The sequence below is a fragment of the Micromys minutus genome (genome assembly GCF_963924665.1).
Source record: "Micromys minutus genome assembly, chromosome: 15".
Lineage (NCBI taxonomy): Eukaryota > Metazoa > Chordata > Mammalia > Rodentia > Muridae > Micromys > Micromys minutus.
In genome coordinates this window covers 54510819-54582907 of record NC_137984.1, presented here as the reverse complement: position 1 = coordinate 54582907, position 72089 = coordinate 54510819, and the positions used below count along the sequence as shown (strand labels likewise).

Genomic DNA, 72089 nt, shown 5'->3' with positions numbered 1-72089 from the left:
TTAGTTGATACTCTTCTCCCTCTTTTATTCCTATTATCCTTAGGTTCTGTCTTCTCATTGTGTTTTGGATTTCCTGGACATTTTGGGTTAGGAGCTTTTTGTTTTTTGCATCTTCTTTGGCTGTTTTGTTTATGTTTGCAATGTTGTGTCACGCTCCCGAGATTTTCTCTTCGATCTTTTGTAGTCTATTGGAAATGCTTGCTTCTGTGACTCCTGATTTCTTTTTTTGGTTTTCTGCCTCTAGGGTTATCTCTTTTAGCCTTTTCTTTATTGTGTCAATTTGTGTTTTAATTTCCCTCTTCCATTCCTTTATTTCTTTGTTTCTGTTTTCCTCTAGTTTTTTGAGTTCTTTGAGTGTTTTTCCTAATTCCTCTTTAAAAGCTTCTGAATCTTTTTGCTTTTCTTCCCTTTCTTGTTTAAGTATCTCTATCAGCATCTTTAGGTATGATTTCAGGTCTGTGTCTTCTTTTTCTGGAGTGTTTGGAATTCTGATGTTTGCTGTTATGGGAGAGCTGGTTTCTGGTGTTGCCAGGTTGTCTTGGTTTCCTTGGGATATACTCTTTCGCTTTCCTCTTGCCATTTGTTGTCAGTGGTATGTTCTCGCCTTTTCTTTGTATCTGGTCTGTGTCCCTGGATCTCCACTGGTCCAGGTAGCAGATGGGCCCAGCCCTGTTATATGCCTCAGGGTTGCCGGGTGGTAACAGATGTTCCAAAGTTCTGTTCCTGGTCCCTGTATTTGGCAGGTTGGAGGGCGCGCTCCATGTGCACACTCCGCAGAGGTCTCTCTGCTCCCTGGCCACCCAGATCTCCCACTCACCAGTTTCTCCACCCCTAGGGGCTGGCGGTTTGCGTGGCTGATGGGCCAGGCTCTTTTCTGCTCTCTGAAGTCTCTGCCGGGTGGAAACAGAAGTTCAAAAGTTCTGTTTCTGTTCTCTGGATCAGGCAGGTCGAAGGGCGCACTCTGTGTGCGCACTCCGCAGAGACCTCTCTGCTCTCAGGCCGCCCAGATCTCCCACTCACCAGTCTCTCAACCTTAGGAGCTGGCAGTCCTCTCCTTCTTCTTCTATCTGTTGGCTTTTGTCCTACCATGAGAAAAAGACTAAAATCATAAACACATTGAGTTCTGAGTCTTCAGATGAAAGCAGGGACCCAAACATAAAACCACAAATTTTGGTGAGGAAGCCCATTACTAGCGCCTGCCTGTTCCTTCATGTCCTGGGGTTGGTATAAGATATTTATTTTCATTCATTGATACTTAGTATCCTGACCTAGAAAAGAAGGCAAATGAAATCCTTTGAGGGTCTTCTTTTGTTTTCTACAATCAAGAATCACAGACTAAGTACCTAAGCAATAGGAAATTACTGTCACAATATAGCCATGTTAGCAGCTTTTACACACTGAAGCCTGATATCAACACTGGCTTTCTTCAAGCCTCTATCTTCCACATGTATATGGCTCTCACCCCTGCCTTCCCATGAACATTTCTCTGTGAGAGTCTACACCCCAATTTCTTCTTCCTCTGAGGATACCCTATATATTAGATTAGGTCCTAAACATATGATTTCATTTTCTTCTTGAGAGCAGTAGCTTCAACCATAGATTCTGAGGAGTATGAGTTTGGAGTTTATATATTTTTATATGTGAGAATAGTATTTAATATGCTTGATGATATGTTTATTAAAATTTACTAAGTATAAACAGAATGGATTGATGACATTTTTGTCGGTTGTATTAGTTTAATTTGATTATATTGACTCCCCCATCATCCTCTGATGTCTTACAACTTCCCTTTCCATTCAGGTTAGGCTTTGCTCTTCTTTATTTTTTTTTAACTTTAATTTTTATTGAATTCTTAGCACTGTCATAAATAGCATTTGTCCAAACATTTTTCAATGTCATTTAGCCACTTTCATAATTCCTTGAAAATTCTTAAACATAAGCCTATTTTACCATGAGAAGCTCATATTTCTGCAGGAACGAGGACCACATTCAGCTCTGTACTTACTCCTTAGTATCCACACATTGTTAACCATAGTCTATGACTACAGATAGACTCTGTCTATCCTGGACCCCTGGGGGTTCCCAGAGACTAAGCCACCAACCAAAGAACATATACAGGCTGATCCATGGCCCACCCAGCACATTGTAGCCTAGGACTTCCTTGTCTGGCCTCAGTGGGTGAGGATGTCCCTAATCCTGTAGAGACTTAATACCCCAAGGAAGCAGGATGGGGGGGCACCCTCTCAAAGGCAAAGGGAAAGGGGGAGGGGAGAAGTCTGGGAGGGGTGATTGGGACCGGAAACACTTGGAATATAAACAAATATAACAATTAATCAAATATAAAATGAGAGGCTTACTGATTTCTTCATGATCATTCAGAGGTGAATCCTGGACTATGATGTGATCCCCATGTGACTGCACTAACTCCAATAAGTGTCATCCACATGCCTGTTTATCTGATGGGCCATTTGCAATGTAGACTCATATATAATTACTTGCTTGTAGTTTTTTATTAAACTAAATTTTTTATTTCTTCATACCAAATTAAAGTATTTCTCATATTTAAATTAATTATGTTAATTGTATACTTTCTTTTTTTAATGACTTTATCTTAAAAAACAAAGATAAATGTACAGATTTTAAACATTTTTTGCTTAAAATTATACATTTTTGTCAGTACTGTTTTTTCAGATATTAAAATAATTTTTACATAAAACTCTGTGAATATATTTTTTAGTCAGTACTTGATTTTTTCAAGGGCTTGACAGTATGCATTGTAAACCTAATAGTTACAATGAGCGTAAAGTACATGCAAAACAAAACACAACATGGAAATAGTCAAAGTCTTCTTGTTTTGTAAATATATATATATATATATATATATATATACATATATATATATATATATATATATATTTGTTTTCTTTATTTCTTGGACTATAGTCACCAGTTTTCTTTGCTGACTTGCCAGGCTGCAGAGATGAAGGATGTCTCCCAGAGACCCACCAGGGACATGGGTAACCTACACTTGGAGCCATGACAATGTGCTAGTATGTGGTGGCCAAGGAGGAGACAAAGAAAAGTGGAGCACCTTTGGCATTATGAAGAGAGATGGAACAGGAGACTTAAGAGTGGAGAGAAAGAGCCTGCTATGAGTGGCTAGCTGTGCCACCTGGGGCCATGGTGAAGTCTCAGTCCAAGAGACTAATGAAGGCCTTATCTGAGCCCATAGCTACACAGTACCAGGAGTCAGTGCCAATAGTGTCAATGTCCATAGCTTGTGTGTGGACATTGATATATATAATGTGCAGGAGAACTAAGAGGTCACAGGCAAGCAATCAAATGTGGAACAGCTTTCCTAGGGCAGAAGAGGCACTTTTTCAGGGTAGAGATCTCAGTTTCATTGAGACATCAGAAGCTGCGTTAACAACAAAAAGGAGTTTAGGGAGAAATTTGGTTATTCTCTCAATAGTGACACTTGCTGGTTTGTGGTGGCCATTATGTTCAGTATCCTGAAAATCATGTGGTGAGATCCTGGCAGCTGGTGTTGAGGATTCGAATGTTGTTTCAAGCAACATCCCTGCCTTTCAGAAGATTCTTGGGGGCAATCCCAGATGGCTCATTTAGCAGGAAAACTCATTTCCCTGTTGCTCCAATCACTTCCTAGAATCCCCAATGCTCATCAGACAAGAACCACAAGTATGTAGTTGCTCCCCTGTGTCTGGTTTGCAAGTATGTGAGCACTTTCAGTCGAGGAGTGCACCATTAGGATACAGGCTATTCATCCTGTTTATAATTAATGTTGTGGTTTGGCGGGCTTTAGTTGATAAAACTAATCCAGTGGAGAAGTAGAGTGTCTTCACAGGGTAAGAAGCTATGAGTTAAAAGCATCTTAGGCAAGTTCTGGAATCTAACACTCATCAGACTCATTCTTCTTGATATCCTGTATGAACAACAGGAAAATTCTAGATTAGGATGTAGAACTATGGTGGAGTTAATTTAAGAACTAGAATATTTGAGTGAAGTTGAGGTTGAAAGGAAGGACTAATATTTGATAGAGTGAGGAGTGTCTTAAATGGTAAAATGAGTCAGAAATATGTGATATAATAGAAAAATGTGATCCTGTGGCTGGGAAGGCATTGACCTTTATAACTTTAGTTTATCCTTTATGCAAATGTTAATATGCTCAGTTTCATTTGAACACAGAGTCCCTTAGTGTCATATTGAAGAAACAGTTAGCAGATAACAAGTCTCAAACTGCAGACAGAGCTCTTTCATATTATCTCAAGGAGTTGTCTTTCTTTTATTAGTAATTTTTTCAGCACTGGGAAATGAACAAGAATCTTTTAAAAGATGAATAAAATGATCAGGTTTGTGAAAGAAAATATTGGAGACAGAAGATGATATTTGATGTTTGTTGCCATGGAGACAGGAAGCCTATAGACCATCTCAGACCGGAGGGGAGATCATGAGAGAGATCACAGCAGAAGAAAAGAGATGGGAGGGGTACCTAATTTATTGATACAACAGATACTACCTGAATATCTTTGATAATCTAGGCACTTAGTCATATGTATAAAAAGCCAGTTACCTAGTCTCAAGAAATTTATATTCTAGTGAGGAACACAGCAAGAAGCATTTATATCATAATATGAATCTTTTATCTGAATCCTAGCAAGGGAAACAGCTCAAGTAAAAAAAAAATGTTAAGAATCAAAGCATGAAGGAAGTTAAAGCAGGTGATGGGGGTTGCTAATGAGGGTTTCTTTAGAGTAACACTGAACAGTTCTGATGCTAAGAATTGGCAGATTCCTTGGTCTTACATTTTAAAATGGTTATTCCTTTGTGTCTTTGGGAGAGTGTGGCACATGTGTGCAGGTGCCCTCAGATGTCAGAATACAGTATTTTCTAGACTCAATAGGTTGAGTATGATCTAATGACCTAGAAAACTAAACTTGGATATTCCAGAAAATAAACAAGCATTTACTATTAACCATGGAGGTTTGATAAAGCTCCTTTGTTTTTTATTTTTAATGACCAATAGTTGCTGTGTAGAAATAAGGTGTTAGTTATGATGTGATTTCAGGAACACAAGTGAATGATGTCTATGCCTTAATTTAGATAGCCATTGCAAAGACAAAACATTAGCAGTCAAGATACAGAAAATACATCAAACTTCAGCTTTTGAGAGAAAGGAGTTCAGAAAATTTCTTTACAAGTCCTTTTATCATTGGATTTTTTAAAATTTACATTTCAAATATTATCTCATTTCCCAGTTTCCCCTCCAGAAATCCCATATATAATCCCCCTCCCCCTGATTCTTTGAGGGTGCTCCCCCACCCACCCAATCACCCCTTTTCATTTCCCTACCCTGACATTCCCCTTACACTGGGGCATTGAGCCTTGACAGGACCAAAGGCTTTTCCTCCCACTGACGATACAAATTCTTAAATAAGAAAACCATTCTATGAGCCATGATCTATCTCCGTATCTATCATTTTGGTTCCTTGATGGTATCATTACCTGTGCTGTGACAAGAAAAGAACAGTGGAGCACCAGTGGAAGAGGGTACAGCTCATGGCAGATGTTACACAAACAGCCATGCACAAATGTATCAAACCATGACTGGCAGAGACAGTAACTCCTGGAGGAGGTTATAAGATACTAGCAGTACATCATCACCACTGAAAGTAAGTATTTTCATCTGTTGTTTTCCCAGAGGGCTTGGATAGTGCTGCAGGAGAGAGTTAGGGTGTGTGACTGACCCTATAACAGAGCACAGTTGAGTGGCAGACCCCCACCCCACTTGCCCCCACCCCCCCATTCCTGATTGCTCAATTTTCAGAAATACAAGTGTGAAAATACAGAAAAATCCTGTCCAGGACAGTTCTCCTCTAACTAATCTATGCTTTGTCATGAGGGGTTTGTAAATTACCTGACAGTGGACAGATAAACAGGAGAAAAAAATATTAATACACAAAAAGCTTTAGATGAAGGGCTCTCTGAACAATTAGAGACTGGGCTTAAACTTCAACTTAAGGGTAAGGGAGGGGGCTGCAGGGGATCGTATGGGTGACAGATGCGCTTTAGGGGATCCGAGTAAGAGCAGGGTGGCTTGTGGTAATTTTGCTGATGACCGCTGCGTGTGAGGGTGGGACAACAGCATCACCTAATTCGAAGCAGGCTCCGAGGGAGAACTGTGGCAGTTTTATTTCTGGAAGATTTTTTCTTCAAGCAAGAGAAACCTTAGTTTCAGGTCCCAAGGAAACTGGGGAGAAATAGCTAATTGTGGTACTTATTAGCATACAAAAATGTCTGCTTGGCCTCTAGGTTCACTCAGGACCTGGGGCTCCCTCAGCACTTCCCATCCTGCCTTAAACCTCTCCATCTTAGGCTTCACTTCCCCTACTCCAGCTGTGCTTTCTTATATAATCTTGCCATTTCAGCCTCTAACTTCTCTCAGCTCTCTCCCTCATGGTCCCCTACTCTAGTTCTCTTGGTCCATGGCTCCTTTCTTGGTTTGCTTGACCTCTCTCCTATTCTTTCTTTCCTTCTTCTCTTTCTTTCTCACTCTAACCTGCTCTTGCACCTCGCATGGCCCCCTTCATTCTGCACTCTTTCAAATGCTTCTGGCTGTACTCTCCCTCATATGTACAATAAAATTTTTCTTAATCATACCTTGAACAGTCATGTCCTTATTTCATTCACTTTGCAAGGTTTCTCAAGTGCATCTCAAATGGAATCATCTTCATTTAAATTAATGTTCTTCTTGACTCTAGGGTTCAAGGGTCCCTTCCACACTATTTAATGAGGTCTAGTGAGGAAACTCAGTGTCTCATTTGAGTACATTTGTAAGAGTCCAGGCAGCATGTACAGATGCAGAGGCTATGGTAGAGTCCACAGGGATGTGGCTCTTCTAATCTCAATGTAACTTTAGCTTCAACGGGAACTAGAATTGGATTGGCAAATCAGTCACTAAGTGGGCAGAGAAAAAAAAATAAAACTACCTGACTGTATTTTTCTGCTCCAAACTCATTTATCTCAGGTCTGTCTTACTTAAATAGTTCGGTGTGACAAGTTACTACAGAAACGAGAAAATCAGTGGAGGATGCGGTGAATTGCAAGCCTATGTCCAGAGTGTATGTCCTTTGTTTCATTATCTGCTCTGCAACTTACTTGACATCTTAAACAATTACTTCACCCCCATGAGCTTTAATTTCATCATGTATATAAAAATAAGCAACAAAATTAATCCCCACTTCCTGAGTGCTTAACTGTGTGTATTATTTTAGGCCCTTTAAGTGAGGTATCCTTGGTTACTAAACAAGTGGTAAGACATTCAAAAAGTTGTCAGGGATCGTGTGTTCAGGAAGTGACAATGCCGCAGTTATAGTTCAATCTTGTCTCTTAGTCCTGATGTTTTATGGCTCTGATGGGCTATACGGGTGTCGCAGAGACTGGATTGAATTAAATGAGAACAAGTGAAGAAACAGAAACGAATTAAGGGCTATCATAGTACCTAGCATGTACAGAACACTGAGCAGATAACACCTGCTCCACAAATATCTGACCATGAATGGTCAGTCCATTTCTTTAAGGTTTTGTTCCCATGCTCTTCGAGTGATTCTTGACCTTCAGTGGATTAAATGTCACAAAACAGAAATTGTGTACACATATCATCATGCAGAGTATTAAGTAAAGATACAAAGATTATGTGCTTATAAAAGATTGACTAGTCTCATCATTGTTCAAAGAAATTCAAAGAGCAAAAAATGAACTGAGGCAGGAGTCACTGAAAAAATATTAATAGAGGTAGAAATAAAGTCAGAGGAAATTTATATAGAGTTTCGCTGTTAACAACATATCTTCAAAGTCTTCATTTATAATGAAGCTTAATCCATATATCAAAAGAACGTGACCACTCTGTCCTGTGAATTGCTTTGAGGAGCATAACGGGCAATTTAAATGAGACATCCTTAAGTCCTATGTCCCTTTGTTAAGTGCTTCGACTGAATTTGAACAAAAGTCCATCCGATCTTCCTGTCACTTTACAACCTTTGCAGTTTTCAAGAAGTTTTTGGAATGAAGCTGAGCCAGATCAGAAAACTACAAGAGAAACTGAACTAGATGCCAGAGCACAGGGACAATTTTAGGGGGATTATTGTGACTGACAGCAGCTGAGTTGGAATCCTCAATCCCCGAGACTCCATATGCATGTGGCATGACCATGTGTTATATATTTGTAAAATATCAAACTGTACATGTAGAAAAGTAAATTATATCTAAATAAACTCGACTTTGAAATACTTTTTTAAAATGTCGAAGGTCTTTACTGTTTTCTGTTTTAAATACTGTGAGGTCTGTGGAACCACTCTGTCTCTTCCAATAATGCCCCACCCCATCTTACCACAGCTCATCTATCTCTCTTTGTACTTCATTAATTGGCAGGTTGTCTTCAGCATAAAGAACAATGTTTAGTTGTTTTTGTTGTTTTGTTTGTTTTAGTTTCTGTGTTTTATCTGAGCCTGACATCTTACCTTTGTAATCTTAGCTTTTGTCATTGCCTGGGTAGGACTTTCATTAGTCAGCAACTATTTGCTGCTATATCTCTTCTCCTTCCTCTCTCTCTCTCTCTCTCTCTCTCTCTCTCTCTCTCTCTCTCTCTCTCTCTCACACACACACACACACACACACACAGAGGTAGAGAGTGCACTGGGTTTTTACTCAATACCTTTGCTATGATACATACAATTTACAAAAATGCCTCTTTGCTTCACCTGTGTCCAGAGCCACAGGCACAGCAGGCACATTGCCATTAGTACTCTTGACCTGCCCGCAGAGAAGGAAGCCCTCAGAAGAGAGGCAGGAACACTCTCCTACTGAGACCAGGGGCCTCCATCTGCACCCAGAGCTAGAGTCAGAAATCACAGCCTGCTAATAGAGAGCTGCACACCCAAGACTGATCTCCCTGTGGAGCCCATGGGCTACAGACATACAAGAAGACAAGCTCTATTGAGAGACAACAAGAGGCAAGCACAAGAATCTAAGCAAGAGAAACTAAGACAACATGGCAACATCAGAACCCAGCACTCCCACCACAGCAAGTAGTAGATATCCCAACACACCAGAAAAACAAGACTTGGACTTAAAATCATGCCTCATGCTGACAAGGGCCCTGAGAAGCACATGAATAACTCCCTTAAAGAAATACAGGAGAACACAAAAAACAAGTACAAGCCCTTAGAGAAACACAGAAAAACAGATGAAGGAATTGAACAATTCAGAATCTAAAAACAAAAATGGAAACAAAAGAGAAAACACAAAGAAAGACAACAATAAGATAGAAAATCTAAGGAAGAGGTCAGGAGTCATAGACATAGGCATCAGGAACATAATAAAAGAGATGGAAGAGAGGATCTCAGGGGCAGAAAATAACATAAAAATAATATGACAGGCAGAGAAAATGTAAAAATTAAAAAGTCAGTAACCCAAAACATACAGGAAATTCAGGACAGAGTGAAAAGACCAAACCTAAGGATAATAGGTATAGAAGAGGGAAAAGACTCCCAACTGAATGGCCCAGTCAATATTTTCAACAAAATTGTAAAAGAATACCTCTTTAACCTAAAGAAAAAGATGAAGGTGAACATACAAGAACCCTACAGAACTTCAAATAGATTGGAACAATATATTTCAGGAAAAGAGCAAATTTACACAATATCTGTCCACAAATTTAGCCCTACAAAAGATAATAGATGGAAAACTCCAACACAAGGAGGGAAACTGCACTCTAGAAAAAGCAAGAAAATAATCCTCTTGCAAAAAAAACCAGAAGAAGAAAGACACACAAACATAGTTCTACATCTAACACCAAAAATAACAGGAAACTACAATCACTATTTCTTAATATGTCCTAACACAAATGAACCCAATTCTCCAATAAAAAGACATAGACTATCAGATTGGATAAGTAAACAGGACCCAACATTTTACTGCATACAGAAAATTCACTTTAGCAACAAAGACAGGCACTACCTCAGAGTAAAAGGTTAGGAAATATTTTTCCAAGAAAATGGTCCTAAGAAACAAGCTGGAGTAGCCATCCTAATATTGAATAAAATAGAATTTCAACCAAAAGCTGTCAAAAAAGGTAAAAAAGGACACTTTTTACACATCAAATGTAAAATCTATCAAAATGACTCTCAATCCTGAACATCTATGCTCCAAATACAAGCAAACCCACATTCAGAAAAGAAACTGTACTAAAGCTCACAGCATATATTGCACCACAAACAATAATAGTGGGAGACTTTGGCACTCCACTGTCCTCAATGGACAGATCATGGAAGCAGAAACTGAATAAGGACACATTGAAACTAACAGAAATTATGAACCAAATGGATTTAACAGACATCTATAGAATATTTAATCCTAAAACAAAAGAATACACCTTCTTCTCAGCATCTCACAGCACCTTCTTCAAAATTGACCATATAGTCAGTCACAAAAGTGGCCTCAACAGATACAAGAATGTTTAAACAGTCTCCTCCATTTTATCAGATTACCATGGACTAAGACTGCTCTTCAATAATAAAAACAACAACAACAAAAAGTCCACATACACATGGAAACTGAACAATGCTCTACTCAATGGTAGGTTGGTCAAGGAAGAAATAAAGAAAGAAATCAAAGACTTTGTAGAATTTAATGGAAAGGAAAAAAAAACATAGCCAACTTAGGGCCCACAATGAAGGCAGTGCTAAAATAAAAACCCATAGTTCTGAGAACCCCTGAAAAGAAATTAGAGAGAGCAAACACTAAAAGCTTGACAGCACTCCTGAAAGTTCTAGAACAAAAAGAATGAGATGGCAGGAAATAATCAAACTCATAACAGAAATCATCCAAATTTCTAATAGAAAGAACTATAGAAAGAATCAAGAAAACCAGGATCTGGTTCTTTGAGAAAATCAACAGGATTGATAAACCCTTAGTCAGACTAACTAAAGGGCACAGAGACAGTATCCAAATTCACAAAATCAGAAATAAAAGAAAAGACATAACAACAGAAACTGAAAAAAAAAATTCAAGAAGTCATCAGGTCCTACTACAAATGGATATACTCAACAAATCCTGAAAATCTAGAGAAAATTGACAATTTTCTAGACAGATACCAGGTACCAAAATTAAATTAGGATCAGACAAACCATCTAAACAGTCTCATAATCCCTAAAGAAATGGAAGCAGTCATCAAAAGCTGCCCAAACAAAAAAATACCCAGGACTAGACGGGATTAGTAATAATTCTATCAGACCTTCATAAAACTCCTAATACCAATACTCTCCAAACTATTCCACAAAATAGAAACAGAAGGAACACTACACAACTCATTCTTCAGTCAAAAACACTTATTCACAAACCACACAAAGACCCTACAAAGAAAGAGAAATTCAGACCAATTTCCCTCATTAACATTGATGCAAAAATACTCAATAAAATTCTAGCAAACCGAATCCAAGAACTCATCAAAATGATCATTCACCATGATCAAGTAGGCATCATTTTAGGGTTTCAAGGATGGTTCAATATATGGAAATGTATCTTGTAATCCACTACATAAACAAACTCAAAGGAGAACAAACCACATGAACATCTTTTTAGACGCCGAGAAAGCATTTGATAAAATTTATCCCCCCTTCATGTTAAAAGTCTTAGATCAGGAATTCAAGGCTCATACTTAACTATAGTAAAAGCAATATACAACAAACCAGACAGCAAAAAGAGGTCAAAGGGATACAAATTGGAAAGCTAGAAGTCAAATATCACTATTTGCATAATATATGATAGTAAACTTAAGTGATCCCAAGTATACTACCAGAGAACTTCTACAGCTGATAAACAACTTCAGCAATGTGGCTGAATATAAAATTTACTTGAATAAATTAGTAGCCTTCCTCTACTCAAAGAATAAACAGGCTGAGAAAGAATTTACAGAATCTATACCCTTCACAATAGTCACACACACACAAAAATACCTTGTTATAACCCTGTCAAAGCCAGGGAAGGATCTCTATGACAAGAACTTCAAGTCTCTGAATAAAGAAATTGAAGGAGATCTCAGAAGGTAGAAAGATCTTGGATTAGAAGGATCAACATAGTAAAAATGGCCATCTTGCCTCAAGCAATCTACACATTCAATGCAATCTCTATCAAAATTTCAACTCAGTTCTTCATAGAGTTGGAAAGAACAATTTGCAAATTCATTTGGAATAATAATAAACCCAGGATAGCAAAATATATTCACAACAATAAACAAACTTCTTGGGAGGATCACCATGCCTGACCTCAGTTGATTAATGATCAATTGTGATACAAACTGCATGACATTGGTAAAGAGACAGACAGGTAGTCAATGGAATAGAATTGAAGACCCAGAAATAAATACACACACCTCTGGTCACTTGATCTTTGACAAAGGAGCTGAAAACATTCAATGGAAACAAGACAGCTTCTTCAACAAATTGTGTTGGTTCAACTGGCACTCAACATGCAGAAGAATACAAATAGGTCCTTTCTTATGTCCTCATAAAAAGCTCAAGTCCAATTGGATCAAAGACTTCCACATAAAACCAGGTACACTGAAAGTATAGAACAGAAAGTGGGGAAGAGTTTAGAACACATAGGCACAGGGAAACGTTCCTGAACAGAACATCAATGGCTTATGCTTTAATATCAAGAATTAACAAATGGGACCTAATGAAACTGCAAAGCTTCTATAAGGACAAAGTGGCAACCCAGAGATTGGGAAAAGAGCTTTTCCAGTCCCACATCTGATAGCAGGCTAGTATGCAATATATACGAAGAACTCAAGAAGTTAGACACTAGAAAATCGAATAATCCTATTCAAATATGGGGTACAGAGCTAAACAAAGAAATCTCAACTGAGAAATATTGAATATTAGATAAGCACCTAAAGAAATGCTAAGCATCCATAGTCATCAGAGAGATGCAAATCAAAACAACCCTGAGATTCCACTCACACCAGTCTGAATGGATAAGAGCAAAAAGTCAGGTGATGAGGTGGATATCTGTGAATTCGAGGCCAGCCTGGTCTACAGATTAAGAAGACGAAGGGGATGAACGTTGCTGACCCTGCCTTCCCTGTTTTGTTTTGTCTTTTTTCTAATTGTTTAGACTGGATGTGATGCCGCAGTTTTCCAGTTCTTGTTTATTTTCATACAACCAATTCATCAGTTTTGTAATTGAACTCTGGACTTCACAAACAACGGGTAAGCACTCCAGCATGAACCTTCCTTCCCCTGCCCTAACTGGTAAAAAAAGCAAACCAAAATCAAGATATAAAAGTCTTGGCTCCTCCAGCATCATATTTGGCTCCACCGAGCTGTGCTTTCTGCTATGATGATAATGGACTGAACCTCTAACCTGTAAGCCAGCACCAGTTAAGTGTTTTCCTTTGTAAAAAGCAACAACAAACCAAAATCAGGTGACAGCATATGCTGGTGATTATGTGGAGAAAGAGAAACACTCTTCCACTATGTGTGGAGTTATAAGCTGATACAACTACTCTGGAAATCAGTCTCACAGTTCCTCAGATAATTGGACATAATACTACTTAAGGACCCAGCTATACCACTCCTGGACACATACCCAAAAGAAACTCCAACATCTAACAAGGACACATGCTGCACCATGTTCATAGCAGCCTTTTTATAATCGCTAGAAGCTTGAAAGAGTCCAGTTGGCCTTCAACAGAGGAATGGATACAGAAATTTTGGTACATTTACAGAATGGAGTACTACTCAGCTATTAAAAGCAATGACTTCATGAAATTCCAGGCAAATTGATGGTTTTTGAAGCTATTATACTGAGTGAGATAACTCAGTCACAAATGAGTACTCATGGTATGTACTCACTGATAAGCAGATGCTAGCCCAAAAATGTCTTAACACTTAAAAAATATCTCACAGAAATTATGAAGCTCAAAGAGAAGGAAGACCAGAAGGAGGATGCCTTAGTACTTCTTAGAAGGGAAATGTTTGCATTGAAAAACTGGATGGACATGATGATGTATCTGTAATCCCAGTACTGGAGAGAGAAAGACCTGAGGATTCTGAGGAATAAAAAAAGAAATAGGAAGCAAGAAAAATTAGAAGTTAAACTAATACAAGGATAACTATATTAAATACACTTCAATGGTCTATGTGTCATTGAAAATTTATGAGAAAAAATTAAAAATTTCATTGAATCGAGAACGCAAACACAACTCAGAATCTTAGTTATTACCAGAAAATTTCAAGAAGGAAGTTTATATCTGTTAGTATTTACACTGAAAACTCAGATAGATAAGACAAACCTATCATATCACATTTGTGTAAAGCAAGAAAACAGAAAACTAAAAATGTCCCAAGAGCAGGCAGTAGAATAAGAGGTCCCTGTTTTACCAGGGGCCTCATAAAGGTGCTGAACTGAAGCTATAGCAGGTCCTGTGCAGGCTGCTTCAGTCTCTCTGAGTTTGTATGAGCTTTGTTTAGTTGTTTTAGAGAGCCTTGTTCTCCTGTGGTTATCCATTCCTTTTGTCTTTCTGACTCCCTCTGCTTCCTGTTCTCCAGGGCTCTCTGAGCTCTAAGGGGAAAAAGATTTGATGGAGACACCTTTCTCTCTCTCTCTCTCTCTCTCTCTCTCTCTCTCTCTCTCTCTCTCTCTCTCTCTCTCTCTCTCTCTCTCTGTCTCTCTCTGTCTCTGTCTCTGTCTCTGTCTCTCTCTCTCTCTCTCTCTCTCTCTCTCTCTCTCTCCCTCTCTCTCTCTTTCAGAGGTTTTTCAATAGGCCTCTGTATTTGTTCTCATCTACATCAGGAGGAAGTAAGCCTCTGATGAGAGCTGAATAGGGCACTGATTATGAGTACATCAGAACATAGTTTTAATTTTATTTTGTTATGTTTTGTTGCTATCTCTTAGAAGCCTATTCTTTTCTAATGAAAGACAGAAATGGAGTAGCTCCAGGTGGGAGAAGAGGTAGGGATGAACTGGGTGCAGAGGGGAGGGAGAAGCAACTGTAATTAGATTACATTCTATGGGAAAAGAATCTGTGTTTAATTAAAGTAGGAGAAAAGGAGGGGGAGGAGGAAGAGGAAAAGAAAGAGGACGAGAGAAGAACTAAACTCTACTTCAGCTAAATTTCCTTTATTCTCTTAGTGAAACCATATCAATCTAACTTCTCTTGACTAATCTTTGGCTGACAAGACATATTTATGTTGTCTCTATGAATGTTCATGATACAGCTTCGGTATGTATCAAATAGTGAGGCCTTTTCCTTCACTTCCTACAATGTAGATAAAAGACTTTAGGCTTGGAATCAATCTACTCTTCAAGTCTCTTAAAACAACTTAGAAAAAGTTATTACACCCTGTCAAACCCAGGATCACTCCAACATCTCCCAGGAGTTTTATTAAAATAGCCAGTTTTAATTTTGCTTCCAGCTAAAAGAACACAGTGCAAGTGTTTGCATCACAAACGTGAGGCTTTAGGTTTCTGCATAGAATCTAAGGCATGAAGGGCTTTTCCTAAATAGATTGGCAGGAGCATATGACTCAAGCTTGCTGGAAAAGTTTGTTTCCAACCTAGGTATGTTCTATGCTGTATCACATATCTCCCATAGGCTTTTCTCTGGCTCCTTGTGCAGGGGCTAATATTGTCTGAGTAGTTTTTATGATTGCTAAATATTTCCAGTATCCAGAAATGGGCAAAGATTAAAAGCAAGTGCTAGCATATCTCAGGAATGGAATCAGAGCTACACTTTGATATTCAGCCAAAGTCTCTGTAAGACCCTTCCTAAAGACATGTTTCTGTATTCGGTTTCCTGATTTAATGCTCCAAGGCATTAATTCAATGAAGACAACAAGCAGATGGCTAGTACCATCTAGTGGCAGCAAAACAGCAAACAGACAAAATGATGATAAAAAACAAAAATCATGCTTAATGACCTTTCCAAAATGAAGAGAGGAGGTGGAGCGATTATGCTTCCTTCAAGGCTGGGGTGTACCATGAAAATATAGAGAAGTCAGCACTAGGGTACCTGCCACAAAGAGAAGAGTCAAGAGGTTAAGTTATTTCAACGTCTTAAATTGGGATGGTTGGTTTTAGGGACTTTGTTATATAGGGCACTCTTCTGCTTCTTTGGTGGATGGAATCTCATAACAGCAATAGTTTGCATTACATTTTTCAAATGCTTTTAGCAGCTGCAGCTGTATGCTGCTGAGCAAAGACTCATAATGAACATGTGTTAGTTAAGACATTTATTTAATTTTCAAAATTACCCCTTGAGCTAATAACATTGGTCTGTCTCATTTACATATGAAATCTAGGCCCAGAGAACTTGAAGACTTTACCAAAGGTACGTCGTTTGTAGGGGTGGTAATGGTGGTAGGAATCACAAAGGAGTGGACTGAAGCCATCACACATTTATGGCTTCAGCATCCTACAAGCCTTTAGAAGGCTTATGATTCTTTAAAGAAAGCTGGATAAACAAACGTAGAAATATGTTCTTGGGACTCTGAAAAATGATTAGTTTTAGAAATGATTTACTAGCTGCAGAGATGGTTCAGTGGATAAAGCACTGGCTACTCTTCTAGTGAAATCAGGTTTGATATCCGGAGCACACACAGCAGCTCACAACTATCTGTAACTCCACTTCCAGAGGATCCACCTCCCTTTTCTGTCCCTCTCAGGTATCAGGCATGAATGTGGTGCTCAGACATACATACAAACAAAATATGTTTTCTAAGGGGTTGGAAATGGTCTCTGAAGAGCACAGGGAGTACATGGAGCTGAGAAGCAGGCTGAATGTCTAAATGTAAACATAGACACCACGGAGGAATGTTTTACTTGAATTGAAAGAATTCAGATATATTTCAGAGCAATCTCACCCTTGGGATCAGCAGATAATATGATTACGATGCCAAACCTTAAAGAATGTACTTTTTAAAATTCTTAACTGATACAATCTAGGGACTCTCTACTTGTTGATATGTTATTTGTTTAGTGGTCAAATAAAAGTGTGTTCTCTTTCATTATCTAGTTCCTGCTTGATAGAAAAGATGTGTTGATACAGCCCTACAGTATCAACTGTTAATTGATTCAGGGACTGCAGTAAGCCTAGGAACTAAAGGTGGAGAACAGCCAAGGAAGGAGAGAAAAAACAGAGGTGAGGGATGAGAGATGTATGCACTGTGGTTCCTGTCACAATACTGCGTGAAGATAATAAATTGTGATTGTTAACAGTTACACAGACTAAGAACTCAGGCTTCTAGTAATGAGATCCTGGGTCCAAGAAATAATTTCCCATATCCCTGTTTATCAGATGACACCCCTATACACATAATTATTACTCTAAGAAGGAGTTTGATATTGTATGGTAGGATAGCAGTTACATCATTTTACATAATAAATACATTGTTCTAGAAGAAAAGATTTGCCTGAGAACACCTTAAGCGATTTTTTAAAAAAGTAATCTGGTAAATTTGACTAAAATTGCATAACCTAACACAAAAACTCTGGGTACAGTGCCATACACTTTTAATTTCAGTATTTGAAGGCAGATGCAGACAGATCTCTGTGAGTTCAAAGCCAGTCTAGTATTCACAGTCAAAGCAAACAAAAAATGACTAAATAAAATAAAGTAAAATAAGCTTTTGACAAAACTTGGATTATTAGACTTCTGTTGGTCTCCATATGTGAGGCATATGATTTCAGGTAAAGACCTAAACATCACTTTTAATACCAACAATTATTATGCTGTAAAGAATAAAAATTATACATAGGTGTAAAGGTGTGAAAAACCTAAAAGACATGCTAAATATAGATGTATTTTGTTACTTTTCTGGTACATTCTTATTTTTTAAGTTATAAGATGAATACTTGTCCTTTTCATTTTTACCATTTCTAATTTAGAATTGGTACTTTCTATTCTACCCATTTGCAGTAACTAGTATTGATAGTTGGTAATAAATTCCTCTAAACATTGGTTCTCCATGTTCCCAATGCTGCAACCATTTGATAACAGTTCCTCATGTTGTGGAGAGCCTCAACCATAAAATGACTTTTGTTGTTACTTTATAACAGTGATTTTGCTACTGTTATGAATGATAATGTAAACTATCTGTGCTTGACTCACAGGTTGAGGACAATTGTATCTAAACAGTACTCACATGTAAGAGTCTTTGTCTTTTCTATTTAATCAACTGAAAGATGGTTCATTCTTCCTCTCATTTGACATTCTTACTTATGAGTGAGAATAAACATTTTTTTCCTTGGTCCTGGTGAATTGTATTTTTCTTCTACAAGTTGCTGCTAGATTTCTTTTCACTGATTATTAACCATCGTGAAATGAATCAAATATTTATCTCTTCTGATAACCCAATGTTAGTAGTTCCCCAACTTTTACATCTTCCTTTACTAAGCTATCCCTTTATGCACATTATTTCACAGCACAAGTAACTTGAATTAAATGAACCAAACTTTTAAAGTGTGTCAGAAAGGCAGATGAATTCCTGTGAATTTCAGTCCAGCCTGGTCTTCATAGAGATTTTCAAGCCAGCCAGGGCAGTGAGTAAAGGGGTTGTAGGGCAGATGGAGAGAAAAAGGACAAAAAGGGATGGAAGGAGAGGGGAAAAGGGAGGAATAAAGAAAGAGGGAGGGAGAGACAAAGGGAGAAGAGAAGAAAGTAGAGAGAAATATATTAGACAAATTCACAAAATGTCTTCAAAAGGTAATAGAATTGTATTTTCTTGTGTTATTTCCTGTCTTTAAGTATACATTTAACATACATATAGAATTAAGCTTGAAGGAGTTCATATGTGCCCTAAACTTTCCTGGATGGAAACCAAAGAGGAAACATTATACTCAGAGAGCTGACATATTAGCTTGGGGACAATGTAGAAAGGTGGGCTACATTTCCAGGGCTGGCTTTCTGCTTTGCTTCTTTCATGTGTAAAGCCCCAAAAACACATCTGTGATGATGGCAGTTTACAGCAAAGATGAAAGGCAGTGGGCTGAGCTCAGTAGTCAGCTTTCAAAGCACTTCTTGTGTTTTTCCTTTTGCTGGGAATGGGTTATAGAATTCAATTTACTGTCTTAAAGATCTGGGCCGAAGACAAGGCAGTGGGCTCCTACTGATCACACCCTGTCTTCCTGCTGGGCAGGTCTGCGCCAGAATCCCTCTTCTTTGTTCACTGGAGTTTGTATTAAATACTGGATTTCAGATTTCCTCGGATTATTCTTTTTATATTTTCCAGCTTAAAAGTGTCACAATTATTATTTATTGGTAAGAGAAATTCATTTAAAATGTGAAAATATATGCATCTCAGTGATCAGGCTATATCCAGTTTTAGCACATATGGGAATAGTATCCTGGACTTCAGCAATGAAAACGGTTAAAATGGAAGCCGGGGAAGAGAAATGTGTTCAGCCTTGCAAATTAAGAGAGCTGAGCACAACAAATGAGAAGAATGCCAAAACCCAGAGATCGAAGGAAACTAGTAACATTTCAAATGGACCTGTTAAATCTAGTATGATCTGCAGGTTTGCTAGTACATCCTAGTCATCCCAATATTTGGTAACTGAGACCGGGATCATGAATTTGACAATACCCTAGACTATGTGATAAGATTCTGTCTCAAAAGCACAGCAAAAAAAGCGACATTCCAACGCACACACGCACACACATAATATGTGTGTGTGTGTGTGTGTGTGTGTGTTTAAAAATACTATAAAATTATATTTAGGATTTTGAATGTTTATGACACATTTTAAGGAAAATAGACAAGTTTTAAAGCAAGTAGAAGAAAACATTGATGATGCTGTTCCCCCTTCAAGTATGCCAATCAGCATCTCCTCAGTAGTCATGCCCATACCGAGGCTGTCAATTTTCCTGATTCAGCAAATCTAAGCTTCCCTTAACTGCAGCTTTTCCTCTTCCTTGTAATTCCCTGTAGAATACTCTTGACATAACTACAGCTGAGGTAATTAATTGAAACTTGTTTGAAACCTGACAGAAACTGGGCCAACCCTTAAAAAGAATACCCCAAGTAACAGAGGTCATAAAGTAAGCACAGTTTTAAAAGGCAGATTAAAAACCAGAGCTTCCTGTAGCACACCTGCCATCCTCAGTGGTGTTTTCTGAGCAGTGTTCACTGTGCCCTGTAGTGCTACATTCAGGAGGGTGTAGTATATACATTCAGAATGTCTTCTTTTCTCATGGGCATCTCTCAGCCCACCCAAAGGTTGTGCTTAATCACGTTCCTTCCTATTAGATACAGAAGCTTCGGGTCTTCAGCTTTCACTGTTGGGTCTATTTTCTTTTTTTCAAATGTTTTTTCTTAGATGTTTCTTCTCTTTGTGGAATGACCTGCTAACCATCCATTAGCTCCATGTCTGCCCCATTGCTCCCTAGAATTTCCAGTGCCTTTAAATGTTTCCTTCCTCAACTATGTTTTTTTATCACTTATTTTAAAATAACATTTGAAAGATTAAAACTGTTAAATGTTAGTAAATGTAAGAGACAGATCACTTAAAAATAAAAAAGAAAGAAAGAAAATGTGTTGAACAGTTGGGGCCCATGACCATCCACCCACAACTCTGACAGTTTAAGGCTTCTGGAGAAGGAGTCATTTACTTTAAACATTGATTCTCTGGTCGATCCACCACACTCCAGAAGATGGCCCCATCCCAGGAGGGTGTGGATGGCATAAAGAAAACTCAATGGGTTATACATTTTTTTAAGTGCATGAAGTTTGGAGGAGTTGGTGAATCAAGTAGGAGTTAGGTGGGCAGGGGGGAGTTAGAGATGAATATTATTAAAATACATTGTATGTATACAATTCTCAAAAACTTATGAAACTAGTGTATTTTTAAGCTGTGTTGAACATAAATGGATGGGCCTGTTTCTGGACTCAATTCCATTCAATTGGGATTGTTTCCTGCTTTCAGCTTTTATGATCTAGAGAAGTCTCCTAGGTCACATAGATCATTTTCCTTTGGAATATAAACTCTCTGATCCTAACCCCCCCCCCCAATTTCCCTCCCCTTCTACTCTCCTATTCAGGTCTCCCCCTGCCTCCCAATATTATTTTGTTCCTCCTTCTAAGTTTATGTTTCATATAAATATAATCAAATTAAGGAACATCACCCTAAGGTGACCATAATGTCTGAGCTATTTGGAAACCCAAAGATACTTCTGGAACTCTTTAAAACATTCATTTTATTTGTTTACATCCCAAATACTACCCCTCCTCCCAGAGCTTTTCACCCCATTCTTTCCTCTTTATCTCTGAGAGTGTGCTCCCTCACCCACCAGCATTACCTTTCTCTGGGGCATCAAGCCTCTATAGGATTAGGTGCATCCTTTCACACTAGGGCCAGGCAATGCAGTTAGTCTTCTGCTACATATGTGCCAGTGGTGTCAGACCTGTCCATGTACGATTATGTGGTTGATGGCTCAGTCCTGCAAGCTGCCCAGGAGCCAGATTAGTTGATACTGTTGGTTTTCCTATGGGGTTGCCATTCCCTTTCAGTTCCTTTAGGTCCTTCCCTCCAACTCATCCATAGGGGTCCTCAACCACAGTTCCATGGTTGGTTTTATCTGCATCTGTCTCAGTCAGATAGAGTCTAAGAGGACAGCCATGCTAGGCTTCTGTCTACAAGCACAATATAGCATCATTAAATATTAGGGTTTGGTGCTTACCCATGGGATGGATCCCAAGGTGGCCCAGTCATATAGCTCAGCCATTCCTTCAGTCTCTGCTCCACTTTTGTTCCTATATTTCATAAAATTCTCAGCCAAGACATTTTAACGTGGACTGGTGTTCCCATCTAGGAGCCCTGTCTAACTACTCCAGATAGTCTCTTCAGGTTCCATCTCCCCACCGTTGGGCATTTCAACTAAGATTACCCACATTTAGTCTTGGATGCCTTTCATATCCCAGATCTAGAGGTTCTCCCACCTCTACCCTTTGGTAATTTCACATTTTCGTTCATTCTTCTGGCCCCCTGGACTTCTCTTCTGTGACATCCAATCTCTAATACTGCCTCCCCAATTCTCCTTCTCCATTCAGGTCTCTCCCTTCCTCTGCCTTCCACGATTATTTTGTCCTCCTTCTAAGTGGGACTGAACCATCCTCACTTAAGCCCTCTTTCTTGTTTAACTTCTTATGGTCTGTGGGGTATATCATGGGTATCATTGTTTTTTGGCTAATAACAACTTATTAATGTGTACATACTATGTATGTCCTTTTGGGTCTAGGTTAAGTCCCTCAGGATGATATTTTCTGGTTCTATCTATTTGCCTGAAAACTCATAATGTCCTTGTTTTTAATACTTGAGTAGTATTCCATTGTGTAAATGAACTACATTTTCTGTAGCCATTCCTAGGTTAAAGAACATGAGTTGTTTTTTCTGGCTATTGCTAATAAGGCTGCTTTGAACATAATGAAGCATGTGTCCTTGTGATATGGTGGAGCAACTTTTAGGTATATGTCCAGAAATGGGATTAGTGCTACCTGAAGACCCAGCTATACCTCCTGGAACTTGTTACTAAGGGAGTCTAAAAACGGCAGTCACTCAGACTGCCCAGGTGTGTACCATCTTTGCTCTGCTTCTGCTTTTGCCCTATAACAGCTTTCCTAGTGAATTTCTTCCACAGAGCAAACAAACCACAACTGCTTGGGAGATGATGGGCACATGAACAGTTGCCTACTTAACAGAGAGATTTTTAATTATATTTTCAATGCACAGAAGTTTGTCTTTTAACTGTGGATCAGAGTTACAGAAACCTCACTGGAATGCTCCTGCTACATAGAGCTTTAAATTAACTTTTCAATTTCATTCTTAGCTCAAGTTCCCATTTTTTAAAGCTTGGATTCTGTACCAACACAAAAATATTTTCCTTACAACCTCTAATTTGGAAGTTTTGGAACAGATACACGTTTTTAGAAATGCTAAGTATTCTGGAAAATAGCTTGGATGATTTAAATTTTTTATTAAAAGTTAAATATACAGTTATTAGATGATTTAACAATTTTATTCCTGAGTATTCAGCAAACAGGATAAATACATATATATACACAGACATAAGCACCAATATCTCCCCAGTCTTAATTATATTACCAAGAAAGGAAAGAGAGAAAGAAAGAAAGAAAGAAAGAAAGAAAGAAAGAAAGAAAGGAAAAGAAAGGAAGCAGGAACGAAGGAAGGAAGGAAGGATGGAAGGAAGGAAGGAAGGAAGGAAGGAAGGAAGGAAGGAAGACACTAGCAACTACTCAAACATTTAGCCTAGGAGAGGATATGAATACACTCACTGTGTACACACAATGAAATACTCTTTAGAAACAAAACCAGGTGTCAACCAACACTATCAATACACACTCTCCAAAGCATTTGGTTGTGAGGAGGAAGTCAGATACAAATGTGTTTGTGGTCTGACCCTACTAATAGGAAACTCTAGAAAATGTGGTCTTCCACTTTGGTAACTGCATACAGAAACTGAGTGGGGCAGGTTGAGTTGTGAAAGGGCTGGATGAACTTGGGGCTTTTGGATGTATCCTACATGATAATTGTTGGCTGCTAATTACAATTGTCAAAACTCAAGTAATTCTACATTTAAGATGCATGCCCTTTATTGTTTGGACATTCATTTTCAAAAAAACTTAACAATTAGTGATTTCTTTTTGCAAGAGTTGTTTGTATAATTTGCATTTTTAAGTAAGAAACACCCACATAGTTATAAATATTACAAAGGTATGGGGGAGAGGGAGAGGAAGAGGGACTTACTCATCCTACAAATTACACACAAAATTTTAGAAGTTTCTTTGACATATGCTTTGGTTTCCAGCTCCAGCTAGTGCCCTAAAAGAAGAATTAACCTCCTCGACATTGAGAGCACTTTACCAGCCTAAGGAAAGTATTATCTGGCTCCTCGTTAGCGTCTTCTGCTTTAGACAGTGTGCAATTGAAGCTGAGAGAGTCAGTTGCCCATACTCTGGCCAAATTCCAGGTTTCTGCTGCCAGATCTTACAAGCCATCTCTTCTCCTGTGTGCTTTACTTTTGTTTTCACTATTAATGTGATTTTAAAAGTAATGGAGACAGATTGTGTGTTCAATATTCTTGCTTAACTAGATGTTTGCACGTGTAGAAATGAAATTGTATTTCTTGAGAAACATGAATATTCAGGTATTTCTTTTGATTGGCAATGTTTCTCCAACTTGGATGATTTTATTCCCTTGAAGATTACAGCAATGCCATAGAAAATGAATTATCATTAGAAAGTAAGTCCCACCTAAAATGACAACCATGAAAAAGTATCAAAAATTTAAAGCCATAGTCACAGTAAAGAAAAATGTCAAACCCAAAAGGTTTGTGTGTGTGTGTGTGTGTGTGTGTGTGTGTGTGTGTGTGTGTATGTACTGTCACATATTTTTTCATCTTACTCTTCATTTACCTTGATGCTCTGAGTTGTTCTCCTGTTTTATGAGCTCAGCCAAAAACACGTTTGATACGGCACTCAGTTACATGTTGGATAAGCCACAGAACAAATCTATAGAATAAAGCTTGACACTTGTTATGATTTAGAAATGCCTAAAAGGCACTTCTGTGAAGATCCTGAGGGGCATTCAACCAAAATTCTGTAGGAATATGCAGGATGACAATAAAGGAGGCTGCTACATTCATGTTGGGTTTTGTTGCTCTCTTCCTTCTAATTGGCTAAAGGACATTTTTCAAAGGCAGAGTCAGTACAAGATTGTGGTGCTATCCTGTTTCCACCCCTGGTCAATCATCATAAACTGACTCCTGTTGTTTCATTATATCCTCTGTGTTGGAGTATCCTCTCTTAGAAGCAGAAAAAAAAGCTCATTAATATTCAGAAATCTTAGAGGTGGAAAGCTCATAAAGTTACATAATTCTCAAGGTTGGTCCACGAGGTTATAAAAGCAGTAAGCATCTCAGGAGAGAGGAGAGTCTTCAGTAGAGTCTGTCTTCAAGGAGGGAAGAGAGTTTTGGGAATGCAGCTGTTCATCCCTTCTGTTGATGAAGCTGTCTTTGAGTAACATGTGCTCCTGTTTGACACTGCTCATCCACGTTCCTATAAATATCACCAGCAACCGCATTGCTTCACTTAGAGAAACTTGGATAAAATAATTTCTTTGGTCTGTTGTTGTTGCCAATGTGAGATGGGTTTTTCACTGCCCAAGGAAACTCAGCAAACTATTGCTGTGTACTAATTTAACTATTCCATTGCCCCCTGGCATTATTGCTTCCTGAACTCAAAACAAAAACTTAAATGTTTCTCTTGAGGAGCAACTATTTCCAAAATATTAAATATGATATTTGTTTTTATAAGCAAAGCTGGTCATTATGAAAACAAAATAACCCGTATTAGCTTTCTCACACTGTGACAAAATGCATGAGACACACTACTTAAAAGGAACAAAGATTTGTTTTGACTAAAATTTTGATCCATGGTCATTCAGCTATATTGTTTTAGGACCTATGATAGGAAACACATGATGAGTGGACAAGTTGCTCACCTTACACTGAATAAAAGAATCCAGATTTCCAGTTCTCCTCAGTGTCTACCCCAATAGTCTAACTTCTTCCATTAAGCCCAATCTCATCAAAGCTTCATCATTTCATAATGCCACCATCAGGTAGGGACATGTCTTCATTTCAGTATTTGAGAGACATTTAAGATAAACCAAAATATAAGAAAAAAACTATTAAGGATTGCAGGGAATCTGAAAACTAAGAGTTGTTATGATGTGAAACATTCCAGGTGCCTCATACCTTGTTTTTCATAAGGCTCTTGAGATGCTACAAGTGGAGTGGGCTTCCTGTCCACCTCAAGAGTAGTGGAAACAGAAGATCTTCAGAATCATAACCTGCATCTTGGATGAAGACATAAATTTCACACATGGTATAAGATTGATAGACCTCCAGAATTTGTCCAAAGCAGAAAGTGTATCTCAAGGAAAAAATCATGTTTTAGCATCATCCCAATACCCAAGAAAAGATAAATGATTTTATTCTAATGTTGGTTGGACAAATATGAGTCCATGTAAATATTTAATCTAATGAAACCGACAGGACACCAAGAGAAATTCTCTACCGTGACTCTCTCAACAAAGTAAAAAGGACAAGAGACCAATGAAGTGCTGCAATGCTAGTTATTCAAGCACACTGTCAAAGTCCATGGAGACCACTGAGTTCTATTTATACTCTACCCAAATGTCATGTGTCCTCCCATGGCTTCAGCGAAACACCAGGTGAATCTGCATAACATGACACATCCAGAAATTTCCACTTCATGTTTTGATGTTTCAGGTTGATTATAGTAGTACAATTTATGACTTCCCTCTAAGGCTCTTCAGGCAAGGAACTTCAGACGTTTTGTCACCTAAACATTTCCAGTCCCTTACTTAAAGCCTCCTCAGCCCACAATAACACTCATAGCTTTGGAGACACTTGGTGGATCTTCTCTCTTCTCCATTTCTTTCATTTTTGATAACTCATATCTGTAAAGTACTTTCTTTGTGCTAGATACTGTAATCGAAATGTGACAAGCATTATCTAAATTAATTTCAATCATGTGCTTTGCAGTGATTGTGCTTATTCTCTGTTAAAAGGGTCCATTTAAAATGTACATGCAGATTGTTAGAGAGATGGTCAGCACCTTAGAGCACTGGCTGCTCTTCAGAGGACACAGGTTCAATTCCCAGCACCCACAGAGTGGCTCATAACCACCCATCATTCCAGGTCAAGGGGATCTGATGCACTCCTGGTATTCATGTACAACCAGTGCATGCATGGTGCACAAAAAGGAATGCACACAAAATACCCATACACATACAATCTTAAAATAAAACAAAAATAATTGCTATGATACTGGCCCAGATCACCAAGCTGGGGGGGATGGAACCTAAGACACTCATGGAATTCCTCTCTAATAGTACGTAGCGATTCCTATGACCAGGCTGCTCTTCAAGGTCATTGCTACTGCAGACTGGGGCAGGAGATAGTCTCTGTAGGATGCTCTCTCAGTCTTTCTTCAGGCATGTCTGAATCTCCTTAAACTCACCAATGTAGAAGGTTCCCGGGGAACTATCATGCCCAAGAGACCAGTCCTCAGAGTCTTTGCTGAAAGCAATTCTTTTTCCTTCTAATTCCATCCTGCCTCCTCATTTTGTCCTTAGTACCGGGAAGGAGGCAGGAAATCTAACAGAAAAGCTTCTTTTATCCTGTCTCCTTCTGAAACAAAACAAAACAAACCCACAACAAAACAACAACTGAGGCCCTGATACTCTTTTGGACTCAGTTTGTTCCTGTAGTGCCTAGGATCTTACCGTGTACTGTGCCTATGCCATATAAACAAAGCCTCTATTAATTGCTCATTGTATCCGAGCGCACAATATGTCTGGCAGAGGATAAAGAGTCTAACAGGTGCTTTTTTATAAAAAACAGCCAATTTATGAGGAAACAGAGTTACATACTATACCATTTTAAAAGTTTATTTACTTAAATGTATATGTATGTGTGGCTGCGTGTATGTTTGGGCACCACATGTATGCAGTACCTTTGACTGTGGAGACCAGAGGGGGTCAGGTCCCCCAAAACTAGATTTCCAGATAGTTATGAGTCTTCATGTTATCTTAACCCATGCACCATCTCTCCAGTCACCAAACTACATAATTTTAATTTTTAATTTTATTCATTTATTTTACCCTAGTTAGATTACTAAATCAAGGACATCAGGGCACATGTCTATTTCACTTTTGCCTTTGTTCCCCTGGTAGTGAACATAGTGTCTAAATGAGATATTTGTTAAGTGGATGAATGAACAGGCAATATAGTTATTAACATAGGCACTTTGTTCAGAAAACAGGTGCACCATGGGAAAGGTTTTCCTAACTACATACTTAATGCTCTATTGCACATTTGGAAAAACATGATGTAAAAAATGATATGATCCAGGCCACAGATTTGAGATGCTCTGGCTCATTACAGCAAAAATTACAAGTTGATGAAATGATTATGACACAAGTAATCATTGGTCTCAAATGTGTTGAAAGGCATTCTGTTAAGGAATAGGTGACAATTAAAGACTGAAATCGAGTGTTTAAGGTACAGCCCTTCTCTGTTTTTGACCAAAAGAAGCCTATATAATCCCAATTATATGTACACTGTAAATAAGGAAGTTAATTTTGGACCAAAATTAATTTTTGAAAACATTTGAAACCAATGTTTAAAAACCATATTGTGGAGAGCCGGTGTGGCAACAGTCCAAATATGGTGCTTGGGACTCTGGCATGGTCTTGTGACTAGCACCTAATTTCCTCCTGGCCCCCCCCCCCGAGATTAGCCACTCCCACCATGCAAGCTGGGCAGGTGCACCCATGATGCAAGATCAGGCCAGATGACGCGGACCTATGAACTGCAGCCACACAACATGGACTGAGAAGGTGGAGTTGGGAGAGGATAAAAGGGGCTGCGCTTGGGGGTGGAGAGGACAGAAAGAGAAACAGAAAGGAGACAAAAGATTTTAACTTGCATGCTGTAAGGTTCCTGAATAAACCGCTTTGAGAAGAATGCTGTGTCATCGCTCCTTTTCTGCTGGTCGGAGACGGTAGCGACACCATATGTGTATGGTGTATCTACATGGATGTGTATACACTGTGTGTATTCAGTATAGTAGAAGCCTGAAGAGATTGTCAGATCCCCCAAAATTGGAGTTACTGGCTATTGTAAACAGCCATGTGAGTTCTGGGAACCAAAACCCAGTCCTGTGCAAGAAGAGTCTTATCCACTGAGAGATCTCTGCAGTCTCCCATACATACATACATAATGTATATGTGTGTGTGTGTGTGTGTGTGTGTGTGTGTGTGTGTGTGTGTGTATAGTGTAAAATTAAGAAATGCTATATATAGCATTTATATTATTACATGTATGTATGTATGTATGTATGTATAGCATCTCATAATTTTACATAGTTGAACTCTCATTCTGTGGCAGCATCAAATAAATAAAAATGGCTGGGGAATTCAAAGAAGAGCTTGGAGTTACAGGTGACTTGGGTTTAAGAATCTGCTCCACACAGCTCCCCTCAGCCCTGGTGTCCTTGCGTTAGTTGTAGGTAATAACACCTACTTCTCCAGGCTTTTGGGGTGTTTAGCAGAATAACGTGGTAAGGCTTCCACATGGAGAAAAATATAAAGTAAGTGTTTCATAGATAGCCATTATGATTGCTCTTAAAAAAATAGAAGAAACTAACAATAAAATAGTTTGGAAAAACACAGGTTCTGGAGGAAATAGAGATGTAAGGACAAAATGTATAAACTATGTCTTCCATGAATGATGTGTCCTAAACAATTCATACAGTCTGCCCAAAATAGCAATTTCATATTACAAGTAAATATTAATTCAACTGTCCAAACAGGACCATGTTGTCTGCATGCGTGAATTTGTGCATCATTCCATGTTTTGATCTGAAAGGCATGGACCAATTACCCTGAATGTGGCATCATGATTTAAAAGCAGGGCATAAAGAGCATCCTGAATGGTGACATTTAAAAGAGGACTTTGGTCTTTTGAAGGGCTATGGTCTGGTGTTTCTCACAACCCTTTTTATTATCAGAGTTTGAGGAGTATCCAGAGCCCACTCAGTGTAACACTGATTTATATGAAGCTGAAGTCAAAATTTTTTTTCAAGTAGTAGTGCAAATCTCCTAGGAAAACACCTGCCATCCCACAGTATTCTTCTGCCATGGGAAGCATGCTTAGGCACAGCTGTGACACATGGATTGGTGGGAAGTTCCAGATTCACAGGGAAGTCTCAGTGACAGGTGTGTCAGAAAGTGTAAAAACAGAGCTTTGCAATTGTATCCTGAAATGGCTGGTGACGGTCAGAAATGTCTAGTTATCAAAGCCTCATAATTACTTACCTTTAAGAAAACTTTTAAAGACGTATTTTTTCTTACACTAATGAATGCCTTGCTTGTATGTAGGTTTATGCACCCATGTGGATACACTGCCATCAGAGGTCAGAAAAGGGAATTAGAGACCCTGTTACAGGAGTTATGGTTGTGAGCCATATGGGTGCTGGGACTAGAGCCCAGGTCCTGTACATGAACAGTCAGACCTTTTAACCACGGAGTCATCTCTCTAGCTCCATCACTTCTACTTCTTTTGGATCTTTCAATGCTTCTGATGCACAGAAGAACCTGATACAGGTCATCTCGCCTCTGAACTGAGAGCAAATGGAATATGGAACAACTGTGGAACGTGGTAAACTAAGGAAGGTGATGCCTAAAGAGAGATGCTAATACTGCTTAGTACTGACCTGTTTTTATGAGAATATGTTCTGTGTGCTTTACCACCACATTTTCCTGTTTCCATACAACTATCTGGTACCCTATTTTGAGACATACAAAGCTATCATGTCATTGCTGTTAAAGACACTGCCACTGGGTTTTTTTCTCACCTAGTGCTGGGAGCTGGTCTTCAGGCTCTTAAGAGTTATGGTTTCATGTAGAATGCTGGTCCTGGCAGGCTATGGAAAACAGTCAAAAAGGACACCTTAACAATATTAGAATTCACCTGGATACATATGTAATTTCTAAACTATGTTTTATGTTTACTATGTGAAATAGTCCACATCCAAGGAAGGTTGAGAATATACAATTTTCAGATCCTCTCTTCAAATTCATTTTTTAAAATTTTATTTATGTGTATGAGTGTTAGTGTTTTGTTGCTTGTATGTGTATAACACATGCATGCAGTGTCCATGAAGATTCGAAGAGCATGTCAGATTCTGCTGGGACTAGAGTTACAAATCATTTTGAGTAGTGTTGGAGCTGGGAGCTAAGCCCAGGTCCTCTGCAAGAGCAACCAGTGCTCTTTACTGCTGAGCCATCTCCCCGGTCCTAGTCTATTTTTAGTTTTAAGAAAGATTTAGGACTCTAAGAATTAGTCTAAAACAGTGGGTTGCCCCTTGGTTTGAAAACTCTTTGGTAATGGAGAAAGTAAAGGTCGCATAGACTAGATTCAAATCCTACTTCAACTAAGGATTAGTGTGCTCAGGCAACTCAAGATCTGCACAGCCTCATCTTTTCATTAGCTTAGTATTATACACATATATTGTATTGATTAGAAAACTCACTAATCACTTTACTAATTCAGTTAAAATGCATGGAGAATTTATAATGTGCCAAAAATGCTTTTAGTCCATGAACACAGGACAACTAGTAAAAATGAGTCATATTCTAGTAAAATGAGATTAAACATTTAAGTACCTATGTTGTTTATACACACACACATACACACACACACAGACACACACACACACACACACACACACACACACAATGACACAAGAAATAAAAGGAATAGAAGCAGAAGGTGAATATCCATGGCTCAATTGTAAACTAAAGTTATAGGGAAGGGGATATATTAGCTATTAATTATTGAATAAACAATTATTCCCAAAATAGCAAGTTGAATGATATACAACACTCATTCATTATTTCAAGGTACCTATGGCTTGAGAATATTAGTTTCACACAGCCTTAGATTTCTCTCATAAGCCTGCAATCAAAAAATTGGAAAGACTCATTGAGATTTCATTTGAAAGCTCTTCTAAAGAAAAAGTCATAGAATTTTAAGCTTCCTTGTGTGGCTGTTGGCTAGAAATAGTTCCTATCTGGCACCAAATACATTCTGGTAGCCTCAGAACATTGTAACTGACAGCCAGAGTCTGCCTGTCCCTTGTTTGTTATGGGCTTATCTTAGAAAACCAGCAGAAATTAGCTACAAGGTTGAAGTGACAATTTTGAAGCTGGAATCATGAGAGTGCCCTTCACCCTCACAGACCAGTGTTGCTATCTTCCATTTGTTAGGAGCAAGTTAGACAGGGGTGAGAACTTACGTGGGTGAACGTTTCAGGTTGTAGGACTAAGAATAGTTTTGTTGACTTCATGACATAGAATTTTCTCATGGGGTGCAGGGGCGGAGGGGGGCTTGTGAATGACTCAGTAACTCAGGAAAGAGTTTTCCCAGTAAGTCTGGACTGCTGCAGCCGAGGACAGGAGGCAGAGATTGCTAGTGGCAGTAAAGAACTCGGATGACCTCTTCGGATGCTTTCTGAATGAGATGAGAGGTCATTAGAAGACCTTGGTGACTAAAGTTGCAGAAATGAATAACCTCTTAAGAGGTTCTGGATTTTGTGGCTGGGGGAAGAGGAAACAAACATGGCACTGGGAATGTCAGGAGGGTGTGAGTAATGAGGGTTTCTTCTCGGGGAACGGCAATAGTACCTGGGAAAGTGGATGCATTCATTCAGTGTCAAGCATAATATTACTATTCCTGCTTTCACTTTCCCACTAATTACAACTAATTGCACACATAAGGATTGCTTGTGGAACTTTTTCTGAATATGCACTGGAGGTAGGTTCTGCCCCTAGGTGCTGATAGTTTAATATGTGTTGAAGAAAGTGTGCTGAGACAAAAATCTGCTTTTTAACATTTTAATTGATTATTTGGATGTTAGGTGTTCCTGGCATCATGATGAGGAGTCATATCCTTGTGAGTGTTATTTTTAATTTTTACAGAGCAGGAGGTAGATGAGATGTGAAGAAAGCCTCACACCAATGGAATTATATAAGTCCTTCCACAGTACAATCTTACATGTCCATGGAGGCTTTAGTGGTTCTGCTGTGGAGAATACAATCACTTTCCTCCAACACTATCTTATAAACAGAGTAGTGAGAACAGGCTTCTTTCTTTACCCAAGTTTTCCAGCTCATTCCACAGTCAGACCTGCAAATATGTCTGTTTTAATCAACCTTAAAGATTGCCTTAAAAGAAAATGTGCTGCACAAATTACCAGTGCGGGTATAAGAAATCAGAATTTTGTTTCTCTCAAGTACTGTTGACAATGGTAGCAGATCAGATTTGGCGCATTTTTTAATGACATAATGTTTCAAAAATGGCTCATGTATGTGCTAAATCAGGAATGCAGCTTTAACAACTCATTTTCACCAAGAAAATGTAAAATTGTACTCCACTGAGCCAGAGATGTTTGTATAACGTGCATGTGTGTGAGCTTATAAACATGCATTGTAGTGCAGGGTTTTGTGTGTGTGTGTGCGTGCATGCGTGAGAAAGCCTTGTTGCTTCCATGTTACATAGATATCTGCTTTGTACTGAATCATTTCCTCCCACAGAAGGTTGTTAAGACTGAGGAAGTAAAAAAATAGAGGTTAGGAAGTAAACTGAACTGGCAAGTCTTAGGAAGTTTCTAAAATTTACAAGATCCATAATCACCACTCCACTCCATTTCTCGGGTCTTTTTTTTTTTTTTTTTTTTTTTTTTTTTTTTTTTTCCAGAACTAACCAATTAGGCAGGAACTTTTCCATAAGTGTTATCGATAGATGAGGTTTCCTGATATGGATCTTTCTGAAGATAAGGGCTATAAACCCAGAGGTAAAGGGGGCCACAAAATAAAGACTGTTGATAGTTAACACAGCAGCAGCAAGAGAAATAAAATAAAACAAAAACCAATTCTGTGATTCTCTGCTCAACAAATTGATAAGGAGTAGGAATGTGATAGCCTACAAATATCACCATAGCAACTAACACCAGAGATAAACTTTTATACAAACATCGGTCCTGTTTTCTACTAAGGCGGCAGCAGAGATCTACAGACCTGAGTATGAATTTCTGGCAACTTTTACAGGCTCAGTGTTCTCCCCGCCCCCAACCCTAGGTTGGTCCCCGATTGGTCCCCTTTGGAAACTTATTTGCATACCTACTTTTAGCTAATCAGAGTGAAGTTAGCTAATATCTTAAATTTACCAGGCTTGGAATCAGAACTTCTGCAGAAGTCAATGGAGGAAGATGAAGGCAGAATTAAGGGCTTTCCTCTCAGCCATCTCACTCATGACAGAAGGAAGGTTGTCTTTAACACTGGGCTCCTTTTTTCCTAGTGTCGGGAAATGCTAGGGCATTGAGGTGGGAGAAGATGGTAGGGAGAGGGAGCACCTTCATGGAGGCAATGGGAGAGGGAGGGATGGGATTGGGAGGGGGGAAAGGATGGGATTGGGGAACAGGGTATAACATCTGAAATGTAAATACAGAGAATATCCTAAAAGCAAAAACAAAAGTGCTGATTTATCCCATGGCTGAAGCTTTTGCTTCTGGCAAGGAACTTGCTCAGATTTTCGTTGCTCCAGCCTCCAGATCTAGACATACATCTGTGGGTATGGAAGGTCCTGCCTTAGCCCCCAACTCTTCATTTTACCTATAGATGGGAATCTGTCATTGCAGGTGCTTACAGCCCAGGAGACTCTCAACTTCAGCCTTCAAGCCATCTTAGAAAGGAGGTTAGTGTGGGGTGGGGGCTATTGCTCCTGCCTCTCTCATTGGCAACCTACATTTTGCAAACATGCTCGCTTTCAAGTGACACAAAGCAGTCTGCTGGGATCACAGTTATTACAACTGCAAAGTCTTGTAGAGGTACCTCCAAGTCTGCTTAAGGGTTAAAAATTCATAGTCCTCTGACTGCCATAAAGGATCTCAAAATTTCTATTTTCCTACTTATAATGTTAATCCACTCTGAGAATACAAGACTCCTTGTTTTGTCTTCTCTTCTTGCCCATCCTACTTTTAGAGAAATGGGCACAAACTCCTACCCGATTCCCATGAGTGAGTATCATTTATTCACAATGCTTTTTACCATGTTTTTGCCTTACTACAGGTGTAAAAGAGATGAATTTGAAGTCAGCTAATAATGGACTGAAATGTCATTTTTCCTTTAAGTTGATTCACTCTGGTGATTTGTCACAGTGATATAAAATGGCTAATGGAGTACCTACTCTTCTGGAGATGGTTCTCTCAGACATGCCAAGATATGTCTGGCACCATTTACTGTACTATATTCTGTATTTGTGCTGCGTATGTGTACAAACGTATTCTTTTTTTTCTCCTACAACTTTATTTTAAAAAAAGAGATACATGTACAGATTTTTAAAGGCATTTTAGCTTAACACTATATGAATATATTTTGTCAGTACTTAATTCATTTAGAAGTTTGATGGTATGCACTGAAATCTTACTAGTTACCATAAGCATAAAGTACATGTAGAACAGAATGTAACATGGAAACAGTCAGACTTTTCTTGGTGTGTATAAATTAAACATAATGATTTTTGAATACCAAAAATTTCCACAAAGCTATATTCTTAGCTCTGGAATTACTAATGATTTAAGATCCAGATGTACTACACCCAGAGAGGGTGCTATACACTTATTCTTTTTCCTAAGAAGGACTGACGCTTTCACTGTTTGGTCTTGAGCTTCATATGACCTGTGAGTTGTTTCTTGAATATTTATAGCTTTCTGGGGCTAGTATTCAATTATCAGTGATTGCATGCGAATGTACTTTTATAAGCAAATGTGAGCCACTCCTCATTCCAAGGCAGAAATAATGAATCTGGATTTAGAAAAAGTTAAGATTAAAAAAAAATCTTTAAATATATGAGATCCTTAGGCATGTGTAAGTGGACAGAAGAGCTTAACAGAGTTTGGGCCTGAAGAACTGCAAAGAGGAATGTGACTGCAACCTTAATTTATAACTTCGTACTTTCTTGTTCCAGATTAATGTGCAACAACAAAGAATAACCTACCTTCCATGAACTTCCATTTTTAAAGAGACTGGTGGTAGGATTTAATAACCTGATAGGTGGTCTTGTACCCTTGGCTGGTCCCATAGAGTCCAGTGGCCTGCCACAGCCATCGATATGTAGGGATATCCATTCAGCTAGCTGGGTACTCGACTTTCTGTATAGAGCAACTTGACCAGTCTTCTTAATCAGATAAAAACAACTTCATAACCACTTTTAATAATCTGAGCAGGAGGAAGTAAATGGAGCTGCCTAATGTTCACAGTGGTTTAAGAAACAGCCGTAAAAAGAATACAGAGTGAAGATGCTGGAAAGCGATCATGGGCAAGCAGGGATGCGTGCTGCTTCTCACCATGCTCACAATTAAGGCATAAGCTTTGATGGAAAGTTTGCCTGAAGTTTAGACTTCTTTTTCTCCTTTTGATATTTCCCACTGGAAATAGCCCTAGAGATGGTAAGTACTCATTTATAGACAAAATTCAATATGCTCTGTTGGAGAAGTTGATGTCCCATTAGAATCCTGAAAACAACCCGATTCTGAAAACTTACTTTCCAATAATGACAAGTTTCTATGTAATTTTAAGTATTACAAGACAATTGTATTTGGAGACAATAAAGAGATATCCTTGCTAGAGGCCTGGACTCAGTTTTTTTGGATCAGACTAGATCTACTTCTTTTTCTAATATCTCAAGCTAGTCCATAAATCATAGGAAGGCTTATGTATGGAGTTTATTGCCAAAGTGTGGGTGAAAATAAATGAATAAAACATTAATTATTGATTTTTATAAACAAAATTAATAATACCTTTTATTCTATAGTAAAAACTATGTCCTAACTTTAACCTTTCTTTGAAAACGCCATGAAATGCACACAGATTCTTTGTCATCCTTTCTTAATTAAACCTGTTAAAATAATGTTGCATCCTTCAGAGGGGTGGCTCCTGATGTGAAGACCTCTATTAGGGCTTCTTCCTCAGGGAACCCTGGGTCGGAAGTGAGCAGCTCAGCTCTACAAGAGTTGACTAACTATATCTGATGGAGCCTACAGGAGACTTACTAGTTTTACTCTGTGATAATGATGGCCCATATGGAATTCAAACCCAAGGTAAAGTCTTCCTTAATCACATCTACATTCGTAGACTATGGGAAACACATTGAAGTGTTTCAATGTCATTTTTACAAAAATCTTTGTTATTCATTGTTTCTCTTATGTCTCCCAGTCTTTAGGAGTGTGAGATGTGGCTCTATCCCAAGAGTGAGGAATGTCTTTATAAGGCTTTTCCTCAACCTTCTTTACACCCTAACCCTAGTATGAAGGGCAAGACCCTAGACCCCAGGTGTCCTTGGCTAAGGATGTTTATGGATGGCTACAGGTAGCTTATGTCGTGGTTATACAGAAAAGTTTGTGCTCTGGAAATGTCCAGCTTGACTTCTTAGAATGCATAATCTCTGAGCAATTGTATTTTATAGTTGTTTCCTCAAGGTTTGTGGGTATTTTAACAGAACGTTTTTCCACCAAGCCACTGAATTCTCCAGGTAGATAAGCATGTGCTAACCTGGATTTCTCTGCATCTCAGAGTGCAGACAGCCTTATTGTTGCTGGGTCATGCCGATGATTATCAGATCTAATATAGAAATACTCTATGTATCTTCCATATAACTGAAAACAAAGTATTTTCAAGTAACTTTCTAAGATATCTAAACAGGTTTATACATTAATCTTCTTAGAAAACTGTTACAGCTTTTCCCCTCTATTATAGGTGATTTCATTTTTTCTAGCATTTTTATTCTATTGGTATCGACTATTCTATAAAGTCATCAATGCTATGTTATTTTGGGATATTTTGATACTTTTGTTCATTCTGTGTATAATTCCTGCTTTCCACCCTGTTTCTCCTTTGAGATTCCAACAACTGTTGCATAGGTCTCAATATTCTCATTCACACACACACAGGATAATTTTGGTAGCCAGTCTGGTGTTGACAAAATATGTTTGCATGTGATACAGGCTCCATGCCAAATCTCAGACAATTTAAAAAGTACAAAGACCTTTGTCAGGTACAGCAGATTCTGCCTGGAATGTGCCCAGTAAGAAATTGCGGTAAGAGGATCAGAAGTTTGAGGCTATCCTGGGCTAAACAGACAAACCCTCCATCCAGTTTGGAGCATCTTTAAGGATCTTGCTGAAGGGCCAATAACTTTGCACTGTTTTGATACATCTCTGTGTCTTGAATTGTATTTAGGGCTCATTGTTTACTTTGTAACTTTAAGTATAGATTTGGATGTTTCTTTCATGATTGAATGATGTAATCATATTTTGTTCTTGCTGATCTTCAGTTATTTCATCCTCTACCACCTGTCCAAAAACCAACAAACACCAGCTGGTGAAGGAAGAGGGGGTGGTATGTTCTGGGTAAGGACCTAACCCAATCTGCATTTTCGTGGTGTCTTCAGATGGGCTGAAATGCCAGAGTACCTCTCAGTCTGCCTCTCAGACTAGATGTTGTTTCTGCTTCTAAGCCCCTCCTTCATTTTCTCACCATACTCTGTCCCTGCTGCTGCTTGCATGGCTGAAACCACAGCATATGTCTTACCTATTCCACCAGCCTCAGATTTGTTGAACTCCTTCTTGTGTCTGGCCTCCTCTGCCTTGAGATACACACATAAAAAGAAGCACCTGTTTGGAAAGGGTTCTTTCCACAGTCAGTAGAAAGAAACATAATGCAGTGTGGATCAACGGTATAACAACAGGACAAATTAACAGGGTAGACACCCAGAGGAAGACAGAATTTTTTTCTTAACGACCACATTTCCCCATTTTATACACATTGCAACATCCTAGACAAGTATGGCTCTCTAGTTCCCCTTCCTGGCTATTCTGCTCACTTCTAATATTTCATCTTTTGGATTTGTCCCAAGACTGCATTTTCTAAAAGAAGGTATCTTTGACCATATTTTACTTCCAAGGTTACCCGCGACAATCTCATACCACTCACAGCCCAAGAGTGTTAGGAGACCAGAGTTTAGACCAATAATTCATACCAAGTTCCAAGACTCAAATTGTCCTCACCCTTGGTTGCCTGTATTGTTTGTTATAAAATATGCACCACCCACTTCAGGTGCTCATACAAAAAGTTTCCAGAAACATCATGTTTACTTTTTGATTTATCCTTCTTGTGGGTTCATGTGTATATGTGTCAATTTGGATAGATATATGTGTGTATTCCTCTCTCTCTCTCTCTCTCTCTCTCTCTCTCTCTCTCTCTCTCTGTGTGTGTGTGTGTGTGTGTGTGTAAATGAAAGCACAACCTTGAGTGACATTTCTCACAAACATTATCCATCTTTCATTGACCTGAAACCCATAAGTTAGATTAGACTGGCTACCCAGCAACAACTACCAGGATCCTCTTGTCTCTACCTTGGTAGCAATGGAATTATAATTGCATGTTATTACATCTGGAGGGTTCTGTGGGTAACTCCAGCTCTCATTTGTGCATGACAAGCACATTTTACCAACTGAGCCATCACTCCAAGCACTGATTTTTCATTTTCTAAAGAAGCTTCCACTTCTGCCTTGAGAAAATTGTGGGGCAAATTGGCCATTTGTATTTACACAGCATCTCATAATCTCTCCTTCCATGCTCCATTTAAGTAAAACTAAAACTATCCTTCTTTACAAATCTCATCAGTTTTATAACCCTGTTAGAGGGAGGATGTCTCTGTTCATGTCACCCAAGCTTCATAACTCAGGGTTCAGGCAACTTGAGATGGTTCTACTCATTTGCTCCTGTCAATCTGTGCCATTAAAAACTCTCCTTTCTCTCTTTTTGAGAAATAAGACCTATGACAAAATTTTTCCTCCTTTGTTGCCTTCTTTTTCACAGGTGTACAGCTCCAGTCTCTTTCTAGAGCCTAGATAACTTTGCTTGTACTGATTTCTACAATATTAATCACATCCCCAGTCAGGGTAAAATTTAAATGTGGTGCCAAAGAAAAATTTCAAAAAGAATAATATAGAAATACCTGAGAAGCCAACAGGCAGCTCTGGGGAATAAGAATTGTTACAGTTTGAAGGAGCATGTTCCTGTACAGTCTAAGGTGTTTAAATACTTGGTCATTGGTTCTATTTGAGGGAGATGTAGAAGTTGGAGCTTTGTTGAAAGAAGTATGTCACTAAGGGCAGGCTTTGAGCATCCAAAGCACATGAAGTGCACTCTCTCTGCTTTATGTATAAGAGTCAAGTGTGAGCCCACAGCTTCTGCCACAGCTGCTATGCCTGCGACCTTTATCCCCATTGTTATGGACACTTATGCTCTGGAACCATAAACCCAAATAAACCCTTCCTTCTAAAAGTTAGTTGCCTTGGTTATAGTGAGTTGTCACAGCAACAGAAAAGTGACAAACACAAAGACAAAAAAACAAAGTACCTCGTATTGTTTATATTGGACTGACAGAATTTCCAATCCCCTCTTTGTAGTTAACAACAGACTTCCAACACACTGGGGAGATAAGCTCTGCTCACCCTCCTCATATGTTAGCAGGAAACTAGAAACTCATATTTCAAACCACAACTATGACACAATTAGTGAACTAGAAATAGCTTGAGGCTTTAAAATCTCAAACCTTGACTATAGTGACACACTTCTTCTAACAAGGCACACTTGCTAAGAATTTCCAGACAGCTACTAACTAGGGACCAAGCTCAATGCCTCACAAATGCCAGAGACTCTGAGGAGGTCAGTGGGAGTCATCTCTGATTCAAACTCCATAGCTAAATAAAACCCTTTATTCCCAAGTTGTTTTGCTTCTGGTGCTTAACCCAGCCATAGGAAAGAAACTAAGCCAATAATGAATCTTGTTCTAAATGTCTGAGAGGTTTATGTTAACAAAATATACAAAGGCCTCTATCTTTGCTCTCATTTAAAGGACTGAATGAGCCTAACTTTCTTTAAAACTAGTGGCCTTGGTCAGTCGATGCTTCAATTGTCATCTCAAGATCTTTCATTTTTATTTCTATTTATTTTATTTTTTTTTTTTTGCTGTTCACCTTTTATTTGTTTATTTTTTAAACTTTATTTTAAAAAACAAAGATAAAAGAAAAAAGTTTTAAACATTTTTGCATAAATGTATACAAATACATTTTAGTCAGTGCTTGGCTTTTTTCTTTTCTTTTCTTTTTTTAAAGGTTTGATACTCTGCATTAAGGTCTTACTAGTTACAATGAGCAAAAAGTACATGTAAAACAGGATGTAACCTGGAATTAGTCAACATTTTCTTGCTGTGTAAGGATTGAGCATAATGTTTTTTGTTGTGTTTTCTTTTCTTTTCTTTTTTTCTTGAACTTAACATAGTCTGTGAGTTGTGTCTGGGGTAGTCTCAGCCTCTGTGGTTAGCATCCCACTATCAGTGAATGCATGTTATGTCTGTTCTTTTGTGACTGGGTTATCTCACTCAGGATGATATTCTCTAGATGCAACCATTTTCTTAAGAATTTCGTTAAGTCATTGTTTCTGATGGCTGAGTAGTACTCCATTGTGTAAATGCACCAAAATTTTTGTATCCATTCATCTACTGAAGGATATCTGGGTTCTTTTCAGCTTCTGGCTATTATAAATAGAGCTGCAATGAATGTTGTGGTGCATGTATCTTTGTTGTATATTGGAGTGTCTCTGGGGTATATGCCCAGAAGTGGAATAGCTGGATCTTCAGGTAGTACTATGTCCAATTTTCTGAGGAATTGCCACACTGATTTCCAGAGTGGTTGTATCAGTTTACAACCCCACCAACAGTAGAGAAGTGTTCCTTTTTCTCCACAACCTCGCCAGCATCTGCTGTCATCTGAGTTTTAGATCTTGGCCAATCTGACTGGTGTGAGGTGGAATCTCAGGGTTGTTTTGATTTGCATTTCCCTGATGGCTAAGGATGTCGAGCACTTCCTTAGATGTTTCTCAGCCATTACATATTCCTCAATTCAGAACATTTTTTTGGCTCTGTACCCAATTTTTAATAGGGGTGTTTGATTCTCTGGTGTCTAGCTTTTTGAGTACTTTGTATACGTTAGATATTATGTCTCTATCTGATGTGGAGTTGGTAAATATCTTTTCCCATTCTGTTGGCTGCCATTTTGTTTTTTTGACAATGTCCTTAGCCTTACAGAAACTTTACAATCTCATTAAGTCCTATTTGTTAATCTTTGACCTTAGAGCTTGAGACATTGGTGTTTTGTTCAGAAAATTTTCTACTGTGCCTACGTGTTCTAAGGTTTTCCCTAATTTCTCATCTAATAGTTTCATTGTGTCTGGTTCAATGTGAAGATCTTTGATCCACTTATACTTGAGCTTTGTACAAGGATATAAGAAAGGGTCTATTTTCATTCTTCTGCATGCTGAGTGTTAGTTGGACCACCTCCATTTGTTGAAGGAGCTTTCCTTTTTCCATTGAATATTTGCAGCTTCTTTTCTGAAAATCAGGTGACCATATATGTGAGGGCTCTTTTCTGAAATGGAATGGAATCTTCTATTCTATTCCATTGATCCACAAGCCTAATTCTGTACCAGTACCATGCAGTTTTCAGCACAATTGCCTTGTAATATAGCTTGAGGTCAGGGATAGTGATTCCCGCAGATGTTTTCTTGTTGTTGAGAATGGATTTCACTATTCTAGGTTCTTGTTATTCCAGATGAAATTGCACATTGATCTTTCCAACTCAATGAAAAACTGGGTTGGAATTTTGATGAGGATTGCATTGAATCTGTAGATTGCTTTTGGTAGGATGGCCATTTTTATGCTGTTGATTCTTCCAATTCATGAGCATGGAAGATTATTTTATTTTCTGAGATCGTTCTTGATTTCCTTCTTTAGAGGTTTGAAGTTCTTGTCATACAGGTCCTTCACTTGCTTAGTTAGAGTTACACCAAGGTATGTCATAGTTTTTGTGACTATTGTGAAGGGTATCTTTTCCCTAATTTCTTTCTCCACATGTTTTTCCTTTGAATATAGGAAGGCTACTGATTTGTTTGAGGTAATTTTATATCCAGCCACTTTGCTGAACTTGTTTATCAGCTGTAGGAGTTCTCTGGTGGAATTTATGGGGTCACTAAACTACACTATCCTGTCATTGACAAATAGTGATATTTTTACTTCTTCCTTTCTGATTTGTATCCCTTTGATTTCCTTTTGCTGTCTAATTGCTCTGGCCAGGACTTCCAGTACTATGTTGAATAGGTAGGAGGGGAGTGGGCAGCCTTGACTAGTCCCTGATTTTAGTGGGATTGCTTCAAGTTTCCCACCGTTAAGTTTGATGTTTGCTGTTGGTTTCCTGTATATTGCTTTTATTATGTTTAGGTATGGACCTTGGATTTCTCTTCTTTCCAGGACTTTTAACATGAAGGCGTCTTGAATTTTGACAACTGCTTTCTCAGCATCTAGTGAGATGACCATGTGATTTTGTTCTTTGAGTTTGTTTATATGGTAGATTACATTGATGGATTTCCTTATATTAAACCATCCCTGCATCCCAGGGATGAAGCCTACTTATTCATGGTGAATGACTGTTTTGATATGTTCTTGGATTCGGTTTGCAAGGATTTGTTGAGTATTTTTGCATCAATGTTCATAAGTGAGATGGGTCTGAAGTTATCTTTCCTTGTAGGGTCTTTGTGTGGTTTAGGAACGAGGGTTATTGTAGCCTCAAAAAATGAGTTAGGTAGTATTCCATCTGATTCTATCTTGTGGAATAGTTTGGAGAGTATTAGTGTTATGTCCACAATAAATGTCTGATAAAATTCTGCACTGAACCCGGTGGACCTGGGCTTTTTTTGGTTGGGAGGCTTTTGATGACTTCTTCTATTTCTTTAGGTGTTATGGGATTATTTAGATGATTTACCTGGTCCTGGTTTAACTTTAGGATCTTGTATCTGTCTAGGAATTCATCCATTGTTCTAGAGCTTTCCACTGTGCTGTCAGGTTCTAGGGTATGCTCTTTCCAATTTTTTTTTTTTTTTTGGAAGCATTCAGAGCTATGAGTTTTCCTCTCAGTACTGCTTACATTGCATCCCATAGGTTTAGGTATGTAGTGTTTTCATTTCTACAAAATCCTTAATTTCTTTCTTTATTTCTTTTTTGACCCTGATATCATTTAATAGAGCATTGTTTAGTTTCCATGTGTATAATATGGGCTTTTTGTTGTAATTGTTGTTATTAAAGACCAACCTTACACCATGGTGATCTGAAAGGATGCATGGGAGTATTTCCATCCTCTTATATCAACTGAGGCTCATTCAGTGTCCTATTATGTGGTCAATTTTCGAAAAGGTGCCGTGAGGTGCTGAGAAGAAGGTGTATTCTTTTGTTTTAGGATGATATATTAATACCAGTTGGTTCATAGTCTCAGTTACTTTTACAGTGTCCTTGTTCAGTTTCTGTTTCCATGATTGTCCATTGGTGAGAGTAGGGTATTAAAGTCTCCTACTATTATTGTGCGGGTTAAAATGTATTTTTTGAGCTTTACTTGGTTTTCTTTTATGAATATGGGAGCTTTTTTATTTGGAGCATATATGTGAAGGATTGAAAGTTTCTTCTGACAGATTTTCCCTGTAATGAGTAAAAAGTGTCCTTTCTTATCTTTTTTTTTGATAACTTTTGGTTTCAAATCTACTTTATTCGATATTAGAATGGCCACTCCAGCTTGCTTCTTGGGGCCATTTGCCTGGAAGGTTTTTTTCCAACCTTTTACTCTGATAAAGTGTCTATCTTACTCTCTGAGATGAGTTTCCTGTATGCAGCAAAATGCTGGGTTTTGTTTATGTATCTTATCTGATAGCCTATTTCTTTTTATTGGGGAGTTGAGTCCATTTAGGTTAATAGATATCAAGGAATAGTGGTTGCTGTTTCCTGCTATTATTGCTTTTGTAGGTTGAATTGTGCCTGTGTGTCTTTGTTCTTTTGGTTTTCTTGCTTAGGAGTTTTCTTGTTTTTACTATGAGGTGGTTACCCTCATTGTATTGGGTTTTCCACCTATAATTCTTTGTAGTGCTGGGTTTGCGGTCATAAATTGCGTGAAATTAGTTTTGTCTTGGAATATCTTCATCTCATTATTTATGGTGATTGATAGTTTTTCTGGGTATAGCAGCTTGGGCTGGCACTTGTGCTCTCTTAGGGTCTCCATGATGTTTGTCCAGGCTCTTCTAGCTTTCATAGTCTCTGTTGAGAAATCAGGTGTGATTCTGATTGGTCTGCCTTTATATGTTACATGACCTTTTTCCCTTACTGCTTTTAGTATTCTTTTTTTGCTTTTGGGTACTTGGCATTTTGACTTTTATGTGTAGGGTGGAATTTCTTTTCTGGTCCAACCTATTTAGAGTTTTGTAGGCTTCTTTTATGCTCATGGTCATCTCATTCTTAACCGTAGGGAAGTTTTCTTTCAGGATTTTGTTGAAGGTATTTACTGTACCTCTTAATTGATATTCTTTGCCCTCTTCTATTTCTATTCTCCTTAGGTTTGGTCTTCTCATTGTGTCCTGGATCTCCTGGGCATTTTGGGTTAGGAGCTTTTTGGTTTTTGCATGTTCTCTGACTCTTTTGTCTCTGTTTTCAATGCTGTCTTCAGCCCCTGATATTCTCTCTTCCATCTCTTGTAGTCTTTTGGAAATGCTTGCACATGTGACTTCTCATTCTTCTTTTAGGTTTTCTACCTCTAGTGTTGTCTCTTTCAGTGTTTTCTTTATTGTGTCCATTTCCGTTTTAAATTTCTTCTTCCATTCCTTCATCTCTTTGGTTCTGTGTTCTTCTAGTTCTTTGATTTTTTTGAGTATTTTTCTTTAAAAGCTTCTCATTCTTTATGCTTTTCCTCACATTCTTGTTTAAGGATCTCTATCATCATCTTGAGGTAGGATTTCAGGTCTGAGTCTTCTTTTTCTGGATTGTTTGGCATTCTGCTGTTTGTTGTGATGGGAGAGCTGGGTTCTCGTGTTGTCAGGTTGTCTTGGTTTCCCTGGGGTACATTCTTTTGCTTTCCTCTTGCCATCTTGTTTTCAGTGATTGGTTCTCACCTTTCCCTTGTACCTGGCCTGTGTACATGGATCTCTGCTGTTTCTGGTGGCGGATGGTCCCAGTGCCTGTCGTTCACCCCAATAGCAGCAACCGGCTGGGAACAGAGGGCCCGATGCCAGGTTCCTGATTCCCTGGATCAAGCCTGGCAGGCGTGCACTTTGCGAGTGCTCTGCTGAGATCACTCTGCCCCCTGGCTAGTCGGAACCAGTTTTCACCCTATTCTCACCTGTCCTTCATTTTTTTTTTTTAATTTTCAAAATGAAAAGACAATGACTTAATACAGAACCTTAGCATTTGTAAATCTTCCTGCCATTGACATTTATAAATTTTATTGAGAGGTGCAGGAGGGTAGCAGTTAAGTCAGATACCCAAAGAAAAGGGTCCTGAATGTCTTATGTTATAAAAGATACATTTCAAATAAGTTAATTATCTTTGCAGCTATTGCAAAGTCTCTTTAATTCCATTTACCATAAAGCAGTTACTCATCCTCACGAATTTGGAAATTTGGAAATGCATTGGAAAGTCCTGTAAAATATTTCATTTACAGTCTACCCAAATACTTCCAAGTGTTTCTATTTATCTATATAATTTTAAAGTTTTATACCAAAGGTTATGGAGTAAAAAGATCAGCTGTCAACCTGAGGTATTATTGTGAAAAGTTGCCTTTTAGGAGAGAGATAGAGCCCAATAAAAGCCAGTTAGATTATTAATGGTGTGCCCTTAAAGGAGTTATTAGGATCTTCTCCCCTGTCTCTGTCTCTGTCTGGCTCTCTGTCTCTCTCTGTCTCTTTCTGTCTCTCTGTCTCTCTTTCTCTTCTTAATGTCTAGAAGGAGGTGAACAGATTTGTTACATCACACAGTTTTTGTCTTAGTGTCATGCTTCACATGGTTCCCAAGCTATGAAGCACTTTGCTGTACACCAAAGTCTCTGGAGGCATAGGACACAACAATCCTTTCTGCTGTCAATCTAACTTTTCTCATGTATTTCTTGACTGATAAAAATGAATGAATATTCAGTACTCTTAAGAGCACATTTGATCCCTATATTTGATTACATCTAAAGTTTTTGGTTTGCACCCTCTTGGGGGAAGGAAGCACTCAACTTTTATTTCAAGGCAATGTTTCAGTTCCTAGGAGTGTCACTAAGTACACATGAGAAAAGAAATCTTTACTTTTTTTTCAGATCCTGCTGGAAGAGAGACTGTCTCACCAAAGTACATCTGAAAGCACAGGTGAAATCACCACTTTTTTGCAACTTCCTGGCCCAAGAGGAACCCGCCCAGAGCCCTCAGGTCACAGGAACTGAGGATCAGTTGCGCACAAGACTTTTCCAGTTTCAACTTGTGCCCAGAGCTAACCCTGTGCTACAACTTTGTACATACAGAATCGTCTGGGAGAGAATTGGTCCTTCAAAACTGATGCAACACCTGAGAGCACAGGTAAGAGCACCATTTGTGCTCTGAGATACCTGCTGGAGCCCTCAGGACACAGGAGCCAAGGAGAGAGCTGGGACAGGATCCATCAAGTCTCTGCTTGTGCCTGAAGGTGACCCCATGCTACAGCTCTCTATACACAAACCATGCTGGGAAAGAGCTAGTCCCCCAGTAGTGTTGATACACAGGCTTATAAAAGGGTCAAGCCACTGTCAGAATCAACAAGATCAGCTAGCATCAGAGATAAGCAGATGGTGGGAGGCAGTTCCAAGAACTTAAGCTACAGAAATTAAGCCACTTGGCATCATCAGAACCCACATCCCCCACCATAGCAAATCCTGAATACCCTAACAGTGGAAAAGCAAAATTCTGATTTAAAATCACATCTCATGATTGTTATAGAGGACTTTAAGAAGGTCATGAATCACTCCCTTAAAGAAGTACAGTACAGCAAAGGTAAACAAGCACAAGCCTTTAAAGAGGAAACAACCAAACAGACACAGGAATTCAACAATACCATGCAGGATCTAAAAATCAAAACAGAAATAATAAAGAAATCACAAGGAAGACAATCCTAGAGAATTGGGGAAAAGCTCAGGAGCCATAAATGCATGCATCAGCAACAGAATACAAGAGATAGATGAGAGAGTCTCAGGGGCAGAAGAGACCATAGAAAATATTGACACACCAGTCAGAGAAAATGCAAAATGCAAAAAGCTCCTCACCCAAAAAGTCCAGGAAATCCAGGACATAATGAGAAAATCAAACCTTAAGTTAATAGATGTAGAAGAGAAGAGAGAGTCCTATCTTATAGGGCCAGTAATTATCTTCAACAAAATTATAGAAGAAAACTTCCCTAATCTAATAAAAGAGATGCCCATACAAGAAGCCTAACTCCAAATATATTGAACCAGAAAAGAAATTCCTCCTGTCAGGTAATAGTCAAAACACCAAATTCATAAAAAAAGAAAGAATATCAAAAGCAGTGAGGGAAAAAGTCAAGTAATATATAAATGCAGACCTATAAGAATTAAACCAGACTTCTCAACAGAGACTATAAAATCTAGAAGATTCTGGGCATCTGTCATTCAGACACTAAAAGAACAAAAATGCCAACCTAGGCTATTATATCCAGTAAAACTTTCAATTACCATAGATGGGAAAGCCAAGATATTTCAGGACAAAATCAAATTTACACAATATCTGTCCACAAATCCAGCAAAGGATAATAGATGAAAAACTCAAATACAAGGAGGAAAACTACACTCTAGAAAATCCAGAAAGTAATCTTTCAACTAACCCAAAAGGTGATAGCCACACAAACAAAATTCCACCTCTAACAACAAAATTAACAGGTAACAACAATCATTGATACCTAATATCTCTCAATATCAATGGACTCAAGTCCTCAATAAAAAATAGATTAATAGTCTGGATAATTAAAGATGACCCAACATGTTGCTGCATTCAGAAAAAAACACCTCAACAAGAAATGCAGACACTACTTAAAAGTAAAAGACTGGAAAACAATTTTTCAAGAAAATAGTCCCAAGAAACAAGATGGAGTATCCATCCTAATTTTGAAAAAAAGTCTATATTCAGCCAAAAGCTATCAAAGATGATAAAGAATATCAATTTATACTCATCAAAGGAAAAATTCATCAAGATGAAATCTCAATTCTGAATATCTATACTTCAAATGTAAGGACAGTTATATTCAAAAAAGAAAGTTTACTAAAGCTCAAAGCACACATTGCACCTCAAACAATAATAGTGGAAGACATTAACACCCCACTCCCATCAATGAACAGATCATGGAAAAAGAAACTAAACAGAGAAATAGTAGAACTAACCGAAATTATAAACTAAATGGATTTAACAGATATCTATAGAATATTTCATCCTAAAACTAAAGAATATATCTACTTTTCAGCACCTCATAGTACCTTCTTCAAATATGACAACATAATCTGCCACAACACAGACCTCAAAAGATACAAGACGAGTGAAATAATCCCATGCATCCTATCAGATCACCATGACTGTTATTCAGTGACACCAAAAATGACATAGACTTGGAAACTGAACAATGCTCTACTCAGTGATAGCTTGGTCAAGGAAGAAATAAAGAAAGAAATGAAGGATTTTTTTAGAATTTAATAAAAATGATGACACAACATACCCAAACTTATTGAATACAATGAAAGCAGTACTAAGAGGAAAGCTCATAGCTCTGTGTGCCACCAAAAAGAAACTGGAGAGAGCAAACACTAACAGCTTGATAGCACACCTGAAAGCTCTCAAACAAAAAGAAGCAGATATACCCAAGAGGAGTAGACAGCAGAAATAACCAAACTCAGATTTGAAATTAATCAAGTAGAAAAAAGAGAACTATACAACAAATAAACAAAACCAGGAGCTGGTTCTTTGAGAAAATCAATAAGATTGTTACATCCTTAGCCAGAATAACTAGAGGGCACAGATAGAGTATCCAAATTAACAAAATCAGAAATGAAAAGGGAGACATAACAACAGAAACTGAAGAAAGTCAAGCAATTTTCAGATCCTTCTCCAAAAATGTATAACCAACAGAATTGGAAAATCTAGAGAAAATGGAAAATTTTCTAGACAGATGTCAGGTAGCAAAGTTAAATCAGAATCCAGTAAACCATGTAAACCATTCAATAACCCCTAAAGTAATGAAAATAGTTATCAACAGTCTCCCAACAAAAATAAAAAAAAAATAAAAAAAAAAAAAAAAAAAAAGAAAGAAAATCCCAGGACTAGATGAGTTTAGTGCAGAATTTTATCAGACCTTCATAAAAGACCTAATACTAATACTCTCCAAACTATTCAATAAAATAGTAACAGAAGGAACACTGCCCAATTCCTTCTATGAAGTCACAATTACACTTGTACCTAAACCACACAAAGACCCAGCAAAAAACAAAAATATTTCAGACCAATTTTCTTTATGAATATCAATGCAAAAATAATAAAATTCTCGAAAACTGAATTCAAGAATGTAATAAAATGATCCTCCATCATGATCAAGGGACCCAGGAATGTCTCAGTATAAGAAAATCCATCAAGGCAACCCACTATATAAACAAACTCAAAGAAAAAAAACACATTATCATCTCAGATGCTGAAAAATCATTTCACATAATTGAATACCCCTTCATGTTAAAAGTTTTGGAAAGATCAGCAATTCAAGGCCCATTCTTAAACAGAGTAAAAACATCATACGGCAAACCAGTAGCCAACATCAAACTAAGTGGAGAGAAACTTGAAGCAATCCCACTAAAATCAGGTACTAGACAAGGCTTCCCACTCTCTCCCTACCTATTCTATATAGTAATCGAAGTCCTAGACAGAGCAATTAGATAACAAAAGGAAGTCAAGGGGAAACAATTGGAAAGGAAGAAATCAGAATATTATTATTTGCACATGATATGATAGTATAGTTAAGTGACCCCAAAAATTTCACCAGAGAACTTTTACAGCTGATGAATAACTTCTGCAAAGTGGCCGGATATATAATTAACTGAAACAAATAAGTAGCCTTCCTCTACTCAAAGGATAAACAGGCTGAGAAAGAAATTAGGGAAACAACAACCTTCACAATAGTAAAAAATAACATAAAATAACTGGGTGTGACTCTAACCAAGCCAGTGAAAGATCTCTATGACAAAACTTCAAGTGTCTGAAGACAGAAATCAAAGAAGATCCTAGAAAATGGAAAGATCTCCCATGCTCATGGATCGGCAGGATTAATATAGTAAAAATGTCCATCTTGCCAAAAGCAGCCTACAGATTCAATTCAATTCTCATCAAAATTTCTACTCACTTCTTCATAGAGTTAGAAAGAGAAAATTGCAAATTTATTTGAAATTACATCAAACCTAGGATAGCAAAATCAAATCAAAACAAACAAAAAACCCATAAAATGATAACCAAAAAACAAAACTATTCTTAACAACAAGAGAACTTCTGGGGGAATCACCACCCCTGACCTCAAGCTGTATTACAGGGCAATAGTGATAGAAATTTTATGGTATTGGTAAAGAGAAAAGAAGGAATATCAATAGAATAGAGTTGAAGAACCAGAAATGAACCCACACAACTATTATCACTGGTTCTTTGACAAAGGAGTTAAATTTATCCAGAGCATAAAAAATAGGATTTTTAAATTGGTGCTTCATCCAACTGGATGACAGCATGTAGAAGAATGCAAATTGACCCATTATTATATTTTTGTACAAAGCACAAGTCCAAGTGGATCAAGGACCTACACATAAAACCAGATACACTGAAATTAATAGAAGAAAAAGTAGTGAAGAACATCGAAAATATGGGCACTGGGAAAATTTTCCTGAACAGAAAACCAGTGGCTTATACTTTAAGATCTAGAATCAACAAATGGAACCTCATGAAACTGCAAAGGTTTTGTAAGGAAAAGGACACTATCATTAGGACAAAACAGTAACAAACAGATTGATAAAAGATCTTTGCCAATCTTACATCCGATAGAGACTAAGATCCAATGTGTACAAAGAACTCAAGAAGTTAGACTCCAGAGAATCAAATGCCTTATTAAAAATGGAGGACATAGAGTCTCTGCGGCATCTCTGTCCACTCCGGTTGTCCTGACCCGGTTGCTGTGTGAAGGTATGCAGCGCTGGCCAGGTTTCCTGCACAAGTCGGCTCTGGGCCCAGAGGGGCAGAATGGTAGGAAGGTCATGGGAGCCCCAGTCCCCGCAGTCAGCGAGCCCCAGGACGGTGACGATTTCCAGAGCAGGATCCTAGATGTGCCATTACAACATTCGGATTTCTTCAACGTCAAGGAGCTGTTTTCTGTGACGAGCCTCTTCGAGGCCCGAATACACCTGGGACATAAAGCCGGTTGCCGCCATAGGTTTATGGAGCCATTCATCTTTGGGAACAGCCTGGGCCAAGATATCATTGACCTGGATCAGAGAGCCTTGAATCTCCAGCTGGCTTTGAACTTCACCGCCCATGTGGCCTACCGCAAGGGAATCATCCTGTTTGTGAGCCGGAATCGTCAGTTCTGTCACTTAATTGAGACCACAGCCCAAGCCTGCGGGGAGTACTCCCGGAGCCTCTAGTTCAAGGGTGGCTTGCTGACTAATGCACAACTCCTCTTCGGGCCTACAGTCCGCCTGCCGGACCTCATCATCTTCCTGCACACGCTCAATAATGTCTTTGAACCCCATGTGGCCGCGAGGGATGCGGCCAAGATGAACATCACCACAGTGGGCATTGTGGACACCAACTGCAACCCCTGCCACATCACCTACCCCATCCCTGGTAACGATGACTCGCCCCAAGCAATCCAGCTCTTCTGCAAGCTCTTCCGGACAACCATCAATAGGGCCAAGGAGAAGAGGAGGCAAATGGAGGCCCTCCATCGGTTGCAGAGTCCCAAGGGCTCCGAGGGCAGTGGGACATCTGCACCTGATAAGAACCATTCCCCATGACAGGAAGCTCTTTGTCCAACCTTGGTCTATGTCCCCATTCCCCCATCCTCAGCCTCAGCACCACAGTCCTGTATTCCCTAAATATGGCCACCCCAAAGTCCAATCAACCTGAGCTAACCCTTGTCTGTCTCTTTTCTGGGAACAAACTCAGGTAAAGTGCATATCCACATGGCCGTTGTTTTCCATTAAGAATTGAACATCCCTAGCCAAGTGGATCTCCCCGCGGCCCCCCTCCCCCACACACATGGGTTCCATTCCACTTGTCTTTTCAGTCAGAATTAATCCTTCTGTCTGCTAATTAACCCTTCATTCTATGAAGAAGATTCCAAGCAAGACCATACTGATGTCCCTCAGAACCCCCAGAAGTCTGGGGAATATGTGTGGGGATGGATTTTAAAAGGACCGGGTAATGGTCAAGGAGGGTAGACAGGAGGGGGTTCGGGAGCACCCCCATCAAAGCATGGGGAGGGAGAGATGTGATAGGTGTTTTATGGATGGGAAATTGGGAAAAGAAATTGTATATTTATGTTAGGTCGATATATGATTGGACAGTGGAGAGAGGTAAGTGGAGAAAAGTTAGGAAACTGGAAGAAGAACAGAGATTTGGAGGAGAATCAAGATGGAGCTGGAGAAAGCAGACTTGGATCCTGATGTACATAATTGTCAATAAGTAGATAGGAATATTTTAAGGGATTCTATAGGTCTTTTATCTCATAAAAAGGGGCAGTTTGTATTTTTGTACTTTTGGTGTAATCTTATGTTATAGTGGGTTCATGGATTGAGAGTGATATATAAACCTGTATGAAAAGCTATCTGGCCTTAGAATTATATTTGTGATTGGCATTGGGGTAAAGCTACATGCTGGGGTAAAAACACCTGGGCGGGCGGAGTGCACGGCACAGGAAGGGAAGCTCGTGGAGAGTGTAGCTCGTGGACTGAGTGACAGTCTGTGTGCGCCTCTCGAAACTAGAGCGGCATCTACAGAGTGAGACCTTGGAGTTGTTAAATAGATAAGCCTTTAGATGTAAATAAAATATATCCAATTTTACAAAAGAAATTAAATCTTAACTTCATGAGTGCTGAATTGAGTGAAGGAGGAATGTGGGAACATCCTGTTTGAGAAAGGAGCATAGAATTTAGACAAAGTCAGGGATGATTATCACATTATGAAAAAACGCTAAATTGTTTTGAGGTTGTGGCATTGCCCTGATGAGAATTAGTTGTAAAATTAGGTGTAAATTATTCCTAAGGCTGCTGGCCTTAGAACACTTGGATGAAGGAGTTAGCAGAAATATTAAGTGAAATAGCCTGGGAAAATCTACTTTGACTTGAAAATTCCAAACAGCATGCTGAGTGATTATACAATTCCCATTCATTTGTATTCTAAAAATAGTCTGTATGTGTTCAACTAGCAATGGGCATCTAGACACACTTCAACAACTTCCCCACAAAAACAGAATGTCTTTATCCCACTATGGGTTTGTGGAGTGTTTTCTCAAAATGGCAAGGATCAATTGTTCTATATTCTGCAGTAATAGAAAGATATCTGTAGGGTTTAAAAATGTTTTTATGTGTATCTGTGTGGCTGTATATGTGCCATGTGGATCCAGTATCTGAAAAGGCCAGAAGAAGGCATCAGATCCCTGGAAACTGGAATTACATATTAAGTTCACTGTCCTACAAATGTAGGAATCCAACATAGGTTCTTTGCAAGTAGGCAGTGCTCTTAACCATTGAGCTATCTCCAGGCTAAAGGTTTTTCTGGAACAAGACAACGGCTCTAAAGAATGATGATGCAGGGTGTTCTGCTTCACTATCTGTGCATATTTATAGCAGTAGAGAAGGGATTGGCATGTAGAAGTAACCCAAGTAACCATAGTTAGCAATTATCTTATATAAACATTGTCTGATCACTTGGAAACTTGAGACTGGCTAAAGTTTTACTGTTGTGATTGGCTGATATAGTGCTTGGCTCTGAATCTATACTCAGTCTAGAATAAAGTGTTTATACGTCAGGATAGGTTACCCTTTATTCCATACAGTAGATGCAGCCAGTGAAAACAAATGTCTCTGCTATGGAGAGACATGTAGACCAACCTTCTCTAGTTCATCAGAAACCAATGAAGTTTGTCTATTCCTCTAGAATTTTAAGCTACTTTTATACTTGTAAAATAAATACTCTGGAGTTTTGTTTATTTTTCAGATACATACATCATTTGTATACTCCTTTCAAAAAAGTTTCTGTCATCATGTTATACTTGTCATCAGAAAAATTAATTCAAAGAAGTACATAAGCTAGGGAATGTTAGACAATTTAGAAAATTTGGCAGAGGGGCGAAACAGATTGAAATTAAAAGCATGACATAATAATGAGACCACACCCAGATTCTAGGACATACAGAGTGTGTCCTGGCTTAGAGGCATGATAGAAAAGTATAATCTGCAACAAGCATTTATCTTCCTAGTTCAACAAATAATTAGTCTCCAGGTAAAACCCATTCAGGAAACTGAAAACAAAACAATTCTAATTGTTCTTAGAGAACATAGTTTTTAGTAAATCTTTTCTACTTATTTATTATCCCACTGCATCTGCTTTTGAATAAAAATGCACAATAAGAAGAAATTATCTTCTTTGTCTCAGTCTCCCTAACCCCTAACACTAACAGGCTTTTTTTCTTCTTTCAACAGAACTGCTTATTATCCTGTGAAATCCTGATTTTTCACATAATGAAATTATGATAATTCACAGAACTAATAATGATTTTTATACAATGAGCTTGCAGTCTACATTATTTTAAGGGAATGCTTTTGTAAGGTATTCCAAAATACCATTTTGTTCTGAGTATCTTTGTTGAGATTCTAGTCAATAAATCTACTTTCATGTGCCAATCTTCTACTCATAAATCCAAAGAAGGGAGTTTCCTATACCTACATCCACATTTCCCTCTGTAAACTGTTCTATGGCCTGTTGCTAAGACCTTCATTTTCGATTTGAAAAAGTAGAAAAAGAGACCTAGAGAGACTTAAAAACCAAATAGGAAAACTTTCCCAATGTAGCAAAACCTATGGCTGTTCATTAATGTGCATCATGTGTAAGAGCTGCATGATATATATTTTGCAATGAATAAAAGACTGTGAAAATGTCATTTATTTACACAAAGTAATATAAAAAAGCATAATTGAGAAAAATTGGAGCATTTTTGTCCTTAGCAGGAGCTGCATAAAATCCTGTAATGTCTACACAAATTTAGATAATGTACTAAAATGAATACATCTTACATTAGAATAATTGAGAGTCATTATTTTCCAAAGCAATAGGGCAATTATTGAATGAAGAAAAACTACCCTAGAATTACTCTGATTTTCTATTGTAATATGAATATGGAATGTAGGAGACAGAGTCACTTTCTGTGTCAGAATATTTGGAAATGTGGCTGTCAGAGAAGGGGGGTCTTAAAAGAACCTTTAAATGATTAGAATTCCAGTGATATGTTTAAAACAAACATTAAATATTTGCTATTCAATTTGTGTTATCAAGGTTCACACGAAGTCATTTACCATTCTCAGGTGCTTTATGTGATCTTTTCCCTCCTCAGACATTGGCGAATTAATCACAGAAAGCACATGGCAATTTTCCTTCTTTTACTAGCCTAACCTCCACTTTCGTAACTTTGGCACATGAGCCCAGAGTGAAAGGCAGGGCCACAGAGGTAGTACAGTGTAGAAACAGCCTTGGGGCTTTCTGTGAGCCCAGGCCTTTGTAAAGATGAATCTCCAACATACTGTTTAGGTGTGTGTTACCAAATTGTAATTAAAACTTCTCTGATCAAGTGTCTAATTCAGTTTGTACCAGCTAACTGCAGTGTGTTTGTACTTCAAATTAAGGATTTCATACATTATGAACTCTTCAGTTGCCATGTGTTTATTCTTATGGGAACAATATATCATACTATCTAAAATTGACAGTACTGTGAAAACTATCCCTTATTTTCTATAGGGATAGACAGATATTTTCCAGACATCACCCAATGACGGAAAACTATAGGGTCTGATTTGTTTGCCTGGGGCTTGACCTCAGAGAAAGTACCTTTCATGTTTCTCTAAGTATCTCAGATAGAATTGGTTTTGGTGAGTCATTGTTTTGACTATTCCTCAGTGTCAGATTCCTCATTTATAAATACTATATAATAATTATGTTAACACGGTAAAAATTACACATTTCGAAACTGGGCAGTAAAATGTTTCCTCCTTTGGTTCATTCAATACTATTGCCAGCAGAAACAACTTGAAGACTACTCTTGCTATTAGAACAATTCCTCCCTCCCAGGCTATCATCTTTTTCTAGCCCACTCATTTCATTTTTTATTGGATATTCCCTGTAATTACATTTCAGATGTTATCCCCTTATCCCAATACCATTCCACTCCCCCACCCACTGCCTCCAGGAAGGTGCTCTCTCTCCCAAACACCCTCTCCCACCTCAGGACATTGGCGTTCAACTACACTGGGATAGTGAGCCCTCACTGGACCAACGGTCTCTCCTTGATGCCAGAAAATGATATCCTCTGCTGCATATGCACCCTTTCAGCTCCTTTAGTTCTTTCCCAGTGTGTTGGTTGTCATTTTTTTCTTTTTGATAGTGTCTTTACCTTACAGAATCTTTGCAATCTTATGAGGTCCCATTTATCAATTCTTGATCTTAGAGCATAGGCCATTGGTGTTCTGTTCAGGAAAACTTTCCCTGTGCCTATGTGTTCTAAGCTCTTCCCCACTCTCTCTTATATTGGGTTCAGAGTGCCTGGTTTTATGTGGAGGTCTTTGATCCACATGGACTTGAACTTTGAACGAGGAAATGAAAAAGAATTGATTTGCATTCTTCTGCATGCTGACTGCCAGTTGAACTAACTAGCATCATTTATTGAAGAGGCTGTCCTTTTTCCATTGAATGCTTTTGGTAACTTTGCAAAGGATCAAGTGTCCATAGGTTTGTATGTGTTCATTTCTGAGTCTTCAATTCTATTCCATTGACTACCTGTCTGTCTCTGTTCCAATACCATATAGTTTTTATCAAAATTGATCAGTAATACAACTTGAGGTCAGAAATGTTGAGTTCCCCTAATGTTTGTTTATTGTTGAGAATACTTTTTGCTATCACGAGTTTTTTTTAAATTCCAAATTTATTTGCAAATTGCTCTTTCTAACTATAAGAAGAATTGAGTTGGAATTTTGATGGAGATTGCATTCAATCTGTAGATTGCTTTTGGTAAGTTGGTCATTTTTACATTGTTAATCCTTCCAATCCATGACCATAGGAGATCTTCCCATATTCTGAGATCTTCTTCAATTTCCTTCTTAAGAGACAAAGTTTTTTTATACTGATTTTCATTTACTTGTTTAGGGTCACACCAAGTTATTGTATATTCTTTGTGACTATTGTGAAGGGTGTAGATTCTCTAATTTCTTTCTCAGCCAGTTTATCCTTTGAGTAGAGGAAGGCTACTAATTTGTTTGAGCTAATTTTATATCCAGCAATATTGCTGAAGTGGTTTCTCAACTGTAGGAGTTCTCTGATGGAATTTTGGGGGTCACTTATGTATACTATCATATCATCTGCAAATAGTGATATTTTGACTTCTTCCTTTCCGATTTGTATCTCTTTGTCCTCATTTTCTCTCTGATTTCTTTGGCTAGAACTTCTTGTACTACATTGAATACGTAGGGACAGAGTGCCCATAGAAATGTGGAATTCAAGATTGTTACATGCTATTTATTTTTCTTTGTAGGTTGGAGGTAAGAAATGAACAGCATAGCAGGACATGTCTAAATGCTACCAAGCACCATCTCTTTTCCATAATTGGAGTTCAAGCCTCAGCAATGCTAGCTCTACTTATCCTAAAATATGTGAGAAGAAAGAATATTGCCTGTCCTTTAAAGAGAGAAGCAGAGAGCTCTTGGAGCTGTGTATTCTATAACCCAAGGACAATCTGTTCTTACAAAAAGGAAAAGAAAAGAAAAGAAGAGAAAAGAAAAGAAAAGAAAAGAAGCTAGAGTTGAAATCTGGAGAAGTGGTTTAGTGCCTATAATGCATGTACTCCTGAGGTGGATCACCAGTGAAGTACTAGAACAAAACAATTCCCAAAGAATTAGAATTTGTATTTTTGGACATTGCTTTACTGAGTTTTTGGTTAATTAATAATATTGCTTGAAACATGGAAATTTTGTGATGCATGTATCCTGTTTCGGGAGATGGCTTAGAACATATGGAATGGACAAACTGCACTAGGTTTGCAAATGTTTCATACTGTGGCTGAGAAGCCAGCATGGGCATGAATACAGTCTTCACAGGAACAGTTATTGACAAGGTGATGAGAAAGAGAAGGAGAAAGACCCAGGAAATTGATGGTAGACACTAGTGATTCCCAATCTTTTTTTGGTAGAACCAATTATGGTGTAATGTTACAATAGGAACAGCTGACTGAGATGGGGGTTGTGGATCTGCTTCTTAGGTTGGCCATGTTTCCAGATAAAATAGAACATAGCCACTTATTTCTTTTTTTATTCTCTGTTGTTATGTGCATGCATGGTTGTATGTATACCAAGTGTGTGCAGCCAGAAGAGGGCATCAGATCTGCTGGAACTGGAGTTACAGATGGTTGGAAGCACCATGTAGATGCTGAGACCTGAATTCAGATACTCTGCAAGAGTAGCCAGTGCACTTAAACATTGAACAGTCATATCTCTATTCTTGGTGAGCCATTTATTTAAAATCCTGATTTAAATAGGCAAATGCTTTCTAAATCTGGTCATAAAAGTAGCTAGATAGGAAGGGAACCAGGCAAGGTACCATGAGAGGTTTTTATATTTTTCTGCTTTAATTCACTCTCCTTGTTACTCTGTTATCTTCCCTCCTTATATGTGTATCTAGGATCATGACACCTCTACTGACCTTGGAAATAGCAGGTGGGGGAATTTCTTATTGTGCTTAGGATAAGACCCTTTCATGCTGAGTGCATAGTAGGAAAAATAAATTTATCTTCCTCATCTATCCTCCTGGTCAGGGCTCAGAACAGCTCTGGGAATGTTGCTTAATAGGTCACATATTCCATCTGTCAAGTCATAAATAGTTATTTGGAAACAGTGGTTCTAAGGTGATGTGGCATTTGCACCAATGTGATGTGGCACAAATGTAAGAGCTAGCTAGAGACATCACATCTGTCTGAGTTGAAAGTCCACACACTGTTTCTTTGTTAAACTCCATTGCCTAGAATAGATATTTTTTTTTGCTAATTTATTCACTTTCTGTACTTTTTAATCCTTTACCATTAACTGTGCTCACAGTACTAAAAGAAAGGGTGGTTTTCTGTGATTCTGAATAAGAGGATGAACTTGACTTTGGGAGTGTGGAGCAGGAAGCTTTTCCCCAACACCAGAGTGGACATGGGAAGAAGAGACATCACTACAATGAAGTGTAAGGAATAACACAGAAGCATGAAGGAGCACTCGAGGAAGGTGACAGGGAAGGGGACTGCTTACACAGTTGGGGTTGAAAAAGGGAAGAAGTGATTGCAGTAGGAAGGTTTAGGAAAAAAAGAGGGGGAAAACAAGAGGTCATCCATGGAATATAGGGAACTGATAATGACAATTCATTTCTTTATCAACAAACCAGGACAAAGCACCTGCTGCCTATGTTCTTGATGAAAGCAGGGTTAGAAAGTTGACCCAAAGTTGTTTTTTTTTCATATCCAGGTGATAATAATTTGGTTTTGTTTGTTTTTGCAGCCTGATGTTTCATAGCCATCTTTCTCTTTTTGATTGGGTATATTTTATTTACATTTCAAATGCTTTCTCCTTTCTCAGCTTCCCCTCTATAAACCCCCTATTCTATTCTGCCTTCTGCTTCAATGAGGGTATTTTCCCACCCAGCTTCCCACCCACCCACCCTCTCCTGCCTCCCTACTCTTGATGCCTCCCTTACACAGCCAAGCCTGGGGAAAACCAAGGGATTTTCTTCCTACTGATACAAAACAAGGCCATCCTCTGCTACGTATGCAGCTGGAACCATGGGGCTGTCTATTTTTACTCTCTGGACAGTGGTTTGGTCCCTGGGAGCTCTGGTTGGTTGGTGTTGTTGTTCTTATGGTGTTGCAAACCCCTTCAGTTCCTTCAGTCCTTTCTCTAACTCCTCCACTGGGGACTCCATTCTCAGTTCAATTGTTGGTTGAAAACATCCACCTCTGTATCATTTGTCAGAGCCTCTCAGGAGACAGATATATCAGGCTTCTGTCAGCATGCATTTTTTAGCATCAAAAATATTGTCTGAGTTTGGTGACTGTACATGGGATGAATCTCCAGGTAGAGCAGTCTCTGGATGGCCTTTCCTTCACTCTCTGCTTCAAATACTTTGTCTGCATATTTTCTTCTGTGAGTGTTTTATTCCCCATCATAAGAAAAACTGAACTATCTGTACTTTGGTCTTTCAGCTTCTTTAGCTTCATGTGGTCTGTGAATTGTGTCTTGGGTATTCTGAGCTTTTGGGCTAATATCCACTTATCAGTGAATACATACCATGTGTGTTCTTTTGTGACTGGGTTAACTCACTCAGGATGACATTTTCTAGTATCATCCATTTCCCTAAGAATTTCATGAAGTCATTGTTTCTAATAGCTGAGTAGTATTCCATTGTGTAAATGTACCACACTTTCTGTATCCATTTCTCTGTTGAATGGCATCTGGGTTCTTTCTAGCTTCTGCCTATTATAAATAAGACTGCTATGTGCATAGTGGAACATGTGTACTTGTTATATGTTAGAGCCTGTTATGATACTTAATTGGAAACATTGATTTTGCTGCTTTCCTTGTATATTTTTACATTTTTAAAATTAAAATTGTGCTTTGGAAATAGGTAGATACAGGGAATCCAAGTGTTGGACACAAGGAAAACACTAATAAACTTAGGTGGAAATAAATTGACAGGATAATTGTTTATTATGATTGAAGAATATGACCCAGAGGTCAGGGGATGTCAAAGACATGACTGAAGGAGGGGCTATTGGTAAGACTGACAGAAAGACAGACAGACAGACAGGACTGTGCAAGAACTGCTGCACCTACTACTTCTTTTATTGATTTGTAGATATGCAAATTTTCTCAAAAAATTATTATGGACTGCAAATTTTGTCCAAATTATTATTTTATCTTACATAAATCACAAATTAAAAGAGTGAAGTACTAGATTAGAGAGGTAACATTAAGGATTTTTACGATCGAAATTCTTGACATTAACTGAATAGATTAATGCCACAGTTTTTTAATAGTCCGTAAAAATAAATGCTCTCTCAAATAAATTATTTTCAACTTTAATGTAGTTCATCAGGTTGACAAATTAATAATTAATGTCAGACAGCACAGCGCTGAAGATTTGGAAGCACTGATACTTCTTCACAGAAATTGGCCTAAGACTGGCAATTTCAACTTAATAACTCAGACTGTTCTACAGTCTGCAAATGACATTAATTTATGGCTCAAATGGAAATAAACTTTCCTTCTGAATTTCATTAAATAAATTTAAGAATAGTTCAGAAAAGGTTATTAGATAAGCAAAATGAAGTCATTTATGTAAATAAATTGGCTCCCAATCTATCTATTATCTGAACCATCATTTTCATAAATATGTAGATGTTTTTTGTCTGCTTACCATTAACTCTTATTTCTTGTCTAAGACGGCTCTATTCTGCTTAGAGGCATTATAAGTTCCTTTGAGTGAGAGTTTATCTAATAGTTTAGTGTCTGCCTTGCACATAGGAATTATTTTAACAATTACAATTAAGGTCATCATGAAAACTATGCAATTTTTATATTTTCGAGAAATTCTCTACCTTCAGTTTAGTTACCATTTTGTATGTATCATAAAGTCATACTATAGAAGTCCTATGAGTTGCAACCTTTTCTTTCCTATATTGTATATTTTCTCAAGCCACTTCTGTGTCTTTAGCCTTGTGCTCAGTGCCCTTGGAGATTGATGGGATACTATTAGCAAATGTTCAGGAAAAATTTATAGTCTCATTTATTCGATGTTCCTACATTGGATACAAGTGAAATTCAGCACATATGCAAATGCCAAGCTGTATGATCCAGGCAGTGATTGTGGAATGTCAGAGAAAGACATATTAAACTCAAGTTTACAAGGATGCTACAAGGAAGGATGTTCTGAGATAGCAAAGGGTTCACGAGACATTTCATGAGTGAAAACTGCTGCCAGAGGGATGCTGAGAGTGAAGAGGGAGGAAGAGCTACTTTCCTTCAGAGTTGCAATGCTGACCAGGGGATAGGGTTTTGTCTCTAGTTCTCAGGGTAATCTTAATTTCCTAAATGACAACTCCCTTTTCTGCCCACTGACCTTTGCATTTACAAGCTGTCACTTGACCCCTGGATATCCTCAGATTCTCAGAGGCTTACCTTCATTGTGGTCATTTCATTTTTACTCCCTCCATGTCAAAGATACTAAATTTAATAACACTGATTATCCAGCTGCAAATTTAAAAAAAGAAAGAAACTGGAGCTCAGAGATTAAAAGAACCCAAGTAGACCTGTGTGCAGTGACTATGGCCATATCTCCAACATTACTTTTTAATGGCTGGTTGCTTAAAAAAAACTTCTTTGTTATAAAAAGTAAGAAGTATTTGCATATGCTTTCTTATCTTTGTGCTTTTATAAAATACTTTACCTTAATAGAACAGCTTATAAATTATGTCACAGTGAATATGTTGAAGTTTGTCCAATGAATCATCTTAATATTCACAAATATGTATTCTGTCATTTATGATATTTGAGGAGGTACTTCAACCTGCTGTGCTTAAGAATGGATCTAGAATTTCTTTAAATCTAATCACCCATTTCTGCTGTCATTTGTAAAATTATAGTGTCTCTTTAAAAACACAGCTGTTGTGCTCCCTTTCAGCTTTGATACAGATTGCACTGGGTCTTTCCTAAAATTCTTATGAAATATTCCTTTCCTCAGCACCCTAGAATGTGAACTAATCAGAAAGAGTATAGTTACAGATATTATTACTTATGGTAAGGTAAAATATTTTGGAGTAGGGTTAAAAGCTAATTTGATAGTCTGGTGTTCCTATCAAAATGAAATTTGGATACAGAGTACATACACACACACACACACACACACACACACACACACACACACACACACACACACACACAAATACCACATGAAATGTAGAAATTAATTGGAGGCATTTATAAGCCAAGATGTACTGACAATCACTAGCAAATCTCTAGAGACCAGGAGAAGCCCTTACATGCCTTCATTTACCCTGGCACAAGACTCAGTTTCTAGAGCTGTAAGACAGTAATCTGGTCTCAGCCACCAGCCTGGGCACTCTTTTAGAGTGGCTGGAAGAAATCTTGTGTGATCCATATCCTCATTACCTTGTGTGCATGCTCCTAGTCCTTCTCCTTCCAGGTTCCAGCTTCCCAGTCCCTCAAGACACAGCACAAATGTCACTCTTGGCCTGTGCTTTTCCTAGAAAATCATTGTCCTCTTCATTTGCTCCTAGAATATGGCCCTCCTGCCTATTGATTCTAAACCACTTGGATATATTTGTCAAGAACCAGTCTCAGCTCTGTCTGGGTTTTAACAGAAGGGGTATCTGGGAGTAGCAAAAACAGACAACTCGAAGTCAAAGTGTGGGTCCAAGCTAGTGGCCTATGTTCTGCTGGAGGTGCCTTTTCAGACTGTGCTCTGTGAGTATTTCTGTTCGGCTCTGCTATAACAGCTTTTTCTTGCTGTTCTAAAAACTCTCTGGTTGTGGCAGCCAACTTATCACTTGAGACAGCTCTCTCTGTTAGTAAAAATTCTAAATTCTTTCTGGATATCTCATGGGTTTTCTGATCAAAGTCAGAAAAGTTGCTATGGAAAAATCCTTGAATCTTCTGACTAAGTCACAAATCTTGTTAGAAAAATTCTAATAGTAATTTTTAGGTTTTCTGATCAATTTCAGAAAGAGAAAAAATTCTAAATGATACATCTATATATATATATATATATATGGCATATATATGACCGAATATATATAATATTCGGGCAGCATTTTTTGGAGACTGCTAGAAAACATTCTAAAAAAACTGTGTCAGCTGTTTAAGTAACCAAGGTCAGAAATCCTATTAGAAAAAAAATTTTTAAATATCTATAAAAAATTCTTAAGTAGCCATGTTGGCTCTCTATGGATTTTCCAACTAAAGTCAAAAATTCTGTTAGAAAAAATTCTTGAAGAGCTGTTTTTGCTCTCCAGAGATCTCCAGACAGTTCAGCTCTCTCTAGAGAAAAACTCTAAAACAAAACTGCTGTTACCTTTTGCTAGTTTATCTCATGTAATCCAAAAGCCAAGTTTTTCATTTACATATCAATTCAGTTATTTATTCCAGGTTCCCTCTTGATCATCCCAAGAATCAGCACTCCATGACCCTTGCCTCTTGAAGTTAGACTACACTCACCCCATGCCTGGGCAGTTGCCAGGTTGAAGGGAAGTGCCTAGACATCACTCCAGAGATGGGAAAGCTTTGTCTGAGATGTGAGAATGCAGGAGCTGGTTCTGTGTTCTCAGATTCTTGGGCATCCAAGCACTGTTCAGAGCAAAAGAGCAGAGGATGGAGTCAGGTGCCACACACTGGGGACAGCAACTAGCCCGGGACCAGGTGGTGGTGGTGGTGGTGGTGGTGGTGGTGGTGGTGGTGGTGGTGGTGGTGGTTGGTTGGGGGGGGCAGGGAACACAGCTCCACCTTATCTCATGGGTGATGTCCTTGACTTGACAGAGGCAGGTTGGTGGCCATCGTGTCTGTAAATGCAGAGAAGCCATATATTGAAGAATTAAGTCACCACTCTGTTGTCAAATGTCTTCTCCATGGCTTCCCACTGCAGATCTTTGATGAAAGAGACAGTCCATGATTCTAAACAGTTTATCGGTTGTTCATGGTGGAAAATGGATGCATATTGTACCATACTCACTTCTTAGGGTGGGCCTCAGATTAAATACCTTTTGTAGGAAGGAATGTCTGGGAAGGGAATCTTATTGACTAAGCCCTCTGGGCCTCTAGGTACCTCATTAGCATGGGAAATTCTGGTTTGAGCCTATGTGACAAGAGGACACATTTCTTTTATGTGAGGAGCATGGCACATGCTTCAAGTCAGGAAACTGCCTAAGCCTCAGGTGTGTGCCTACCAAGTCTCTGATTCTCAACCTGCTCTACCTTACCAAACTTCTTTGCATGGTATTTTGTTTCACAGAGGCCTGCACTTACTGGCTCTGTCCCAGGGGTAGGAACCCTGTCATTCTATCCCTACCAAGGCCATGTGGGATTTGGCAGCTATTGTGTCATTAAACTGTATTCTCAGGCTTAAGAGGAACAATATTCATCCTTACCTTGGCAGCCAGTAAATGTGCATTTGAATGAACAACCCAATGACCAGTTTCCCTGGTGGTTTTCTCTTGACTTATTACTGGCACAAAGTATTAGAGCAGTGGCTATGCTTGCTGCCTGAAATCCCATAGGTAGCTTTCTGTGGAGGAGGGCTAAGTGTGGGATAAAGGGGTCATTAGCATCTCTTGACAGCATTTTGCTAGAGGCTCAGATGAGATCAGCATGCACTGAGCAGCCCATGCAAATGGCATTAGATGGAAGCACCCTGGCTCCCAGCATCCAGTTTTAATTTTATTTTGATGCCTGAAGGAGTGGGAGGGCTATCATACAGTGAATACACCCTGGTTTTAATTGGAAAGCTCAGCAGTTCAGCACTCTGAATACTAGCAGTGGTTAATATGATACACAGAAATTTTTAGCCAGCATCTTTACTGTAGAATTATTTCTTTCACTCCAAATTTAAAAAAAAAATGATTTTATGGGTATTTGAAAAGAAAATTCATCAATTTTTAAAATTTTTAATATCTATATTATATGTGTGTGTTTGTGTTTGTGTTTGTGTGTGTGTGTATGTATGTGTGTTCTTCCATGGGGTTTCATGAGTACTAAGGGAGACAGATATCTTTAAGGCCTAAGTGATCCAAAGTCTCTCATTATCTGGTTGAGAGTCTCTCTATTTGTTCTGTTGTAGGAGGACGCTTCTGTGATGATGCTGAGCAAGGCTCTGATCTATGAGTATAGCAAAATATCCTTAGGAGTCATTTTATTGTTTCAGTTTTCTTCTTCTTGTTGTTTCCTTATTTTGTTTTTAGAACATTAATATTTGGTCTTACCATAGGTCTCCATCTAGTCTCATGTTCTTGGTCACCTAAACAGTGTCATGTATAGATTCTAGCGTGTGTGATGGATGGGCCTTAAGTCAAATAAGATATGTTTATTTTTTCTAGTACAAGCTTGTGCCACCTTTGCACCAGTATATTTTCCTGCTAGGGATCCATTGTCAAGCCAAGGGTTTGTGGCTGGGCTGTCATTTATGTTTTCCTTTTGGTAATACGAAGCGTACAGTCCTGCAGCAAAGACCTTCGGACATAGGAGAGAGGGCTCTATGCAGGCACCAGCCTGGCTGCTCTATATTCAATGGGTTGCTGGGCAGTGAAGCTTTGCCATCAGTTTGTGTGGAGCAATCTAGAATATTAGTAACAGCCTGGGCTGTTTAATTTCACTGTCTCTCCCAATATTCCTTTCCTTGTCCCCTTGTCCCTGCCCCTTCCTACTTGATTCTCTCGGGACCCAGCCATCAATTTATAACTATCAGTTCTATTTACCTTTCCTAACAAGGTCTATCTGTTTCCCCCTAGGCCCTTACTCTGTCCCTAATTTTTTTGGTTCTACATATTTCAGCTTAGATATTATTGACATAACAGCTAACATCCACGTTTAAGGGTAGACACTCACTCAGAATGGTTTTTTTCAAGTCTGTCCATTTACCTGCCAACTTCATTTTCTTTTTTTAAACAGTTGAGTAATACTCCATTGTACAAATGTAAAACATTATTTTCTTTTCTGTTGAGGGACATATTTTCAGTTTTTGGCTATTGTTGCTTCTTTAATTTGTTTCTCAGTCTTTGTAATTTGTAAAGGCATGGTGGTACACACCTTTAATCTGAGACACACCTCCTGTGGGAGACCTCCATAAGGACATTGGAAGAAGGAAGGCTCCATCTCTTTGCCTGCTTGCCTTGTGGGACTGAGCAACTGCTAGATCCTTGGGCTTTCATTCATAGCTACTGCTGATCATTGTTGGGGAGTTGGACTACAAACTGAAGTCACCAACAAATTGGGAGACTACCCATAAGTTCTGTGACTCTAGAAAACCCTGACTAATACAGTTAGTAAGTTTGTTTGCTAGTTAGTTAACTAGGTTAGTTAGTGTTGTATGCACCTACTTTTCTGAATGTGTTTATCAGCTGTAGGTGAAGGGCTCTAGCTGGTCCAAACTTGGCAAACATGGCATCTATAGGTTTTGCTTTATGCCCTACTCCTCTTTGCTAAATAGCATTCCTAAATACTTTCCTAACACTATTACCTAAGGTGCATTCTCCTATTTGGCCACTGACGCATTCCTAAAAGAAAACACCAAGGTCTAACTATCAAAATGTATTATTCAGCTAATATGCCGATTAGGACTTACCAAGGCACCCAGTACAGACTCCACCTTTTCTCCTTAAAAACTCATTCCTGAAACAACCCTCTGCTTACTACTTACTTGCTGTTTACTGTTGCTCCTGTCTTTGTAGCCCCCAGGCTCCTCTCTCCCCCCACCCCCACCCCGGAGTCCCTGTGTTTGGTGCATAAATACTAAACAGTGCCATGTCCTCTGGATAGATGTTTCCTTTGATGATTAATATATAGTATCCCTTCTCTATTTCTTCTTGTTTTGGTTTAAAGTCTATTTTTTTCAGATATTAAAATGGCTATACTAGCTTGTTTTTTCAGTTCATTTGCTTGGAATATCTTTTTCCGGCCTTTTACTCTGAGGTGATATGTTAAGAACATAAAGAAATGCTTAACATCCTTTCTTAGTAATTAGGGAAATGCAAATCAAAACAACCCTGAGATGGCACTTCACACCAGTCAGAATGGCTAAAATCAAAAGCTCAGGTGACAGCAGATGCTGGCAAGAGTGTGGAGAAAGAGGAACACTCCTCCATTGTTGATGGAATTGCAAGGTGGGACAACCACTATGGAAATCAGTCTGGTGGTTCCTCAGAAAATTGGACATAGTACTACCAGAGTACCCAACTATGTAACTCCTGGGCATATACCCAAAAGAAGCTCAAACATATAAGTGGGAAACATGTTCCACTATGTTCATAGCAGCCTTGTTTCTAATATCGAGAAGTTAGGAAGTACCCAGATGTTCTTCAACAGAGGACTGAATACAGAAAATTTGATACATTTACACAGTGGAGTACTACTCAGCTATTAAAAACAATGACTTCATGAAATTCCTAGGCAAAAGGATGGAACTAGAAAATATACTGAGTTAGGTAACCTAATCACAAAAGAACACACATTCGCCCAAAAGCTCAGAATACCCAAGATATAATCTAAAGACCACATGAAGCTCAAGAAGTTGGAAGGCCAAAGTACAGATGGTTCAGTCCTTCTTAAAAGGGAAACAAAATATTCACAGGAAAAAATATACAGACAAAGTGGGGAACACTCTCATAGAGTCAAGGGTAGGAAGTTGGGATAAAGAGATTCCAGAGGGGAAACCGGGAAAGGGAATAACATTTGAAATATAAGTAAATCAAATATCCAAAAACATTGTTGTATAACTATAAGAAAAGAAAGGTCTATTTGTTTTATCCTATAATTTTGTTGATATTTTTGTGGTAGTGATGGTTGTAGTGTGTGTGTGTGTGTGTGTGAGTGTGTGTGTGTGTGTGTGTGTGTGTGTTTCTTATTTTGAATTGCTGATTTAGGATTATTCTTTTTTGTATATTCTGGAGTGTATTTAAGCTCTTCAGATTGGAATTTTCTTTCTAGAGCCTTCTGTAGGACTGAGGTTGTAGACCAAATTTGCTTTAGTTTTATCATGTAATGTTTTATTTCTCCATATACCATGGTTGTTTTACTGGGACTAGGACTGGTTTCTTAGAGCCTGTAGAATAGTTGTCCAGGCCATTCTTCCTTTAAAAGTTTTCATTGGGTATTATTTTAATAGCTCTGCCCTAGTATGTTACTTGGTTTATCCTCTTGAAGCTTTTAATATGGTTTCTTTGTTTTGTACATTTTATGTTTAATTATTATGTTTCAGGAAGGCTTTCTTTTCTGGTTCTATTTTGTGTTTTGTAAGCTTCTTGCACCTTGATAGGCTTCTCCTTTAAGCTAGGAAAAAATTTATTTTGGTTTTGTTGAAAATGTTTTTTGTGTCTTTGCCCTGGATTTTTTTTCTCCTTTCTGTATTCCTATTACTCTTAGATTTGATCTTTTCATGGTGTCCCAGATTTCCTGAATTCTTTGAGCCCACAGTTCTTTAGATTTAATATTTTTCTTTGACTGAGGTACCCACTTCTTTTGTCATGTATTTAATGCCAGAGAGTTTTTCTTCCATCTCTTGTATTATGTTGCTGAGGCATGCTTCAGGTCCTGTTCGAGTTACTAAATTTTTAATTTCTAGATGTCTCTCAGTTTGTGTTTTCTTTATTGTTTCCATTTCTTTTTTTAGATCTTGAACTGTTCATTCATTTTCTTCTAAAATTTGTGTTTTCATACATTTCTTTACAGAGTTTATTTATTTATTCTTTAAGAGCCTCTACAACTTCATAAAGGTCTTTGTCTTGTGCTTCAGCTATGTCGTAATATTCAGGGCCTACTGGGTAAGTTTGCTGTTCTCTAGTAGAGACATATCATCTTGGCCATTATTAATTCTGCTTTTACTCTGGACTCCAGGGATCTGGGTTTGGGAAGATTGTAATACTAGGTGCTGGTTGTCTTTGTTGGGTGGATGTTTTATTTCTTGGTTTCTGTTACTTTCTCTTGTTCCTTGAAAAGTGTGGTGACTCTGCACTGCCTCATAGAATATTGTCATGGGATCATTATTTGTATGGCTACTGGAGGTTTTACATAAAATTTGTTTCTAAATATTGGAATCTGACAGTTATGAATTGGAACGGGATGGTGGTGTGGTTAGCTGAATATAGCTACAGAAGGGAGGAAAACAATGTTCCACCAGGAATCTGCTGAGATCCCTGAGAATAGGGAGAGGAAGTGAAGAAAGGTTATACAAGCTATTCTTTACAGAGCTGGAATGAGTCTGCAGGTGCAGTTCCACTTGTGTTATGAACAGACAATGTGGTCAGGACCAAGACTTATACATTATCGGTGTCTATTTCACTTTCAAGAATTGTATTTTGCCAATTCATATATAGTAGATTTTTTAAAACTAGTTACTTATTCTGTTTAAAGGTACAAAATTATACATCTAAAACAAGTGCTTGGGAGAGATAATCTTGGCAGTGCCGATCCTGCACCTAGAAAACTGTGAAAAGCTGCTCTTCACCCTTCTTTGACCCATGTTTTAGGCTTATATATCTTGATGCCAAGTCTTTTGGGGAAGCAGTAATTGATCAGAAGTCAAACAAACTTAAATGCTCTGCCCACCCTGTATTAGAAAAAGTTCCCAGTAAGAACATCCTCCTGCATGAGACCCTTCTAAGCAACATTGCAAACACTGGGCAGGATGTTTCTGAGCAGTAAAGATACCAGTTGTATGAGTCATACAAGATAAACACACACTTGTCAGAGAAAACTCAGTATTTCACAGCTGTGCAATATTAAGCAGACAGTGACTTTTATTACCTAGTGTATGAAGTTGGTGCCTTAAGTTTTTAATTTAATTTAAATGGCTGTGTGTGGTTTCCTGTATGGCTGTATGTATCTTTTAAAGAGACCAAAAGGGTGTGAGTCTCCATGTGGGGGCTGGGAACTGAACCCAAGTATACTGCAAGAGCACCTGTGATTACATCCACTGAGCCACGTCTGCAGTCCAAATGATTTATTAATTATATTAAACATAGTATTGACATATCATTGAACTATTATAATTATCATTATGAAAAGTGAGTCTCAGGGAGACTCAGGTTTGAATTCACAAGCTAAGGAAGATTACAATGTCACCTGTCCAAGTACGCCTTATTTTCTACCTCTTATTCCTAAGCAGACCAAATGGTCTGGTATCAAATGGTCAAATGGCATCAAATCCTCTACTAAGGTTTTGTAAACAAATATAGGTATTTATAAAAGGTTGTGTAGTAAAACTTACAAATAAATACAGATACACATATAAAATTTATATAAAATACATTTATCATATACAAAAAATGCATTTGGTAACAAGAATTATGCATGTATCCAGTAGTATGTGTC

At 38.3% G+C, this 72089-nt stretch overlaps 1 pseudogene across 1 annotated transcript; it reads left to right on the top strand.

Moving 5' to 3' along the window:
* The first annotated feature begins 36772 nt into the window (after window positions 1-36772).
* Window positions 36773-52721, top strand: LOC308430467 (small ribosomal subunit protein uS2m-like; annotated as a pseudogene). Its single transcript has 3 exons — window positions 36773-36842; window positions 38075-38150; window positions 51836-52721. The product of its transcript is annotated as a small ribosomal subunit protein uS2m-like (transcript).
* Window positions 52722-72089: the final 19368 nt, after the last annotated feature.